This window comes from Gossypium hirsutum, chromosome D11, assembly GCF_007990345.1.
Source record: "Gossypium hirsutum isolate 1008001.06 chromosome D11, Gossypium_hirsutum_v2.1, whole genome shotgun sequence".
Lineage (NCBI taxonomy): Eukaryota > Viridiplantae > Streptophyta > Magnoliopsida > Malvales > Malvaceae > Gossypium > Gossypium hirsutum.
This window is the reverse complement of record NC_053447.1, coordinates 24,514,288-24,586,376: the sequence shown is the minus strand read 5'-3', so window position 1 is coordinate 24,586,376 and position 72,089 is coordinate 24,514,288. Positions and strand designations below refer to the sequence as shown.

The window sequence follows — 72,089 nt, the reverse complement described above, 5'->3', positions numbered from 1 at the left end:
TATTATTCTTTTACTTCTGCGAAAGAAACAAGATTTGTGAACTCGGTCAAAATCTGTGAGGATTCAACATTTTATTCAATACAAATCAAGCTTCTTCTAAAATTTATTTTCTTGAATTATTATTCATGTTTATGTTACATATCAAGTCTATATTGTTTATGAGATCCGTGAGGAACTAATCCACCCGTGGGGGATTAACGAGTGGAGGTATGATAAACTAATTGTTTTGTAGGGCTCTCTTAGCGAATCAACTGTTCAGGAAAGGAATAACTTAAACCTTAGGCTTGACAACCCTATGAAGTCATCAAGGTAGGAATTAACCCAAAATTGGTATGGCCTATCCATGAACACCTTAACCCCGAATTGGTCTGGACTGTGAGGTTGAGAGGTAAGTAATTCTTGCTGACTCATTATTCTAGTGGAAGATCGTAAGATCCTGCTAGGGTATCGACTAGTTGATTGAACAAGAAAACTCAAAGTGACAGTTGGTTATGATTACTGAAGCGATCTTATCACCCATGCTCAGATTTGACAAATTTTGCTATTTGATTTCTTGTTATTTGCTTATTTATTTTATTATTATTAAAAATCCTAAAAAACTCTCTTTATATTTCATCATAATATAATTCATCTAAAGTACTAATTAGATCTAGGTGTGCTTAGGTTAGAATTAACTTAGTGTTCGCCTTCCTTGGATACAATCCTCAAAGTGCTCATCTACTTTTTTGTAACTATATTACAATCTGACCCATATACTTGCAAATACTGCCATTTTTAATATATTTTGTGGAGGATTTATACTATGGACGTTGGTACGTCTAGAGGTGGTCACTAGGTGCATTTCTCAAGATATTTATTAAAGTGTTCATGCTTAACTTATGGCCTGTACTATCTTTATTCCATAATTAGAATGCTTGCATGTTAACTTGTTATCCCTATATTCTAAAAATTTCCTAGCAAGCTAATTATTGCTTTTTTTTATTGGCCACCTAAGCAAAGGCTTTTATCTATGTGTCTTTCTGTTATTACCTCTTTATGTTTTACATCAAACCACCTAAAGATACTTGAGGGTGTATTTATTATATTAACCATTCCTTTACAATGATGTGGCTCAATTTTTGGCAATATTGGCCTACAAAAGCTTAAACAACACAGAATTGTTGTACATAAAACTATTTTTGGCAATATTGGCCTACAAAAGCTTAAACAACACAGAGTTGTTGTACATAAAACTACCCTTCCATTGAGCTTGCATAGTTCCATTTTTATCACAATTTCCCTTCATTCTCATTAATTATATGCACTGCAGTGGTGATGTTAGTGCCATTTGTTTCGAATAGTGGGACCAACTATGGTTGATGGTATTATTCTCACAATTGTGATTATGATGGGAATGTTCTGAAGAGGTAGAACTAGATGTTTGTGAAGTTTTCTTTAGTGGAAGTGATGGGGATTTTTTAATAAATGTTTCTTGGAAACTATTGAGCTTTTCAGCCAAAAGTAAATGTTGATTGGCTTATTGACTCTTTGAATGCACGATCCATCGTGTAAGCTTTGGCATACTTCATTCAATTAGTGTACCAATGTTAGGGGGAGTTTGTAGGCTTTGACATTTCAACACATTTCTTTAAGGTGTCATATTACAATCCTTTCCCCATTCATCTTGTAGGTTTTGGCATACTTCATACAATTGACTTATTCGTGGTAAGGGGAGTTTGTTGGCTTTTACATTTCAACACTATTTTTATTGTGTCATCTTATCAGTCCTTTACCCTTCTGAAGATGTCTTCTTACCTACTTAATCTTTGTAGTGTGAGGCTCTATAACCTTCCTTTCTTTTTGTTATTGTTTTTAGTATTGTTGATTCTCGAAAAGTCAAAACCATTTAGTTAATTTTTCCCTTTATCTTTGGTATAATTTCTACCTGGGTTATTTGCCTAATAAATAAGTGAAGGTGTCCTTACTAGATAGTCATTTTGATGACATCTTTTAAGTAAAGGCAATACTTTATCTCATGGCCAACTTTTCTCTAGGGTTGGAATCTCCCCGAGACTGTTTTTTTTTTAAGTTTGACCACATAAGAGCTAGAAGAGGCCTCGAGATTTTGAAATATGCCATATCACTCAAAATTTGTATAGGCAAGGTATATTAACAAAACTTAGCATAAATGGCTCTCTCTCTCTCTCTTGTTCTCTCTCTCTTACATTTTGCCTTAGGGTTGACATTGTCGGGGGGTTCATTTCTCCTTTTAGGAGAGTTTGATGACATTATAAACTATTCAAGTTGATGATTTCTCCATGAACGAATGTGGCCCTTTCTTTCGAGCTCCTACTTATGTTATAGTAGCATTATCCAATTGTTGAAAGTGAGTCATTCTGCGTCTGTATTCCTCATGATTAGGATAAGTCTACTCACATGGTGTTAGATTTAAAGGAGCTCACTTTGAGCCTGAAGTTCCTAATATTGTAGGGTAGGAAGGTTTTCCTATGGTTGTCTCCAACTAACAGCTAGAGCTTGGGTATATTTTTGCATATGGCATTAGTACATGGGGTAAGGGATGAACATATAACATGTATGGATGTGGTTGGCATAGTAACCTTGACTTAGGGACGCATAAGCATGGTAATGTTGTTGAGGATTTTTTGGCTTTCTTAACTTAGAGGATGAAGACATTGGTTGGGTAGAGACATGGTTTTTTTTTAGTTTGTTCTCACAAATTGTACCAATTAGTGATACAAGTTTGGGGGTTGGTGGTTATAGGCGGTTCAAACTGTGGTGAAGGTGCTAGGAGCTAAAAAGGAAAGCTCTTTAGTGAGAATGGGTGATTGGACCCTTTGGGAGTTTAATGATCCTTTCATAAATGATGGACAATAGAGACAATGATCGATGAGAACTAGTAACTAGTACTACTATTTTATAGGCTAGTTCGTGGGGTTGTAGGCTCCTATGGTGTGATTGAACAAAAGAAGTCATGCAATGACGGGTGGTAGGAGTTACGATGTTTGGGTCATAACGAACGTGATGAAAGAGGTCTCTAATACATCTTGAATAGGTATGATTGGTTCTTTAGGTGGGCGAACCTTTGCACTGATAAGCTTAGGCGAACTCCATAAATGATTCAAAACTAAGTATTGGTATAATATAAAAGAAAATGTGGTCACAAAGGCATAGAAATAATTTCAATGGCACCACGCATGGCTTTCATTTGATGATAACCAAACAGCATAGCTTTGATCTAAATCCAATCATTTGAAACAAAGTTAAACAAATTCCACTAAAAATGATATACACACAAAATAGTAGGTTTAAAAGAATAAAATTTTCCAAATATTAAATTATTGGTTACTTAGATTTAATTCAATTTAGGTTATGTTTGAAATATTATATTTTTAGGTTTGAAATAATTGGCTAGAATTTTGTGTTAGTATTTTAAGTTTTAATGTTTAAATCTTAGTGTTAATATCTTCTTGTAATTTCTTTTTACCAAAAATGAAATTTTAACTCAAATTACTATTTAATTAATAAAATAATTTAAATTTAAATACAAAAATTAATGTAATAGCTTGAGACCACCAACACCAAGCTTTGTTTACCAGACAAAAAGGCTACGTAATAATTAACCATGAGTCATGAGGTAGCCATGAATATGCTAGAAATGTGAACACTGGCTCACGTGCTTCTGCTACCCACCACCATGCTCATCATCTAATCTTTCTCAATGCCTTGGGAATGTCCATCTCAAAAGCTGTTATTTTTTTAAAGTTTAAAATATTACTTCATGTACTGTTAGATTAGTACTTTTTCATTTTTGCATATTTTATGCGAGGTTTTAGCACTTCCTCTGGAATTATTTCGCTTTCTTTTAAAATTTTATAATTTAAAGATGCTATATGTGATGAATTCACCAAGTTAATCACCTTTGATAAAGGATGGGGAACCTACCCCGCATACCACATCATCATCATGTTTACACTACTATCTTTTATTAATATTTGTGAAACCTCAATCATATATAAATGCATATGCAAATAGCTCACTATCACTCAATTATCCATTCTTCTCTCCAAGACACATGTCCAAGATACTCATATTTATTTCTATAAATTATAAACTCTTTTCTATAAGATAGACATTACATTATACTTTTTTATCCGACTTAAAATCTCATTTCATCATTGTATTATTTTGTTTCTTTATATTTTAAAAAAATAAATTAAAATTTTATTATTGTAAGGGTTAAAGTGCGATTCGACTGTTATTAGCTTACAATTTTATAAATTTTATAATATCAAAAATGATGTATTCCCATTTTAGGGGGCTCTAGCCCCTATTAACCCCCTTCCCTAACATTGTTTTCTACTCCAAGACATCACTTTTATTCTCACACTTTGTTAAATCTGAATTTTTTTATAGTTAATTCTCCATGTCTTGACTTGTATGGAGTAGTAATTAAAGTTTTTGTCAAACACTGTTTCGACATGAATTCAAATAGTGTGACCCTTATTTCTCACTCCTAATATTGTATGAAAAAAAAAGCTCTTTGTGCCTAGGAATGAATCCATAATTTTTTGGGAAATTGAAATTGAATAATAATTTTTTAAGAGGTCAAAATACAATTTATCATTTATTAATTTCTGATTTCATCATTTTCGAAAAGGCTAAACAAAATTTCTTTTATTTTTGAAAAGACCAAAATACAATTTTAATATATTAACTTAAATTTTCATTATTTATATAAATTACATTATTTTCATTTTTAGGTCCCAAGCCCTTTTCCTCTCTTTAAAATCGCCCCTGTTCGTGCCAACCATCTCCAACATCTATCACCTATATTTTTCAAAAAGCTAACTAAATAATGAGTAGAGGATAACAATAATTATTTAATCATTATTTATTTCCAATAGGAGAAAAAATTTAATTTGTCATTAACTACTTAATAAATATTACCTAAATCATGGTTAATTTTTAATGTAATAATAACATCATTAACATAATCTCGTATACAGCCTTTCTAATTTGGTGTTGCAAATGTCGATTTCTCTCTGTGAAAATGTTGATCCTGGAAATTCCATTGTGGAGAAGTTGATTCCTAATAAGGTTAGGTTCAGAGACAAGGAGGAAGAGACGAGTAATGACATGATGATCGAGCTGCCCTCAGATCAACCTACTTCTTGGAGAGACATGCTTGTCAGCCACTTTTCAAAAGGTGGCTTCAATGGCTTGGAAGAAAAGGAAGCTATTGATATTTTGGAAGAGGGCATTCAAAGGACTGTTGTGAATGGCGTGCCTTTTATTACTTTTTTGGATAGGATTCATCAAATCCCCATCCAGGGTATGGATAATACTGTGATCTTAAAACTTCTAGGTCGTAATATTAGTTTTTCGATTTTACAAAACAAAATTTACAGCATGTGGAGACCCTCAACCCCTATTCACGTGATGGATATTGAAAATGGCTATTTCCTAGTCAAATTTCAAAACAAGCTGGATTGTAAAAAGGCTCTCTTTGAAGGACTGTGGACTATATTTGGCCAATATTTGACTATTCAACCTTGGACGATGACATTTGGATCAAATTCCCTACCTTACCTAGTTACTTATACAACCATAAAATCATTACAGAAATTGGAGAATATGAACACTGATAGTAGGACGAGGAGACGGTTTGCTAGAATGACGGTTTATGTCAATTTGGAAATGCCATTGGTGTCCCAAATCTTGATCACTGGTCGACCACAAAAGGTGGAATACGAATCTTTTTCTACTATTTACTTTCACTGTGGAAGGTATGGCCATGTGGAAAAAAACATTTCCAACTTTAGAATTCCTGACTCTACGGTTAAGGTGAACATTGACTCGTTTGTGACAGCACCGGAGAATAAAAAATTGAACATTTAAGGATTAGAGAAGAAGGACGAGAACTACGAACCGTGGATGATCGTAGAAAAGAAATCAAGGCGTAAATTTAGGGACAACCTGCAGAAATTATCCAGAAATCAAGAGAGGGAAAATAAAGGTTCTCGATTCAATGGCCTCAATAATAGGGATTTAAAAAAAATTCATGACAGAGATATGGCTAATTTTTAGAGTTCTATAGGGAAAGGTATTTTAAATAAAGATCAGCACAGAAAAGATTTGGGTATCCAGAATAATGGCCAGCCAGAATTAAATAGGAAAAATAATAAAGTAAATTTAAGGAAGTGGGCTCTAAATTTGTTCTAGGCCTGGTTATCAAAAGGAATACTGGACCGCAAATGGGTTCCAACTTGATTCATAATAGTGCTAATGAGATTGTACAAATTACAGATGAACTTACCACTGGATTGGGCCTAGGGGATTCTTCGCCTAAATAGGCCTGGGATTTGATGGACCAAGATGTCTAGGAATGAGAGAAACAGTAGGCCTCTATTGCTCCTGGTAGCTGTAGTAGATCCCTAGTGGTGGAAGCAGTACCAAATGATGTCATCGATGGGGAGATCCTGCATGTTGAAGGGAAGTCTTCAGTGCACCGTTCAACCTCGACTTAAAAGGGATCTGATAGAAGAGAAGTGGTGGTGGGCGTAGGTAGCCTCAACTCCGGCAAGCATTTGGTAGTGGTTTTTATTGAAAGCAGAGATGCTTTATCCACAAACAGTTCTTTGGTTTTGGTGGGGCTCTCCGGGACGAGCAAGGGGAATAAATTTAAAGGCAGAATTAGTAAGCAGAATAAAATCCTTCATGGCAACAATGTGCGATTCAAAAATGCTGGCTCCCAACGTGTTTCGCTAAAGAAATCCATGGAACAATTAGCAGAGAGAATTTCGGCTATCTCTAAGGATAATTTCGATTCTGGAAATTCTACCAGAGATGATGAGCAGAATGAGAGGTTTAATCCCCTGGGCAGTGAGGCTGTTGCGTTTTGTATGTTTTGTTCCTTTTGAATTTTATTTGTTTGGGTTTTGTTATATTTTATTTTTTAATTGTCTTTTAATTTTTTATGGAACCAAATCTAAAAATTTTCTCATGGAACTATCAAGGTTGTGCTAGCAGGAATTTTATTCGAGCTTTTCAGGAATATAATGTGGAACATAAACTAGATATTTTTTGCTTGGTTGAATCGAGAGTAAGCGATAAAAAAACTAATTTTATTATTGAGCAACTGGGTTTTAATTCCTCTCATCGGGTAGAAGTTGTTGGATTTTCAGGTGGCATCTGGGTGGGATGGAAGGATTCTGTTCAAATTCAAATCATTAGTATTCATCCTCAATTTATTTTTCTTCAAGTTGATAATTTAATCTCTAATAAGTTTTTTCTTATCTCTTTGTCTATGGCAGCCCTGATAGGCTGAAACGAAAGTTTCTTTAGGAAGGGTTAAAAATTGTCTCCCCAACTTAGTCTATTCTTTGGCTAATTATGGGAGACTTCAATGCCATTTTATCTTCTATAAATAAGAGAAGTCCCTTTACCTTTAGGTAAACATTGTGAATTATTTGGTAATTTCATTGATTCTTGTGCTTTGCAGGATTTAGGGTATATTGGACCTTTTTACATTTGGCAATGAGGTGGTACTTTTGTAAGATTAGATCGGGCTCTAGCAAATGATGAATGGATGCCAACGTTCTCGCAGTGCTTAGTTCAATATCTCACTCGTATTAAGTTTGATCATCGGCCTCTCTTACCTTCTACTAAACTGGACATTGCATATCTAAAGGACGACCTTTTAGATTTTTAGCAAGATGGACGCAACACAATACTTTTTCCACTTTTGTAAAAGAAAAGTGGAATTTTTTAGGTAATATGGTCGATTCCTTAAATAATTTTACTTTTTCTGTTAAAATCTAGAACAGGAATGTGTATGGATTTCAAGGTGCACGCAAGTGACATCTTATGCGATCACTTAATAATATTCAAAAGGCCTTTGATCATTTCCTCTCTAGTCAGTTAACTTAGAAAGAATTGAAAGTTCGGGATGAGTTGGAAAATATTCTTGACCATGAGGACTTACTATGGAGACAAAACGCTCGTTGTGACTGGCTTCATTTGGGTGATAGAAACGCAGAATTTTACCATAGTCGTACGATCAATAGAAGGAAATTCAATCGTATTACTACCTTACGTATCGATGATGGGGAATGGTGTTCTGTTCAAGATATCTTGCAGACTAAGGTGATGGAATTCTTTAAAAGGCTTTATGGTGAGACACCCCTTACCTTAAGAAGCATTCCTAGTTTTGGTTTTCCTAGACTTACTTCTTCGGAGGTTTCTTTTTTAGAAGCTGATATTACTAATGAGGAAATCAAAAGGGCGTTATTTGACATGACGCCTCTGAAAGCGCCTGGTAGTGATGGATATCATGCTCTTTTCTTCCAAAGTTAGTGGGTCAAAGATATCTTTTCTGGAAGACCAATCGAACAGGAGCTGAATAACACGGTGATTGTTTTAATTCCCAAAAAAGAGAGTCTCAAAGATTTCGGTCTATTTCGTCCCATTAGCTTATGCTCTGTGCTTTATAAGTTGGTTATGAAAGTGATTGCAAAACGGTTTAAGGTGATTTTTCCTAAACTGATTTCTCAAGAACAAGCTCGTTTCAAAACTGGCCGGAACATATCTGATAACATTATTCTTGCCCAAGAAGTCATCCATTCTATGCGGTGCAAGCGGAAAGGGAAAAACTGGATGGCCGTTAATTCGGACTTGGAGAAAGCTTACGACAGAGTTAGTTGGGAGTTTATTTCTACCTCTTTTATGCAGATCCTTTAGAATGGCGTGCCTACTCGAAAGTTTAAAGCGGTTAGAAAAATCTGTCAAGGATGTCCTCTATTGCCTTATCTTTTTGTTCTCTGCATGGAATGGTTGGGGCATATTATTCAAACTGAAATGGATATCGGTAATTGGGAACCTATTCGGTTATCTCGTAATAACCCTACAGTCTCACATTTGTTTTTTGCCGATGACTTGGTGATCTTTTGCAAAGCACATCTGAATCAAGCACGGTTGTTAGAGTTCATCCTTAATCAATTTTGTGAGACTTCAGGACACAAAATCAGTGTTAGAAATAGTAATATCTTCTTTTCCAAGGTTACTACAGGTGATGTTCGCAATTAAATTACTCAAATGTTTGGATTTTAGGAAGTTCAGAATATTAGCAAGTATTTAGGTGTTCCTTTTCTTCACGAGAGGGTTACCAAAAATACGTTAAGTTTTGTTGTTGCTAAGGTAAGGTGGAAACTACAGAGTTGGGATGCATGGAAGTTATCTATGGTAGAGAGAATCACCTTGGCGCAATGAATACTCTTCTCCATTCCAAATTATTTTATGCAGTATCTGATGATTTCGAGAGGTGTGTGTTTAGATATTGAGAAATTGGTCAGACAATTTATTTGGGGTCGCACAGATGGTCATCCTAAAATGTCTTTAGTAGGGTGGGACTCTATTTGTCAACCACGGGCTCGGGGGGCCTTGGTTTTATACATTTGGATGATCAAAATAAGTCATTTCTTATGAAGATTGGCTTTATCCTTGTTTCTAATAGTGATGCACTTTGGGTTTGTGTCCTTCGCTCTAAGTATAGTTGGAAAGAACAGCTTCCGAACTCTATTAGCAGGAATCAATGCTCCCATTTATGGAGATCTCTTTCTAATTTATGACTGTTATTCTGTGAGAATTTAATTTGGTCTCTTGGCAATGGCTCTACGATCGGTTGTTGGAAAGACCCTTGGATTTCAGGTATGGGTTTTTTAATCTCTAAAATTCCATCTTTTACTAACCTTGATTTGGACTGTCATGTTAAAGAGTTTGTCAAATCAGATTGGAGCTGAAATTTGGATCTACTTAATGTATGGTTACCTGAAGATGTGATTTGTAGGATTATTAGTATTCTTCCCCCACATTCAGACTCTGGATCAGATAGGGTGATTTAGGCTCGGTCAACTTAGTGCTTATTGAGCTTTAAAATAGACTACTTGAAATTCTCAAGACGAGCACTAGAAGTCTATTTGAAAATATCCGAGACAACAGAGAGTTAGAGTCTTTCTTTGGTTGGCTTTTCAGCAAAGACTCCTTACTAATTCAGAACGTGTAAGAAGGGGAATTGGACATAGTAATTCGTACACATTGTGTAGGCATGCGGTTGAAGATTTGGCACATGTTCTCCGAGATTGCCCTTTTGCAAAGGATGTGTGGACGCTTGTACTTCCAGAACAACTTGAACAAAGGCTCTTTTCTACCTCTTTTTCAAATTGGCTTTCACTTAACCTTTGTTCTCATGAAAGATTGCAAGGTAGTAGGCTCTCTTGGCTATGTTTATTTGGATTAATTGCTTAGCACATCTGGAAGAATAAAATTTTTTTTATCTTTTAGAATACTTCCTGGACAGCAACTGATGTGGTTAAGACCTCTAGTTGCTGGGCTCAACAATTCGAATTATGCATTGGAAGTGGTAAAAGAAATAATCCCAGTTCGAATTCTGCGAATATCTCGGATGATACTTGGGTTTTTTTATCCACGGATGGAGCTGTGGCCAAAGGTTCTGGATATGTTGCTACAGGAGGTGTGGCTAGGGACCATGATGGAAATTGGAGAGTGGGATTCACTCGTTTCTTAGGAGTTTGTTCTCCGTTTGAGGCTAAAGTCTGGGGTATCCTTGATGGAATTCTTATTTTCCTAAATAAGGGATACAAGCGAGTCATTATCTTGACTGATAATCTTGAAGTCATCCAAATCTTGTCTTACTTTGAATTGAAAGATTCTGGGATTACTGTACTCAGAAGGACTCAGTGCATCATGAGGGCGGAAGGGATGTGGAACATTAAACATATTCCAAGAAATCGAAATTTGGTGGCAGATCGTCTTGCTAAACTTAGTCTGAATTGGAAATCAAGCTTACAAGTTTTTAATGAGGCTCCTAAGGAAATAATAGATTTGTTATAGGAAGATAAAGACAATAGTTGTCTTTATGTAGTTGATTTTAATCATTTTCTTTTTCAAAAAAAAAACATAATCTTGTATCTATAAATTTTAGAAAAAAAATATAATATTTGGTAAGAATACTCAAAATAACCAAAATAAGGAAGAAAAAGGAAAGAAAAGGCAATTAGAAGTGAGAATATTAAAATCAAATTATCTAAACACAAAATTGAAAATTCTTTTTTTAATAGAAAAATTCAAGCTTAATTTAATTATTATTTCACGCAATCATTTTTTTTAAATTTATGAATTTTAGCATTTATTATATCCTCTAATTACTTTATTTTATAAACAATTCCGGAAACAAACGTTGAGTAATAAATATAGGAAAATGATTGAAATTTGAGGCATTGATTAAAATTAAAAAGAAATTGAAGGCCGCGCGAGGGGTTTGGTTCATCATTAATTAGCACGTTGGGTTGCTTATTTAAAAAGCCAAATTAAATTGATTTACTTTAATTTCAGAATTATTATTAGTACTTTTTTTTGTAAATACAACATTGCATAAAGTTATTACCAAACCACACGTGCCACTCTGCTACTTGCGCTGCTTTTTACTCAAATTCTCATTTATTAATATCAATGTATTATTTTTTACGAAACAAAACAAGGTTCCCTAATAAGAGAATAAAAATATACCCAAGTTCCAAATTTGGTTGAGTCGCTTTACACTCAATTTAATCTCATTTAAAAAGTTAAAAGCTCGAATTTGAGAAAATTTAAGTGCAAAATTACTTCAACCAAAAAAAGTTTTAAAAAATGAAATTTATAACTAGACAACATTCTTAAAATAAAATTACATTGTAATTATTTAATTTTTATAACCATATTAATAAATTATCATGAATAAAAAATATTAATCTTTATGTTAAATTATCAAATAAAATGAATTTGAAAAACTTTAAGTAGGAGTATACTTTTTTAACACCATCATTATAAACATATAACAAATATAGCGATTAAAATTTTTAAAATGGTATTAAATATTTAATAATATAATACTTTAATTTATATCATATAATTATATAATAAGTATTACATGCAAGGATATCTAAATGTAGATCCAAAGGGTAGGAAAAAGCTTGACACTTTAATTGAAGTATAAAAATTGGGTTAAATTAGTAAAATATGTTGAAAATAAAAGTTAATTAGTTAAATAGGTCATTTTTTTAGAGAGTGTGTGAAAGCGCGTCAAAGAATTTTTAGGGTTTTCTAAGGTTTGTTTTTAGGTTTAGGTTTAGGTTTAGGGTTTTTTTTAGTTATTTTAGGGTTTTTTATTTTTAAGGATTTGAGAGCGACATTATGAAAGTTTATAGGTAGATTTGAGGGTCAGGGATGCGATAACGTGTCTCAGAACACACATATTTCATATGTCATGTCTGGATGAGACCATTACCTTAGAAACTCATCCTATAGAGGTCCTAGTTAACGGTCGTTATGCGGTCATGGGTTGGAGTATAACTGGGAGCTAGTTGACGGTCGTTATGTAGTCACGAATTCAAGATTTTTTGATACCTGGAGACGATGCCTTATATATACCATACATAATATTGAGGCTATAATCATAGAAAAAAACGAAGGGGCTTTCAGGTGTAATCAACGTAATTTTTTTCTCCATTTCAAGGCAGCCGATATCTTTAACATTTCATTCTTCTCTAAAGGTTGACACCGAGATGGATGCAAGAGGACTCTTAGGTGGAGAGTGGATGTTTTGGTTGAGTAGAGGTCAAACTCGAGTCGGCGTGGCAACAGTTGTAGTTATTAATGAGTTGTTAATAACAACAACCATTATCGCCCCAAAAGGAGCATCACTTTTACTCCACCGTCACAGTCTCTGGCAGCCTGAGAGTCCTCTTGCATCCATGATAATGGCGACCTTCAAATAAGAAGGAAGGTTAAAGATACTGGTTGCGTAAAATTCAAGAAAAAATTATGCAGATTATAGCGGGAAACCCCTCAGTTTTTCCCTATGATTATGTCCTCAAACTTATGTATGGTATTTCTTTGAGTATCCAAAAAGTTTGAGCTCATGACCACATAACGGCTATCAGTTGGCCCCCCAATTATACTCCAATCTATGACCATATAACGGTCATCGATGATGACCTCTACGTAGACTTCGACTCATAACCGTATAAAGCACTGTCACCAAAGAACCTGACTTCAGAAGGATGGGTTTATAAGGTAATGGTCCTATTCCAATACGACAAATGAAATGTGTGTGTCTTAGAGTGATATCACATCATTGATTACTTAAGAATACCTTAAATAAAAATAAATATTTTCGACAAAAAAATTAAACACTAAAACGGGAAGAAAACTAAGAGAGAGAAATTTTGTAAAGCGGAGAGATGATGGAGTAAGGAAGGAGAGCCCCCATTTTATAGGCACAAGAGAGAGGTAAGATTGAAAGGAAAAAACAATGTGTGCTTGAAAACACATCTCAGAAGAGACATTTTCATCGAATAAAAGCTTCAGAGGTGCTTGAAAACTTACCCAAGATTCTCGGGCACAGGTTATCTTGGTAGGCTTTAACAAATGGTAGACATAAAGCACGTCCAGCTGAGCGAGCTTTCCTGCTGACATGTCACAAAATCCCATTCAGAGAAATTCAAGGCCAAACGCGTAATGCACAATGACAGGTGCCAATGGAAAATCATGGCATCTTTCCGAAAGAAAACGGGCTTATGGATAACAAAGAATTATACCGGTCCACATACTTGTGTTGCAATAGGTGCGCCATGGGATCACCAGACATTTCTATGTCACTGACAATGGTCTTCGTATTTACTAATAATGTAACTTTGATTCCTTTTCTTGCAGGTGTTAGTCAAGGTCATTTGAAGCTAGACTCCGACATGATAGTTGCCATAATTTTACTTATGGTGAAAGTGAGCCATAGGATTCCCGTACTGGTGTTGATTACTAATATTTGTAGTCAGTATGATTACACGCCATCGCAATACAAGGCATGGGTCGCAAAATAAAAGGTTATGGAGAAGTTACATCACGGATAGGACATGTCATATAATGATTTGTAGCAATGGTGTCAAGTACTGGATCAATACGTACCAGGTTTCATAATTGATCTAGAAACATAGTTAGCATACTTTCGCGATCGTTTGGTCCTTGGGAAAAGAGTTTTCCATCGATTCTTTTAGACCTTCGACTAATGGATAGAAGCTTTTCGATACTGCAAGCCATTGGTACAATTTGATGGCACATAGCTGTGCGAGAGGTATGAGCATCGATTGTTGATGGTTGTTGCCCAGGATGGTAATTGAAAGACTCTACCGACAGCGTTTGCAATAACGTCAAAGAGAAGTAACAGATGATTGAGATTTCTTCCTTAGTTGATTGTGTCGTCAAGTTGTCCTACAAATTGACATATGCGTTATCTTCGATAGGGGACCCATAATCTTGGCCGCAATTGAATGACATGGTAGCCTTTGGAATCGCACACACCATGGGTACTGTTTAAAACATGCCGACTCTAACTACCACACAAAATATGGTTTGGATAGCCAGCGAGATCAAGTCATTGACATGGGTATGAAGTTTTCACTGTTTTCACAATCATGTTATACCATATTTCATTCATTGTTTGCATTTATGGGTATAATTTTTTTCTATAGGATACGAGCTCGTCCAAAATGTTTGATAACTTACGCACCATCAACTGCCACAGTGACGTACCTCGCTACCATACCCTTCAACCAGTGGACACAATTGTGTGATAGGGGTTTACAATATAGGTAAATGACAACGAACCTAGCGGAATGCATTAATTCCATATTGAAGGAGACATGTCATTTGTTGATAACTTCTATTGTGAAAGAAACATATTTTCTCTTGGTAGCCTTATTTCTAAAGCGGGTGAAGATATATACTAGACAGATAGTGGGCGATCACGTTTGGTGCGAAGATGTCATCAAAGAAATTCAATGAAATGCAGAGAGAGCAAACACTATGTATATAGGGTGTCACTTACGTCCAAACCTATCATTTCGAATCATGGAGTATGGTAAACCTGACCAAGATATTGTCAGGGTAGCATATTGTGTTTCCCTAACACGAGGGACCTGCAATTGTGGAAAATTCCAGGCATTTTGATTCCTGTGCGCACATGCAACACAAATATAGTACACACTATATATTAACAATGTGTATAGACTGGAATGCATGTACAATGTACGAAAATATGAATTCCCATCGATTTCAGATGATAATATGTGGCCGTCAGTGTCGAGTGTCCCGTTCGAGTTGGTATCGAATATTCAGTTATGTCGCCTCCAAAAGGTTGTCCAAATTCTACTTAAATACGCAACAATATGGATGTTTGGGAGAGGACCAATCAACAGAGCTTATGCAATTATTGTAAGAACCTAGGGAATACGAAGGCAACATGTCCACTATTGAGGGATGCATTAAAGACAACACCTCGTTAACCTATTTTTTTCATTTTTTTAACACAAATTTATTCATTTTTATTGTACACAAATTTATTCTCCATACTTTTTTGTGCAAAATCTGTTCATTCTTTTGTATACCTTAGAGATTGTTTGGTCACATTACATGTTTTACTTTGAATTTTTCATAAAATTTAAGTGATAGATAATTTTTACCCACTCACTATTTTGTTTACCATAGTGAAATAACAAATAAGAATAAACCAGGTATAATAATTTACCTATAAATATTTATAAAATTATCATTAAATGTTTGATATCAAACATTATGGATGGAAATTTTTGGTACAATATAGATTAGAATTTAACAAAGTTAATTATGAGTTGCAACACAAGCATAAAAAATAACCATATTTTATTGATATAAATTATATTTACATTACAAAAGTAAAGAAAAAAAACCATAATCGGCATCGTCGGGGTGAACATGTGCCACAAAATGGTGACCAACAGTTACGGGTAGGATTTCTTCATACAATTAGGGTGTTAGATCCTCTTTTTCATCGTCTTCATCTTTACGTTGACCCCCATCTTCATCTTCATCTCCTTCTTCCATGGTTGAGTACAATGTTATCCTAGTCTCTCATTGTGTCTCTTCCATTCTACGATAAGTTGGTTACGAACATTAATAAAATAATGATGCAAGGGGTGTTTGCAACACTATCAGCGAATAACTGTATGATGCCGCATAACCCGGTTGTGCATAATATTTGAGAATCATTGTTGTCGGTGAATATGTCGGCATTGGTGTTGAAATTTGTGTTGGTATCGATGTCTTCATTGGGTTATAATATGCTGTGGATAGAGGTCCCACGAGATACACGCCTGCAGGAAGTATAGATGCAAGATGCTGCAGTAGTGCTTGTGTAAAATACATGGGGTTAGTGAAAGGAACAAGAACATATAGAACGAACTGACCAAGATGTGGTGGAGACATCAGTGCCCCTTATTGGGTTGGAGCCGATGACGAACCCGTCGTGCCACTTTCTGCGAACCTACAATTCAGGGGTGATTGACTCGGTCTCTTCGAACGAATTTGTTTACTCCTTGTCTCCACCGACAGTAAATATGGCTTGTCGGTGAGTTTAAACCATGACATGTACTCTGTAGAGGTTGTTATCTTCGATACAAAAAAAGGTTCACGCATGGGTATGAAATCATTCATATGATCCCAAATGTCAACATATTTCTTATGGAATTCCCACCAATTCCCATCGATTTTCCCTCACAAATCAAGCTTGTGTAGTGCTTCGATGTTTTACGGTGCCAGCGGAATATTTTGCCTCCACCCGAACTGTTGTATCACTTGATTGGATTTGTGCATCTCCATCATCGTGTAAACTACCAATGGCACCTTCACGTCACACATACTCTGAATGGAAAAGAAATCGGGTGGGACGCATTCTACATTTTTCAAATTGACGTATGACATCTATTCAAACTGTAGTGCACAATCATAAATTTTGTTATCTACAAAATATTAAATTCGAAATCATTGCGTAATTATTAAATGTTTGCAAAATTCAATAACTAACCTCAACTTTTGAACGTTGATCTAACAACAGCTGCATATCTTCGAGTTGCTCTGGTAGTTCTACATAACTTGCCCATGGTTCCACCTACTCAAACAATATGTTAATTCAAACATATAATAAATAAACAACATTTACTATGGCAACTATATTATTAACAAATGAATTTTACCTTGTCACCACTGAGAATGTATAAGGGTCATCCACTCGAGGACGTAAAAATGGTATCTGCCACCACATTAATGACTACAACAGAAGTAAGAAACCGCAAATTGACATCTTATCTGGTTCCGTCACCCGACACAACTTCTTGTATAACACCGCCAACACGGCTGATCCCTAACTCAGTTGACCACATTCTTTGAAGTTGACCGGATGTAGTAACCACCTTATGTGTACCAAATTTTGATATTTATCAGGCATTAGAATTCCCCCGATTAACCTCAAGATGAATGCTCGGGTGTATTGTTCTTTTTAGATGTCAGTCACATTTGTACGAATGTCTTTGAAATTATCCTTCAACCATTTCATCTTTATCCGACCACCTTGAAACTTGTTCGGCACCTTCCCTAAAGATTCCTCACAAAGGTCTTCCTTATCAGGAACGACCACTACCTTCGTAACGGTTAGCCCATTCACCGGTAAACCGAGTTATAAAGTTATGCCCTTAAGTGCAATTGTACACTCATCGCATGTAAGAAGAAATGTATATCTCGGGTCTCCATCTTTATAGCCTTCGAGCATACGAGACGCATGTAAGAATCTCGCATCTTGCAAATGACCACGAATTTCACTAGGTGCACTCTTGGATAAATTGTGTGTGAATCCCTCTAGAACTCGATTATCCGTCTATTTATATCAATAAAATAATTTAAAAAATTAAATTTAACTTAATTAAAATTAATGAGAATAAAAAAAATTCCTTACTATCACCAGTGGCGCGACGAAATTGTGTTTGCCGTCGAAATGAATAAGAAAACTTGTCATTTGTGAAAATTTAATCAAAATGAATAATTAACAAAATAATAAAGTAAAATTAGAATATTTTTATACAAGATTATTGGAAAATTTGGAACTAATCTTGAGGGGATAACGAGAATTGAGAGTTGGATTTGAGTGAAAAGAATGGAAAATGACCTGAGTATTTATAAGAGAAAAAATTATCGTTAGGCTGGGGATAATTTTACCATTGGCATGTTTTGAAATTTTACCGTTGGAGAAATGACTATCTCTTTAAAAATTTTTGGAATATTTAGCTAATTTAGCCCAAAAACTGCATGGTATCTCTTTTAAAATTAATAATTCAATTTAAATTTGTTTACAAAAAATTTAATTTTAGCTTAAATTGTGATTATCTAGTAAGGGGGTTTAATTACTATAATTTTTTCTAATATTCATATTCTATATATATATTTGGTTTTTTATACCAATATTATAAAATAAAAAAATTAAATTTAGAAATGGTACGTATTCCCAATTATAAACAAAAATAAGTCGTTTGTAGAGTGGAGGGTGGTGCGTAGGAAGCACCATCCTATTTTTTTCCTTGGAAAAATGATTTTATGTAAAAAAATTAATATTTTAATGGGTCACGCCATTATGATTGGCGGCACCCAATTAAAAGGGTTGGTATAAATCCGAAATAAAATACGGGTATGGTGCCACATAGGTAGGTGGCACCAATCATGCCTCCTTAACAGACGACATTGGTGAACCCTACTTGAAAGGCGGCACCGTGAGTAGATTTGGGGGGCCTTATAACCATGGTCCCCCTTGTAGAGAAGAAGAGAAGTGGTAAAAAAAAGAAAGAAAAAAGAAAGCAATAGAGAAGAAGAGAAGGAGAAGAAAGAAAGAAAGGGGAAGATAAATTGTTTGTTTTTTTAAAGAGGCAGCATAAAGTATGTTTTTTTTTAATAGAAGGGATTAGGAATTTTATAAATTATTTTGTTAGTATTTTGTTTAGTTTGTTTATTGTGATTTGTTATGAATGTAATTTTTATGTTGTTTTTAATTTAATTTAAAGTTATTTTGTTAGTAACTACTATAAATTAAATGTTAGTTAGTGATGAAACTAGAGGAAAATAAATAAATACTGAAATTCAAAAAAAAATTATTTTCTGTCATAGATATTGGAAGAAATGATAATAAATCTGATATTGCCTGATGAAATAACAACTTCAACACAATAGGAGAAAGTTGATAGGATGATGAGAGAAGTGCAAGATTTACAGTAAATTTTTTATTAAAGTAATTTTTTTGTTGTTCGAAATAGTATTGAGAATTTTTATTTCTTTTTTAACAGATTTAGTATTGAAGATGGATAATCAGTTTTTCGTATGTGTTTATTTCGATAGAATAATTTTGACAACAACAGTTAGATGTATATTTGAATCTCACCAACAAATAGCAATGAGATTTCATAGAAATGTCTCGTTTGATGATATAAAGAAAATGATTATTGCAAAAATTGTTAGATGTTGTGAGAGAAGGATTTCAAAACTTTTCTACAAGTTTTCAGTTTCGACAGATCCTATCAAATTCACCAAGATGGAACTTGTAGACGATGATGAGGATGAGGCAATGGTCGCTCTTTATTGTGGGAATCGAAGTGACCAAAATGCACCAATTCAATTATTTGTTGAGTTAGCCAATGGGCAGCCAATTGAAAATCTCACTCCATTAGATGAAGAACATAGAGCTCAAGAGCCGTGTATGGTGGTTTCGATGTGGTTGGTAATGATGGATAAGATAGTAGTGATCCTTCTGATCACGAGGTCGATAGTGATAGTGATCCCAATGTGGACGAGGTCCTGGATAATATTGACGACGAAGGCGTGAATGCCTATGAAAATGTTAACATGTCTTCGATTGGGAACTAGATTGAATGTATTGTGATACACGATGCGACACATGCAGTTGTAGATTCTGGAGTATCTTGATATACTATCTGCTCATCGACTGACTGTAGATTCCGATCTTGAATGTGTTAGGAAGAGTGCGTATTTTCCATTAAGCGGTATAACATGAATGTGTTAGTGGACTAAAAAGTTACCGTGTCTAAACCGACATTATACATTGGGGAATGTTGGAGGTCGACGGAGGATTGCAATTGGTGGTATGAGCCATATTTATCCAGAAGTCGCAAATGTAAGAGATACAAAAATTTGTTAGGCCTCACATATGCACTTCAACACATATGACAGAAGATCACCAGAAACATGATTCTAAAATTATCTGTACATGCATCATACCATTGATGAAAGACATGCCGACCATTAAAGTTTCAGTACTGATTGTCAAAATGCAAGCAAAATTTCAGTATCGAGTATCATACCAGAAAGTATTGATAGCTAAGCAGATGACAATTGAGCAATTGTACGGAGATTTCGATGCGTCATACAATAAGCTACAAGGGTGGATAGTGGCTATGCGAGAGTACGTATCGGGAACTGTCATTGAGTTGAAAACACGACCTTATTATGACTCGGATGACCAACTACAATAAAAAAAAGAATTTTCCAACTGATATTCTAGATGTTTGATCCATGTGTGCGCACATTTCCCCACTACAAGTCATTTGTGCAGGTAGATGGGACCTAGCTATACAAAAAATATAAGTAGATCTTGTTTATTACGGTTGCTCAAGACGGAAACAAGAATATGCTCCCGATAGTGTTTGCCATTGTGGATAAAGAAAACATGGAATCATGAGAATTCTTCCTCACAAACTTGTGGAGGTATGTTGTTAGTGACGATAATATCTGCATCATCTCTAATAGAGGGAAAGGAATAATTGCTACCATTAAGTGTTCCGATGGACCATGGAGATCTATTTTTTACATTCGACACATCGCGACAAAGATCTACCGAGAGTATAAGAATACAGACTGGCGGAAACAAGTTGTGAAAATGGGTAAAGGATGACCATATCTTTTCAATATATGTTTTAATATTTTAATTTAAGGCTGTAACTTATCTTTTCTTAATACATCTATAGCATAAAAGCTAGAGCCATACCTTTTTCGACAAATGATGACTCGACTTGAAAGTGACATAGAAGGTGAAACAAACACACATTTCCGATAGTGGTTGGGTACTATGGAGCCATGGTAATGGGTTCAAAGTTTCAACAAGGGGTTTTGCTATGGTCATATGACCACCAACTTGGTAGAGGCGGTTAACTCCGTGTTGAGGAAAACACGACATCTTCTGATTTCATTTGTGTTCTCGACTACGTTTTACAGGCTGGCTACCTCGATGCTAAGAATAGGGCAGCATCAAGTTAACTAGATGGAGGCAGGACATATATTTGTCGAAGATGTTAGGGATGCAATGGTTGTAAACTATCGGAGAGCGAGGTTGATGAATATAGAAATATATTCACGACATCTTGAAATTTTTCGAGTTACGGAGACTATCAGTCGTTGACCCGATATACCACTTAGGTCCTACGAAGTTGATCTCTGAAACAGACGGTGCGATTGCAGAAGGTTCCAAACACTTCATTATCCCTGTGCGCATGTCGTGGTAGCCTGTGCGCGCGTGTCGTTCAATATTGAACAATTGATCGATGAGGTGTACACTCTCGAGAACATGTTGCGTGTCTAGGAGAACGAGTTCCTCATCCTACCTGACATGTTTACATGAGAGGTGTCTCCAACTACTTTTGAGTTTATCTTAGACAAAAGGTTATGTAGGAATCTGAAAGGTCATCCGCAATCAATTAGAATCCATAGTAAAATGGACATTAGGGAGAAAACCGATAGGAAGATTTGTGGTGTATGCAGATTAGCTGGGCATAATTAGAGCAAATGCCCGCAGCGAACCTACCATATTGGATAATCGTTGCGATCGGGTAGAAATTGAGCTAATGTGCTCTAATGTATCTAATTTATAACCAAGTTTGTTGCAATGAATCTAATTCTTTGTTCCAGTGAATCTCAATTAAATAAATACATAGTTTGTTTCAAGTTTGTTCCAACACATGTCATTTAAAATTACAAAGTTTGTATTTTTGCATTTATATTTTACTACAATTAAATAAATACAACACTTGACTATTTAAATTGCAGAAACCCCTAAACTTGATGGTTTGATGGTGTGGTCCTAGGGGCATATTTTTGTGGTGGTCGGCGTTCACGTTGCAGGTGATCACGACTATCAACATTCTCTTCACTCGAACTTTGGGGTGTACTAAACATAGAAGAAAAATCATATGCCCCAAAAGTCATCGATGAACTTGGGCCAGGAGGAGTGGAGTATTGTGGTGGTAATGGGCTAGGCGTGGAGTACTATTGTGGTAATGGGCTGAAGATATCAAACTCTGAATGAAATTCATGTACTGACAAGCTCAGGAAATAGTGATCGACCCCCAAGTCTGAATGATAAGAACTATCCCCAAAATATGGCTCAGGCTCAGGCTTGGGCAATGGCTCTGGCTCGGGTGTAGGAGACAGATGTGGAAGGTGATGGGACGGTTGCCCAAGTCGTCTCATGTACGGGGGGACTATCATTGATTGCCCACCAAATAAATACAGTTTCCCTATCTTAGAGTACCACTGTATGTTCTCTAACGAGGACTACAGATCGAAACAACGATCCATCTGAGATATCCGCCCCATCTTGTTGTTCCACACTGCAATATATTGTTGATGTACTATCGCCCAATTATTTCCATGTTTACCCCTTTTGTTAATCCTATGGATGTCCCTCAACTGTACTAGCGAGGTTGAGATATACTGTATGCAACCGAACTGCTAGAGTACTCAATCCCCGTGATACCACTCCACTGTCTGGAATTTATAATGGGTACGTTAATACACCATAGGTTTGAGTGGATATGGGCGGACGAGGGAATAACAACCACAATTTTCGGGAGAGAATAGGGCATTCAGATGAACTATACAATTAATAACATGGTTATATTAACGTGGGTTGAGTAAGATAAAGTAATAAAATATCACGAATATTGAAATAACTTACCCCTTCTCCGGTATGATTCTCAATCATCAGACGACATATTGGAATCGTGTATGACCTCTTGATATCTGGATTAGTACTCATCTACAAAAAAAAAACTTGTTAGAATAATATCATTATGCAAAAATGTCAAATAATTGCTATAATGAGTAAAATTTTATCACCTATAATGTGTGGGTCTCCGGGCGCCATCGCTCGACCAAAGCAGATATTAAGTCGTACCGCAAATTAAACGCTTGAATTAATGTCGCCGATTCGAATCCGACTAACTCCAAGTATGGCATGAGACGTTCATCCGACAGATAGCTTAAACTATTCACACGACCCCTCAATGCGCGGTTCGGACCCTGACACTATTAAATTACTGAAATAGTTAATATAACCTAATTTAATTTCGTAAATTACATGAGTAACAAATAACAAATTTATTACCATCTCATTAACAATTTTTTATATGTGATCATTATTAATCAAAAAACACATTTAGTAATCTGCAATTTTAGAAAAAAATGAATTCAATTAGTTTGTTGCAAAAAACACAGTACGATAGGTAAATAATTTGGATTTGAGCCTTTTTATCTCAATAATAGGAGAATAACAAATTTCGATAATTAATTTCTAAAGGGTCCATTTTCAATAATTATCAAAACACATTAATATTATACAGTAAATAATAAGATAAATATAGTACAATAATAATATAATTATAATCAAAAAATCTCATAAATTTACATTTTTTACATACATAAAAAAATTTATGTTAGTTTACAGTATTAATATAATTAAAATAAACCGAAATTATCTAAACAAATAAAACATACGAATCCAAAAAGAAAACAGAAACATACCTGTTTAGTTTCTTTCAAACAACCTATAAAATATATAAAAACAAAATTAATCAACATCTCAATAAATCAAAAAAAATTGTCGAATAAATCAAAAACAAAAAAAATAATTACATTCATAACAAATAACAATAAACATTAAACTAAACAAATACTTAACCTAATCATAAATTACTAACAAAATAACTTTAAAATAAATTTAAAAAAACATAAAAATTTCCATTCATAACCTAACAAATCACAATAAACATTAAATTAAACAAACAATTTATAATAGTTACTAACAAAATAATTTTAAAATAAATTAAAAACGACATAAAAATTACAATAAAAAACTAAACAATGCTAAAAAAATAATTTATAATAATTCATCATCATAATCCCTTATATATATATATATAAAATACCTTATCATTTTCTCCACCGTTGCTGTTTTCTTTTCTTTTTTTTTTTTACCGTTTCTCTTCTTCTCTACAAGCAGAGGCGAATCTAGAGGGGGGCTGGCAGGGATCCTGACTAGGGGTGTGCATTAGTCGGTTAAAACCGAATTTTTTCGGTTAACCGACCGAGTTCGGTTAATCGGTCGGTTAACCGAAAAAATTTGGTCGGGGGTCGGTTAAGGTTTTTTTGTTTGTTCGGTTAACGGTTAAATCGGTTCGACACGGGTCGGTTAACCGAAAAAATTCGGGTAAACCGAATTTACACCCTAGGCCTACTCCCTCCCAATTTAAAACCCAGCCTAATTTAAATCCAGCCCAATTTTCTCTTAGGCTTACCAAATAGGTCCATTACCATTTGGTCCATTTCTCATCTCAACAGGCAGCAGCAAACAACACCCCTCTTCTCCCTAATTTCACAATTTTCATTTTTCACTTTCACTTTCAGTCACTCTCACTCTCACTCTCACGACTCACACACACAATCCGTCAGTCCCAACACTCGTAGGCCATAGCCGGTAGCCTTGAATCTCAGCCTCAGTCTTAACACCCAACACCCGACATTCTCAAGCTCAGTCAACACTCGATAGAAGAATCGGGAGTCGCCGGAGTCACTGAGTACCAGGTTTGCTTTCTTCTAACTTCATATTAACCAATGATATCCATGATTGCTGTCTTCTTTTGTACATATGAACACTTAAGGTATATATATTATGTAATTAATCATTTACAAGCAGCTATGTAAAAAAAACCCTAAACAGTAAAAATGGTAAACATACATGAAAAATTTTAAACATCCAGTGCACAAATCATCTTGCAAATACAAGTATACAACGAAAAATTTAGAAACCTTACCTAAAATTTGTCTTTCTCCATTTTGTCTCCCTGCGCTTTTGAAATAACCAAATGTTGGTTGCTTTCCATTAAACCTCCAGGCTCCACGAATTGAATAAATAAATTTTCAGTTTATCTTTTTTGTCTCTTTGTGGGTATATCTTTTTTGGTTTTAAATTTTTCGGTGAATTGAATTAAATTCCTTCAGCATTTTTTTTTCTAACCCAATAAATATAGTTAATTGTTTTAATTACTTAGCTTAGAAAGCCCTTCCTTTTTAAGGACATTGAGAAAGCCACTAAATATAATTTTCTGTGATCATTAATGAGTTAATTTTTTTAATAGTCATGATCCTAAAATAAATAAATATTAAAATTTAAATTATTGAATATATTGTAATTAATGTATATTATAATTAATGTAAGAAAAAAATGATCAGTTGGCTGTAATTAATGTAAGAATCGATTTCATTTTTTAATTAATTTGCAACTTATTTCATTTTCAACATAATTTTACAACAGAATCGATTTGACCAGGTAACTTTTGTTGAAAATTGAGACATTCTACTTCACTCTTTCTAAAAATTCAACTATACAATAATTAATGTACTAGCACGATACTAGGACAACAAGTCTGAAACGATTTTAAGAAAACTAACTTAGCAGTACAATAATTAATGTACTGCATGATACTAATACAGCAATTCTGAAGTGACAGACCACAACATACTGATTACATTAATCTCAGAACATTGCAATGAAAAACAACATGGATCTTGGTTAAATTGCAATTTCTGTTCACTCAATAATTCCTTTTGCAGCTCTGCTGAACAAGTTGTAAACCTGCTTTGATGAAAGACCAATCTTTTCCAAGTCACTTAGCTGCAAAAAACAGACACCTTACCTACCTTCACTCATAATTCAAAAAACTTGTTTAAATTAGCATAGAAAAGCTTTTCTTACCGATTTTAAAGGGCTTGTTTCTCTAACTTGGTAGATGCGAACAACATATATCTAGAAACCATAACATAAATTTAATAATTTTAGTGTTTGATATCTTAACTAAACTTGTATATGTTTGATACTTTAATTATTCATCTAAACCTTAATTTTGTAATGGGTTAAACTAAACTTGTATATGCTGCTCTTGATCTTGCAGAATGTCAACCAAACCAACATCTATTGAGGGTAGTGTTACACCTCCTACTTCGATAGATTCTGAAAATTCGGGAGTTGGAGCTTCAATCCAAACAAAGGGGACTACTGGGAAAAGAAAAGCCCCTCCTCAAAGGTCAGAAGTTTGGTCTCACTTCACTAAGTTTATTAATAGTGAGGGTGCAAGTAAGGCTAAATGTAATTATTGTGAAAAGGAATTTTGTTGTGATATGAAAAAAATGGTACGGGGTCATTGAAATATCATATTGGTTCATGTAAGAAAAATCCTAGTAATGTTGTTGACACTAGTCAAGGACAACTAGTTTTACCTAGAAAGGGAGTTGAAGGGGGGGGAAGGGAATATTTCAACTTGGAGATTTGATCAAGAAGCATGTAGGAAAGGATTAGCACAAATGATTTTGATTGATGAATTACCTTTCAAGTTTGTTGAAAGTGAAGGTTTTAAGAAATTTATGTTTGTGGCATGTCCTAGGTTTCATATTCCTTCACGAACTACTATGACTAGGGATGTTTATCAATTGTATCTAGATGAAAGGGTCAAGATAAAACAACTTCTGAGAAGTTCTTGTTCTAGAGTTTGCTTAACTACTGATACATGGACATCTTTGCAAAGAGTTAATTATTTGTGTCTCACTGCTCACTTTATTGATAACGATTGGAAATTGAATAAAAAGATTTTAAACTTTTGTCCAATTTCTAGTCATAAGGGTGAGTCCATTGGGATGGTGATTGAGAAATGCTTGTTGAATTGGGGGATTGATAAGTTGTTTACTGTTACTGTTGATAATGCAAGTTCAAATGATGTTGCTATTGGTTATTTGAGAAAGAAATTTAACCCTCGAGGGGGTTTAGTTCAAAATGGTAAATATCTTCATATGAGATGCATGGCACACATTGTGAATTTGATTGTTGTTGAAGGCTTAAAGGAAATGAATAAATCTGTTGAACGTGTTAGGGGGGCTGTTAGATATGTGAGACAATCTCCAGCTAGATTACAAAAGTTTAAGGAGTGTGTTGTGGTGGAAAAGATAGAGTGCAAGAAGATGTTGTGTCTTGATGTTTGTACTAGGTGGAACTCGACCTACTTAATGTTAGACACTGCTCAGAACTTTGAGAGAGCTTTTGAGAGATTTGAGGAGCAAGATACAAATTTTAGGGCTGAACTTGAAAGGGGAGAGGGTTGGCCTAGTGTGGATGATTGGGATAATGTTAGAAACTTGAGGGATTTCTTGGAACACTTTTATGAAGTCACTTTGCGTATATCTGGCACTTCATATGTCACGTCCAATAATTTTTTTGATGAGCTTTCCGAAATTGATATTCTTTTACGTGATGCTCAGTTAAATAGTAATATTGATTTCAATGTTATGGCCATCAAGATGAAAGAGAAGTATGATAAGTATTGGGGTGATATTGATAAGATGAATTTGCTTATGTTTGTTGCTTGTGTTTTAGATCCTAGACAAAAACTAAAGTATCTTGAATTTGCACTTAGTGAAATGTCTAGTTCTGAAAAAGCTTGTGAAATGATGCAAAAGTTGAAGGAATCTTTGTATGAATTGTTTGATGAGTATAAGCCTCCACTCCATAGTACTTGTAGCCAATCGAGTGTGTCAACACATGTTTCTATTGGTGAACCACAACAAAAAATGAAAAGGCGAATGCAAGCTTCGTATAAAAAGCATGAGTTGGAAATTTGTGGTGAGGATAAAACATCTGAGTTGGATAAGTATCTAGCTGAGACTAATGAAGAATTTGTTGAAGATTTTGATATTTTATTGTGGTGGAAAGTGAACAGCCCTAGATTTCCCACTCTTTCAAAAATTGCCAGAGATGTGTTAGCTATACCGGTTTCTACGGTTGCTTCAGAGTCTGCATTTAGCACCGGAGGACGTGTGCTTGATCAATATAGGAGTTCTTTAACTCCTAAAATTGTACAAGCTCTTGTGTGTACTCAAGATTGGATTCGAAGATCATCATCACAAGAAGACATAAAAAAGATTGAAGAACAAATCCAAGAGCTTGACAAGATTGAAAATGGTATGTTTATTGTTTATTTTAATAGTTTCAATTTTTTTACCATATCACTCTTACTTATTTAATTGATTCAATGTTTAGACATTTCTTGGAATGCATTAAAGCCTACCCTAGATTCATGAGCTTTCGTGAGTTGAAGGGTATGCTTACTACTATCTTATTCTTGTTGATTTATAATCTATTCGTTTGTTTATATTATTTGAGTTTTTTTAAATGCGTATATTTCTATTATATGCTAAATTTTTGCTCATGGTTTTTTTTAGGTTTAATGCAAATGGAGATATTTTGGAGAGATGAAATGAATATATTTTGGAAAGATGAAATGGATATAAATGGAGAATGTTAAAAACATACATTTCAATTATGTTTTAATTCAAGACTTGTGTAATATTTTTAATTATGTAGTGATTCAAAGACTTATGTAATATTTTTAATTATGTAGTGATTAAAAGATTTATGTAATGTTTTTAATTATGTAGTGATTTAATTCGGGTAATTCGGGTAATTTTCGGGTAATTCGGGTAATTTGGGTAATTTTCGGGTAATTCGGGTAATTCGGGTAAGTCGGGTAAGTCGGGTAATTCGGGTAATTCGGGTAATTCGGGTAATTTTTAACCAAAAATGAATAACACATATTTTTCGGTTAATTCGGTTAACCGACCTTATTAACTGAAAAAAATTTCGGTTCGGTTAATTATTTTTAAAAAAATTCGGTTCGGTTAACGGTTAAAAAATTTGAGAGGTCGGTTAATTCGGTTACAAGAATTTCGGGTCGGTTAACCGGTCGGTTAACCGACTGAACACCCCTAATCCTGACCCTCCTAAAATAGGAAATTGTTATTTAGTCATTTTAGAAATTTTTAAAATTTTAATTTAGTAAAGTTAAAATTGCACTTTGGCCCCTTAAAATTATAAAAATTTGATTTAATCCTTTAAAATTAAAAAGATTTAGACTATTAAAAATTAAAATTTCATTTTGGCCCCCTTAAAAAAAATTTCTAGCTTCACCCCTATCTACAAGGTCCCACTCTTCTTCTCTTTCTTTTGCCGAGTCCCATCATTATATCTAAAAAACATATAAAAGGTAATATATATAAGGTCCCCCAAACCCATCTCCCTCTTTCTTCTCTTTCTTCTCGTGGCCTGAGGATGAGACTAGACAACGCTGACGGACGGGACTGAAGCCTGGCACCAGTGTCGCCTGTCAGGGAGGTGTGACTGGTGCCGCCTACTTGCATGGCACCACCCTTGCTGACCTATACTTGTATTTTATAACCGAGTTTAATATAAACCTGTATATTTTGGGTGCCGCCAATCATAATGGCGTGACCTATTAAAATATTATTATTTTTACATAAAACCATTTTGTGCTGGAAAAAAATAGGGTGGTGTCGCCTATGCACCACCCTCCACCCCTCAAACGTCCTATTTTTATATATAATTGGGAATACATACCATTTTCGAATTTAATTTTTATTTTATAATATTGGTGTAAAAAATCCTATAATTTAAACCTTAACCAAAACTTATATATTTAAACATACATATTGAATCCAAGAACAAGACTATAAAAGGAAAAAAAAACTATTACTTTGAGGGGAAAAAAGGAAAGAAAATTCAAGTGAGGGTGAAGGACTGAAGCAGGTGAAGAAGCAGTGGGACAAGTGGAGTATAAGTGCAGTAAGCCAGAGAATTGCGCTTGTCTTGTTTAGTAGTAACATGTTGTTTTTTTTTTATTAATTGAAAAATACACATTTTATTAAAATATATTAGCATTAAGAAAACCTTAATACATCGACACAGGTATCGTATTACAGTTTTTGTTTTTGGATTGTCCATCTGTTACGCTATTCTTGGATGCCGCTTCTAAGCTCCAATCCTCGTCCTTTTCTTCTTTCTTCAATGTTTGCTTTTGTTTTCATCCATAAATATTAATATTTTTTTTAAAAAAAATAAACACTTTGATGTAATTGAAAATCATATACATGCAGGCATTTTTCTGCTATTTTCTAGTCGCTTTACTTTCAAGTTTCCCGCTCTGTAACTTAGAATAAACAAAGGGTATTCAAAGAAATATCCTACCTTTTTTTTTTCTCTCTCTCTCTCTCATTTCCTTTTTTTTTGAACTTTCAGAGTTTCAATGGTTACCTTCTTTTCTTTTTCATTACCTTTTTTTCCTCAGGTCATGAAAATATTAGTAACAGTAAGAGTGTAGAGATTGTTGCATTGTTTGATTGTTTTTTTTTTGGATTTTGAATTCTTTTAATCCAAAGAAAGAAAAATGAATACAAGATTTCGTACAGCTCTTCACTCCATGAAAGCTTCTCCAAATCATGAGAAAAATAAAGTAACTTCACTCTTTTTTCCTTTATATATATTACCCTTTATCTGTTTTCTTTTTCAAGATTTGAAGATTGGGTTTTTGTTATTTGGTAATTTGAGTGACCAAAGATTGGTTCTTTTATGCTTAAAAGTTGGAAACTTTGAACAAAAAAAATTGGATTTTATCCCGTTGAAAAATTTGCAATAGTTTTCATTTCAAACTATTTTTGTGGATAAAATTATAAGGCAGAACTTTTTGATCCAAAATCTTAAGTGGGCACTTACACTTATCTCAAGAAAGGAATAGTGTCTTCTTTAAGTTTCTTTGGTTCAGTTATTTCATTGAATTTTATCATTTTTCCTTTTAAAAATCATTTTTGTCTATCTGATTATACAAAGGAGAAGAAGATGGAGAAGAGTAAGGATAGCAGAGCACTTGGAACCACCAAAGCTGTGACCAATAGGAGAAGATCATACAGGGAAAGGAAAATGGCCTTATTACAAGATGTACCCACAATTTTTTACCTTTTCTTTTCTTTTTCTATTTTTTTGCAAAATTTTTTATTGTTGTGGTGTTGGTAAATTGAAGGTTGATAAGCTAAAAAGGAAGCTTAGACATGAAGAGAACGTTCATAAAGCTTTGGAGAGAGCTTTTACTAGACCTTTAGGAGCTCTTCCTCGCCTTCCTCCTTACTTACCTCCATATGTATGTCTTCTTACTTCATTGCCTCATCTCATTCTTTTCCCTTTTTTCAATATGGAACTGCTTGATTCTTTAATGGATTGTTTGAGGAAGAAACATGTTAAACTTTGTAAAAAAAAATCATGATTTGTGTAAAATTTGGATTTGCAGACACTGGAGCTAGTTGCTGAAGTAGCTGTTTTGGAAGAGGAAGTTGTTAGGCTTGAAGAGCAAGTAGTGAATTTTAGGCAAGGCCTTTATCAAGAAGCTGTCTATGCATCTTCCAAGAGGAATGTGGAGAATTTGAATGAATCCATCCAGCAATCTCCGGTCAGAAGTTCTAAACACCAGCGATCGAGGTCTTTTTCTGTAAACGAGACGAGTTCAGTAACGATCATTGCCAGGCTTCAACAGTCTCTTTCTAGAGGTGTTTCAAGCAGAAAGCTATTGCCTCCTGATACCATTTACGATGGATCTGGGAAGTCCGTTAGCAGGCCAACGAATGAGAGACAAGCTTCGACAAAACCAAATTCTGCTTCCGGAGATGTAAGAGGAAAAGAGAATCAATCATTTGGCAATGCTGTGAAGGATAAACAATCTTCTGAAAAGGCAATTTCCAAGGTTGTGACACCGGTAAAGAGACTTCCAACTCCGCATAAATCGGCAGACAAATGTTTGGATCCTTTGAAGTTACAGGTATGTATTGATCATTTATGGTTAAAAGAAGAGATTTTATCCATATAATGTATAAATTGTGGGTTTTTCTTTGACTGTCCAGCTAGATAGTAGATTAATAGATCAGGAAAGAGCACAAGAAAGCCCTTCTGGTTCTTCAGAGGATAAAGTATCAGAAGCTGATAATACACCAAACCAAATATCTGAAGATATTGTAAGGTGCTTGTCTAGCATTTTCACGAGGTTGAGCACCTCGAAAGGCAAAACTGTGGAATCCGGGACTTTACCTTCTCGACCATTTGTCAATTCTCATGAAAGGAACAGAGAGAGTGAATGTCAAGACCCTTATGAAATCTGTTCAGATTTGAAAAGTAGAGACATTGGCCCTTATAAGTATCTTTGTGCAATTGAAGCTAATACAATTGATCTGAACCGAAAAACGAACGTTTTGTTCCTGATCCATAGATTGAAGTAAGTTCTTTTGGTTGGTTGGTCTTTGCTTATGCTAGCATTTATATTCAGCTCTATGTCTATGACACTATTGTTTCAGGTTTCTACTAGGGAAGCTAGCCTCTGTTGATTTAGAGGGTCTTAGCCATCAGCAGAAACTTGCATTCTGGATAAACACTTATAATTCCTGTATGATGAATGTAAGACTGTATATCTTGATGTTAATACATTTGATTTTTTTAATATATTCCAAAAGCTAGAGCATAACACTTATGCAATCAATCTGTTAGGCGATTTTGGAGCACGGGACTCCTGAGTCTCCTGAAACAGTGGTAGCACTAATGCAAAAGGTTTGATTCATCATCTTTCTTGTTATTGTTTCTATTTAAAGATTTTCCAAGGATGCTATTATTGGTGTCATTTTATTCATGCTCATCACAAATTTCTGAAATTATTGTAGCTGATAATTAACTGTTATCGCCTGTTGAAACAATACCCCTCACTGTATCGGACAGTGGTCGCTGTGCTTGAATTGTTGTTGACATAAACTTTTGGACCATTTGACTGAAATTTGTGTATGTTTATGGCTGCCTCAGGCTACAATAGTTGTGGGAGGATACTTGCTAAAGGCAATAACGATTGAGCATTTCATATTAAGGCTGCCTTTCCATTTGAAATTTGTAAGTAAAATTGTTCATCTTTTTCAGGGGAGAGACTGAATAGTGAATACACCCATAAATTTTTCAATCTTGTTCAAGCAAATTTGATATTGCTAATCAACCCTTTTCTTCTTCTTGTTAAAGACCTGTCATGAAGCAGCCAAAAATGATGAGATGAAAGCACGCAATAAATTCGGACTGGAGTGGTCCGAACCCTTGATCACATTTGCTCTTGCATGTGGAAGCTGGTCATCTCCTGCTGTAAGTTCACTTCCGATCATCAACTTCATTATGAAAATGCCGGAAAAAAAAGACAATTAGGAAATGACCAGAACTCGCCACCACCATCTCTTATATTGAGGTTCAAAACTTGGTGATGGTTAAAAAGGCAGCTTTGTATGTAAATGAATATTGTTTCATGTATTGCTTTGAAAGTGCTGAAATGGTAGTTTTGTGAAATGAAGGTGAGAGTATACACAGCATCTGAGGTTGAAGATGAGCTGGAAACAGCAAAGAGAGAGTATCTACAGGCAGCCATTGGCATTTCAAGAACAAACAAGTTAATAATCCCAAAGCTGTTGGATTGGTATCTACTTGACTTTGCTAAGGATTTGGAATCATTTCTGGATTGGGTTTGTCTGCAACTACCGAATGAAGTGAGGAATGAAGCAGTCAAATGTCTAGAAAGAAAGGGGAAAGAGCCTCTTTCCAAACTAGTTCAAGTAATGCCATATGATTTCAGTTTCAGATTGCTTTTACACCATTGAGGATTATATTTCTTACAAATTCATCTTTCCATCAACAAAGGTCCATGGACTTGGGATGGGTAGGGCCAATTTATTTAATATATTAGACACAGTGAAAGCACCTATGTAATCTTAGCACCTGTAAAAATAAAAAAAGGGGTTGGAGGTGAATAACTGGGTTTACTGTGGATTCTGGGGTTGGCCAATGACCATTGGTTTATTGAATTGATATTTCATTCATTCTTTTTCCCTTTTAATGTAACTTTCGAGGACTTGAGTTGTCAGTGAAGATAAACCAGAAAGTGAGTCTTGCTAGGAGTTATTCTTTGGGGATTATATGAGTTTACATTTGAAATTTTGAACTTTTTAAGTGAATTAATAATTTACTATTTGTCAGTTGGTAAAGGCAGACAACATGCATCTTGAGTATTCAAATGGGAGACGAATTATGTGCAATTATATGTGAAGGTTTTTAAGTTTTTATTATGTATATGAGTTTTAATTCAGTTAGTCTCAGTTTGTTAGTTTTAGTTTACTCTATAATAATTTACTTCTACTTGGCGTTGGTGGTTTCTTCTATTTGTATTTGTAATTGTTACATTTTAAAAAAAATATTATATACAAAAGCTTTAGTCTAATGTGAAATTTGATACATGAATTTTAATTTGGTGCAATTATACATACGTGTGAAACAAGAATTATGGTTTTATATATATATGAAATGAATACATACATTTTTTTTTCATATTAGATTAATATAAATGTAATATATCAATATAAAATGATTCCAATTCAATAATATTAGTGATTTGTAAAAATTGAATCAAATCAAAATTCTATTATAAAATTACACAAAGTTAAAGTTCATGAATGATATTAAAAAAACTTAATTAATTAATTTAAAAAACTTACTAAAAATGAATAAAACAATACATGTAGTAACTACGTAACTTTCTTAATTAATGAATGAAGACTTTACCATGGAAGGGTCTATTAACAACGAAGTCTTTCTGTCAACATGAGTTGTTGAGTATTTATTAACACCGTAAGTAAATTCATTTGGTTTATAAGAAAAAACAACGAAATCTTGTTTTCCATTTTTTAAAAAAAATTATTCTCTAAGGTGATTTCTAAAGGGATGAAGCAAGAAAGTGATAAATAAATCAATAAAAATAGTTATTTTTTTTGATAATTGGGAAAGAAAAATGATATTATTTGAAATTGAAACCAAATTTTTATGTCTATAACATTGCCATTAGATCAAGAAATTATTGCCATCAATAAAAGTAACTATTATTTAGTGCATTAAGCTGGAACTTTTTATTTCCATTAGATTGAAATTTTATCATGTTTTATTTATTTATTTTTAAAATATAATTTTTAAACATATGATATTCTCAATCTCGTACATATCAAAATTTTCAACACCAATGCACCAATAGATATTATCAGGATAGGCATCTGGAAAGGGACAAATCCTTTTTACCTGCTCATCAACAACAGGTTGGAAGAGCCCTGCTTTGTTTTGTTGACAACTCGACAATAGCAGCAGCAGCAGGTTATGTGAACTTGAGCCCACCACTGCACCAATTTTTATATCCTTACGAAAACAATCATTCTTGGATGTTCTTTTTATCGTACTTCAAGCCTAGTCTCGTTGAATAAATAAATTAATAAAATTAAATTTTAAAAAAGAAGATCAAAGATTCTCACGCGTATGAGATGAGATGATGGGCTATTTTCTGTACTTTTGCAATGGTATACACATGAGAATGAACCAGAGAGTAATAAAAGTATAAGTGAGCATATCTGCATGGTCTTTAGAAACCAGGGAATTGTTATGGTGTTAGCAACAATGAAAACCTGACAAGTACTAAAACAGAGGAGGTCCTAAGTCAAGAGCAGATCAATGGAGCAGAAGGGGGTGAGAAAAAGGTGAAAACAAAAGGGAGAGGGCGAGTAAGAAAAAGAATCAGATACAAACCTTGTAGGCGCCGTTAGATTGTCGATGATAAACGAACTGAACATTGGAAGGAGTCAAAACAAAGGGAAGGCGGGGTCCTATGACATTAAGGACGGTCTTCCGGGAGAGTGTTATAGATTATGGAAATGACAGATACGAAGTCAGCCAAATGGTGAAGGTACGGGGCCTGCCCCTCCTAGCGCATCTGATCTTTTAATGCTTCCCATACCACAGATAATGCATCCGGGAGTTGAGAGAGCTGAAAATTTGGCGCCACAAAGATCGCAAACATCATATCCGATAGTAGACAGACGGCTGAGTGTGGCGCCACAGAATTGAGAGGGATCTTCCAGGGGATCAATTGACTTGTTGGTTAAACCCCTCTGAACACAAATATCAATAAGGCTCCTCAATTCCTCTTGCTTACCCGGAGGTGCCTTAGACAGGAGAAGTTCAAGCATCTGCTTCGCATAACCATAGTTCTGAACATCCATATTTCGTTTTATGGCAGTGCGGATACAATTTATTCGGTGCTTTGCCTGAAGTGGCAAAGAACCCAGATGTCTTGATAATCTAGCCATCTCATCTTTTGCGCTTAGCGCTCTTGGGCCTTGGACTTTCTGCAACCTTGAAATTTCCTGGAGTAGAACCAGCGCAATATCCAGTCATGACAGATAATTTTATGGTTGAAAGCTAGAGAAAAATGGTTGAAAGTTCGGTTTCTTAATGGGCACAAAGTAAGCAGAATGCTATTGCTAAGCTTAGTGAAAACTTGAATTTTTGAATTGTCACGCATCATCAATTAGCATAAACTTATCCACCTTGTTTTTTACAATGGCAATAGATTTAACTAAACATGTTGCATAATGGTCCATGTACCCAGAATAGGCGCATCATCGTCCCATATAGATCATAGATCAGAAATTTTAATTTTATGATCTTTAGTAATGTCAGTGTGCAATACAAAGACTTTGGAGTTACACCTGTTTATAATGCAACTGTCCTCAAGAGATCATGAAAAAAAAAATAGAAACAACTAGCAACAAAAGAGCCTAAACAAGATCCTCGTCATGCTATGTGAATGAGAAATGCAAAAGGAAGGACAGAACCATAATAGATCACAGAAGAGAGAGAGAACCTATATTAATGTATTCAAAACCCAAGTGAACTTAAAACTCTACGCTCCTAAAATAATGGCTTACCCATTGAATATTTGGCCGATATAAAATATCATCAATCCATTCTATGTTTTAGTCTGTAGTACAACTAAAAAACATGCTGATATTCTTGGATGTTTGACTCAAGTTCTAAACCATTTGGTGCCTTGAAAGAAAAAAGGACCTACCTGAAGAAGGGTTACTGCTATCTTGTACTGAGCACAAATGGTAGCTTGTGCTTTAATATCAGCTCCACGAGAGTTATCTTTAGCTAATGCCAGAAAAGCTTCATTAAAACAGGATAATGAATCTGGAAGTTGATTCAGCTCAAGGTGGGCAAGTCCAGTCTTAAAACATATGGAAGCTGGAGCCCCACGTGGAACCTATCAGAAGAGAAAATATGGTAAACCGAAGAATAAAGGAAGCTACAAAATAAACACATTTCCAGAGAATGAAAGACGTAGAGAGCTCCCAAGAGACAAGGATAGATTATAGCTACAAAGCCAAATATGCCAAAAGAACCTTTATTCCAAATACTGTTAGAAATAATTTAGTATTTTCCAAGGCAATAAGTTAAGAGACTTGAAGTTATTGTTTAAAAGGTGGCAACGACAGCAGCAAAGTTTAAGAATCCATGCAAAACCTACGTTGCATGCATGAAACCAGAAACTCGGCTGAAGCATGTTAAAATCCATTGTGCAATTCGACAAGCCTTGTTTGTTTAGTTGACTTTTGTTAGTCTATGGTGTAATCATTATTTGCTTTGATCAGCTAAGGTTAAAATGCGTGCTTAGCTGATTTAGTAGTCAAATTAGGTTTTCATTTTGTTGATGTAAACCTTTAGTTACTTGCACAAGCAAGCTTTGTTTTCTTTCTATGTAGTTTTTGTTCTATTATGTATGTAACCATGCACTTATTCGGGTAATGAGAAAAACACTTTGCTCATTCAACTTTTTGCTTGTTCTTGCTCCTGTTTTAATCTTTCAAACATCTAAAACATTCATCTAAGTTGTTTTTAAACTTTGTTTGCTAAGTTAGAAACCAACAAATGGTATCGAGAGCCTGTTGTCTTTGAGGGCCTCTTGTTGTGTGCTGTGTGTTTGAAAGAAAAGAAGCAGGAACTATCTTTGTTGCTCAGAGTTTTGAAAGCTGCGTGAAGATGAGCTTCTCACCACCACCTCCACCCATGTTTGCTGGTGAAAGCTACAATATATGGGCTGTCAAAATGAAAACATATCTACAGGCACATGACCTGTGGAATGTTGTCCAAAATGACACAGAACCACCACCCTTAAGAGCTAATCCCACGATAGCTCAGATAAGGCAGTATAATGAAGACTGTGCAAAGAAGTACAAGGCCATGTCATGCCTTCAAAGTGGAGTTTCAGATGCTATCTTCACAAGGATAATGGCCTGCGACACACCAAAGGAGGCCTGGGACAAACTCAAGGAAGGGTTTCAAGGCTCAGACAAAACCAGGCAGCAATAACTCATCAACTTGAGAAGGGACTTTGAGAATCTGAGAATGAAAGACTCAGAAACCATCAAGCAGTATGCTGACAGAATTATGTCTACTGTCAACAACATAAGACTGCTTGGAGATGACTTTAGTGATCAGAGGGTAGTGGAGAAAGTCATAACAACCTTGCCAGAGAAGTATGAATCCAAGATTTCTGCCCTGGAGGATTCGAGGGACTTATCTGCCATTCCCTTGACAGAACTGATAAATGCTCTCTATACTCAAGAGCAAAGAAGAGCAAACAGAATGGAGGAGTATTCTGAGGGAGCTTTTCAAGCTAGGAGTAGAGAGAGCTCAAGCTTCAGCTCGAATCACAAAGGCAAGAAGCCTTGGTCAGAAAAGAAAGAAAGAGGAAAGAAGGAAGCTGCCAAGAAGAAGTTTCCACCCTGTGTTCATTGCAAAAGAACAACTCACCTTGAGAAATATTGCTGGTACAGGCCTGACATTCAGTGTAGAGGCTGCAAACAGCTTTGTCACATTGAGAAAGTGTGTAAGAACAAACCAAAAGCTCAGTCACAGAATCATAATCAGGCTCAAGTAGCTGAAGACATCGAGGCACAGGAAGAACATGTCTTCACAGCCTCCTGCTTTGCAAGCTCGAGCAAAGTCAGCAAAATTTGGCTGATCGATAGTGGATGCACTCATCATATGGCCTCAGAGGAAAGCATGTTCAAGGAGCTTGACACCTCATTTGAGTCCAATGTCAGAATTGGAAATGGTGAGCTTCTCAAGGCTAAAGGCAAAGGCAAAGCAGTGATTTGCACCAAGTCAGGTATTAAAACCATTTCAGAAGTTTTTTATGTACCTGACATTGACCAAAATTTGTTAAGTGTTGGTCAGCTAATGGAGAAAGGGTACTCTCTCCTGTTTAAAGGCAAAATATGCACAATCAAAGATGCTACTGACCAGGTGTTGGCAAAAGTAGCTATGCAAGATAGAACCTTCAATGTGGATGTAAATCAGTTGCAAGCAAGAGCATATGCAGCTCAGACTGATGAGGCAAGTTTGTGGCACAAAAGAATGGGGCATGTGAACTACAACTCACTCGGGCAAATGCAAAAACTGAATTTGGTTGAAGATATGGCTAAGTTCGAGCCAAACAAAGAGGTGTGTGAAGTCTGTCAGCTTGGCAAGCAAACCAGATTGCCCTTTCCAGTCAACAAGGCATGGAGAGCCCAAGAGAAACTTCAGTTGGTTCACACTAACATCTGTGGACCTATGAAGACCAGCTCACTAAATGGCTGCAAGTATTTTGCCTTGTTCATTGATGACTGCACCAGGTTTTGTTGGGTAACCTTCTTGAAACAAAAGTCAGATGTCACTGACTTCTTTTGCATGTTCAAGGCTTTGGCTGAAAACCAAGCCAACAGCAAACTCAAGAGCCTAAGGTCAGACAATGGAGCCGAGTATGTGTCTCAGAGGTTCCAGAAGATTTGTGATGATGCTGGCATCCTACACCAACTGACCACTGTCTACACACCACAGCAAAATGGTGTTTGTGAGAGGAGAAACAGGACTGTTCTTGATATGGCCAGATGCCTACTGTTTGAGGCCAAAATGCCAAACAACTTCTGGGCTGAGGCAGTAAACACATCTGTCTACTTACTAAATAGACTACCAACTAAAGCAGTCAAAGGTAAAACACCCTTTGAGGTCTGGTTCGGGCAGAAACCAATCGTGTCACACTTGAAAGTGTTTGGATGCTTATGCTATGCACTTGTGCCAGCAGAGAAGAGAACCAAGCTGGAAAGAAAGTCTGTGCCAGGGGTATTTGTAGGCTACAGTAGTGTGAAGAAGGGTTATAGGATCTTTGATCCATCAACAAAAAAGGTTATTGTAAGCAGAGATGTCAAGTTCAATGAAGGAAGCTGTTGGAAGTGGAATGGGACAGATGCAAGCTTAGCTGAAGAAGACTTGCAGGACCTTGATCACCAACATGCTGAAGTTGAAAATGAAGCTATGGATGATTTTGATGATATGCCTGTTAGGGGCACCAGAACATTGGCAGACATCTATGAAAGATGTGCTGTGACCATGTTGAGCCATCCTGCTATGCTGAAGCCTCGAAAGAGAAATGCTGGCAAGAGGCTATGGAAGCTGAACTAAGGATGATCCAAAAGAATGAAACCTGTGAGCTGGTTGATAGACCAGAAGGTAGGAAGATCATTGGAGTTAAATGGGTGTTCAGGATCAAAAATAATGCAGATGGATCACTGAACAGACACAAAGCTAGATTAGTTGTGAAAGGGTATAGCCAACAGCAGGGAGTTGATTTCTTTGAAACCTTTGCTCCTGTTGCAAGGCTGGACACTATAAGAATGTTGTTTGCCTTAGCAGCCCAAAAACAGTGGCAATCAGCCTTTTTAAATGGATTTCTCATGGAGGAAATCTTCATAGATCAACCTGAAGGCTTTGAAGTTCAAGGAGAAGAAGAGAAGGTCTACAAGCTCAAAAAGGCCCTGTATGGTCTCAAGCAAGCTCCAAGGGCCTAGTACGATCGAATGGATACCTACCTGACAAGGCTCGGGTTCATAAAGAGCACCAGTGAGCCTACTCTCTATGTTAAGAAGGAAGGTAATGAAACTTTGCTAATTGTTTCATTGTATGTTGATGATTTACTGGTCACTGGCTGCAAAAGGGAGGAAATTGAAACCTTTAAGAAGCAAATGCAAACTGTGTTTGAGATGACTGACCTTGGATTAATGACATACTTCCTTGGCATGGAAGTGAAACAAAATGAACAAGGTATTTTCATAGGCCAGAAGGCATTCGCATCGAAGGTTTTGAGCAGGTTTTGCATGACAAACTGCAAGCCTGCTAGCACTCCTGTGGCTTTAGGAGAAAAACTCACCAGCCTAGGAGATGAAGATCGAGTGGATGAAAAGAATTACAGAAGCTTGGTTGGCTGCCTGCTCTATTTGACTGCAACTAGACCAGACATCATGCATGCTGTTGGTCTTCTATCGAGATTCATGCATTGCTGCACAGTTGCACATTTTAAAGCAGCAAAAAGGGTCCTAAGGTATGTCAAAGGGACTCTGAGTTGTGGAGTGAAGTTTGAAAGGGCTGAGGAGCTGAGACTAGTGGGATATTCAGACAGTGATTGGGTTGGTTCTGCTGATGACATGAAGAGCACATCAGGCTACTTCTTCACCCTTGGCTCAAGTGTCTTCTGCTGGAGCTCGAAGAAGCAACAGACAGTGGCTCAATCCATTGCTGAGGCAGAATACATCGCAGCTGCTTCTGCTGTAAATCAAGCCATTTGGCTTAGGAAAATATTGTGTGATCTGAATGCTGATCCAAGGAGGCCACTGTGATTAAGGTTGACAACCAATCGGCTGTAGCCATTGCCAAAAATCCGATTTTTCATGGTAAGACCAAGCATTTTAAAATTAGATATAATTTTGTGAGAGAAGCTGAAATGTCCAAAGAGATAAGCTTAGTTCACTGCTGCTCAAGAGATCAACTTGCTGATCTATTAACCAAACCATTGGCTGCTTCAAGGTTTGAATATTTGAAGAAGAAAATCAGAGTTTGCTGCTTTATAGCCAAGGAGGAGTGTTTAAAAGGTGGCAACGACAGCAGCAAAGTTTAAGAATCCATGCAAAACCTACGTTGCATGCATGAAACCAGAAACTCGGCTAAAGCATGTTAAAATCCATTGTGCAATTCGACAAGCCTTGTTTGTTTAGTTGACTTTTGTTAGTCTATGGTGTAATCATTATTTGCTTTGATCAGCTAAGGTTAAAATGTGTGCTTAGCTGATTTAGTAGTCAAATTAGGTTGTCATTTTGTTGATGTAAACCTTTAGTTACTTGCACAAGCAAGCTTTGTTTTCTTTCTATGTAGTTTTTGTTCTATTTATGTATGTAACCATGCACTTATTCGGGTAATGAGAAAAACACTTTGCTCATTCAACTTTTTGCTTGTTCTTGCTCCTGTTTTAATCTTTCAAACATCTAAAACATTCATCTAAGTTGTTTTTAAACTTTGTTTGCTAAGTTAGAAACCAACAGTTATTAGACGGCTATGTTAATTAAGTAGAAAATGCAAGGGCCTCTTAAAATCAGGAACGAAAGTGAGAAAAGATAACATAATGTGCGTATTCACCTGTCCAGGGCGCACAGATGCTGGAGGAGTAGGTTTTCCTGACTCAGTGGTGACTGGAACTCCAAGAGCACTAAGATCAAGAGGCTGCGTGGATAGCTGTGTTTGAGCAGGCTGAACTTGAGGTCGTGGCATACCAGCAGCCGGAGCTGAGTATTGTGGAGGAACGCCGCCGTCAGGAAGTGCAAAAGACTCAGGAGGAATAGATTGTTCAGTGGCTTGAGGTGGAACCCCACCATCAGGGAGACCAGCACTAGCTACAGGTGCATTTACCTGATCAGGTGGCACTTTTCTGCCAACTTCAGCCGGTTGAGAAATATGATCCAACTTTGAAATTAAAGTTCCAGGAGGAGGCAAAGCAGCTGCAACCTGGAGGGATGGTATTGTGTTTTGGAAAAAGTCCTCCGGTATAGGTCCAGCTGCAATTCCAACACCTTTGGTGGGCGCAGGAGTTGGTTTTGATAAAAATGTAGGTTGTGCCCATGGCTCAGTGCCAAAGAGATCTCCAGGGGCAGAAATTGTGGGATTAGTCACAGCCCCACAGGTAGCAGGATAAGGTTGCTGTTGACTCTGACCAAGATCCTGAAAAATTCCACTCAATGATTTTGCTCTAGTTTTAGGTAGACCCAAGCCATCACCAAGTCGCTTTGTTGCTTCTTTAATCTTATTGACATCCACTGTGCCTGATGTCGGCTTGTCTCGTATTCTGATCTGTAACTTCTTAGTTTTTGATACTCCTTCCTCATCGCTGCTGCTACCATTATTAGCTGTGCCATACATTGTTTTCTTAAATTCTTCTGCAGCTTTAGCTTGTTCATCAGAGGTAGTGGAACTGTCATGTGGTTTGATTAAAGTTTCCAGACCCATAAAAGAATCAGCCTTGGTTCCACCACCTGCAACTCCCAAAGATTTATCTATAGATTTAGCCATAGATGTATGGACTCCATTTGGCTTACTGTCAGTAGCTCTAGGTATGACCAGGCTACCTTCCCTTACTTCGATAACGTTACCTCTTCCTTTTATTACACCAAGGTAAACACCAATATGATCTGAGATAATTGATGGAATGGCACCATTATCAGTCTTCATGTATGGCATAACTTCTGCAGCAAGCTCCCATTGGGGTATACTCTTCAAGGTCATAGGGGTCTTGATTTCCCAGTTTCCACCACCCCATTCAGGGCCTTTAGGAACCATACTTTCTGCAGCAAAGTTGGCAAAAATGCCTTGTGTCCAACCGCTTGAGCGGATTCTTAAAATCCTTTCACAATATCGCCTCAATTCTGAATCAGCACCTTCTTCTTCTAGCCTCTGAGCAAGACGCCGCATTGCACTGGGGTTGAGGTGGCATATAAACAGGTCTAGCATGCTTTCGTAGTCTGCTATGACTTCAAAAGTTTCCTTTGCACTGTCAAACTGACCATACCTGCAATTTAAGCTGAAGTCTCATTAAAGAAAAAATAGGACCATAAAATGGCAATTCAAACAGTTAGGAAGGCTCAACAATCTTAATGGATAGAAGAGCAGAAGATGCCTATAATGCTCTTAATAAAGATTATATGAAATCATGACAATAATTCTAAAGAAAGATGCTTAACTAAGGGAGAAGACAACATTTTATATGTTTTGGACTTTGACAATTCGAACAGACATGAAGGATCAACAATGTTAATGGATAGAAGATCAGAATATGCCTATAATGCTATATCATGACAATTAATTCCGAAGATAGATGCATCATCTAAGACGCAAAACAACATTTTATACGTTTTGAACTTTGATAAGGATCTAATGGAATAGATAACTCTTAAGATAAAGATTCAATCTGCATTAGGTATGTAACGACAACAAAAATATGAAATCTATCCCAAACTATACATATGGAAGATTGGTATGAATATCAATTCAAATTTTCAGTAGCAGTGCTAATAACTAGAATATTCTAATCTAAACTCTGAATCAGGAGCCAGTACGCATATATCTAGCATGGTATATTACATGTTCAGTCTTCTGAAAAATAATCAACAAATTGACTTTTTTCATAAAAAAGTTAGTATCTTCTCAACCTTCTAAAAAATAAGATTATTGACGAAAAGTTCATTAAACATGTTTGTAAAACCCAGAACCCCAGCAGTGAGAGAGATAGAAGTCAACAACCGTGATTGCTTACTTGATACAGGCATATCCCAATTGGCGGAATCGGTGGAACAAATGAGAGGTTGGTGGACATTTTGGATAATCTCTAGAACGCACAAATTCATCCTTCAAAACAGATAAAGCAGTAGAGAAACGAAGTGCCCTGATTGCATAGACTCCCCGCAGAACCTGAGTTTGTTTATTGCAAATTCAGAACAAAAAACAGAAGGGAACTGAAATGTAAACATAGCACATAACCATTCATCTACCTGAGTGAACTGTGGACCTGCTTGGGATAATGACACTGCAAGATCTCCGCAAACAGGAGGACCTCTAGCTAAAATATCAAGAGATCGAGGAGTGATACGTAGGCTGTCAAACCTTAATAAGGTAAAACAGTAAAAGTCAGATACACGTTTAATGCACCAATCGATTTTGATATAGTTAATGCAAAGATAGTAACTGACAAGATGCTAAATTTTTACGCATCAAAGGACTTACAATCAAATAAGTAACATTGGCAGAAAACATTAAAATACACACACAAACAAAAGGGAGAATAAAACCTTGATGTTATTTGGTACAATATTTCAGAAAGGTCAAGCTTCTGCTCAAAATTTTGTTGCATGGTAGCAAAACCAATAAGAAGAGGTTCGAGAAGCCCAACAAGACAACTCTTAATCTCAACCCCCCTCTTTTGTCTGGGATTTATATCTGTAGGGTTAGCGAGCAACAACCGGTCATTTAGAGCCCCAACTAGAGCTGCAGAGTAGAAGATCATCTCAGTAACTCCACAAGACATTGATGCATCAGAGAGTTGTATTTGATACAACAAAATGGAGTAAAAGGCAATTGAGAACGAGAATAAAAACCTGCATTTGGCATGCTAACGGAAAGTATAGTCCTCACTTTCCCATCCCATCCTAAAATACAAACTGCAGTTGCAGTAGAAAAGAGAAGTGCAGGTCCAACCCACAAAAGGGATCTAAAGTGCGTACGAGTTAAGAAGTCAAACAAATTTATTAATCTTGGGTATATATATTTCATACGTCTACTACTACAAGCATGCATGCAAACATATACAAGTGTAACCTCATATTTGTTGATTAAAGAAAGTCGCTACCCTTGACAGACAAATGAAGGCTGAATTTACGTTGGTCAAGTTCTAACATACTTTTATATCTCAGAAAAAATTGGTGCGTCATTCCATGGAGAAGTGGTAGGAAGAAGCAAAACAGTAAAAAACAAAACAAAATGAAAAAAATGCTAAGGTTATATTCTTCTCAACAACCACAGCTGGTGGGCACATCTTTTTTTAAACAAGTCATAGAATCAGGATATTGATTCAAGAAATAGACTCAGGTACTACAAGATAAAAGAGATATCTCCTGTTTCTCCCTGTTGATACACCAACCTCAGAGTAAAAAATTGTATAAATTTACAAGCTAGACCCATTCAAGGACAAGATGATATGCCAAGCATTCAATATTAAGAAGATTTGGATAAAAGTATTAAGCCTAAAAATTGAATTTAGGAAAAAAATTAAGTCCGTTTTGAATATAAATCGAGCTTAAGTTTCTATATGTAAGGCCTAATATTTATTTTTATATTTGTATAATTTATGTATCTTCTGAAATTAAATATAATACTATAATGTAAATATTAAAATATATTAAGTGTTTATGTTTAAAATTTAATAATATATATATTTACTAAATATTAATAATTTTTTAAAATAAGAATCGGGTACGCCTAAATAAGATTGGGATAGCTATTTATAAATATGGACGAGTTTAAACAAAATTTGATTCTCATTATTTAGACTTGGATTGAGCTTAGATAATTATATATGATATCGATGCTATATATAGGCCTGACCCAAACCTAGTCCATGTACACCTCAAATCTATAGACAGTTATTTTGTATAAATGTATAAGTAGTCATGTATTTTGTGCTAAGAAGCTTCGTTATATATTCAGGATATTGGAGGATTTCCTTTGTCAAATTTAGAGGAACTGCTTGCAAGTACATCAAGATCTGCTGAAACTATAAGCACTCTTTGAGTGGTTAATACTCCAGCAACATAGCCTCTCAGAGTTTGTTGCCAATGTACCTGCGGATATTGAAACAACATGGTTAAAAATCATATCTTGTAGCATATTATTTTTAAATGTGTTGTCAAAGTAGATAGATAGATATATAATCTTATGCATAATAGGTATGTATGAGTTTGTATACATGTATGTATACACTATTTAGTTCCAAGAAACTAATGAATTTTCTTTTGCCACAAAAATGCATGTGTTTTATATAGACAGTTGAATGGACACTAGAAGAGATCTCAATCCTCAATGCTGTTGCATTTCCTTAACATGCTTTAGGTAAATATAACTGTGCTGGGATCTTAAACAAGAAAGAAGAAAGTCAGTTTCTCTAAGAAACTCCTGGTATATTTATGATAAGTAGCTATCGAGAATCTAACATGATACGCATTATAAGCTAGATTGAGGCCTCATTGAAATTAAATGCAGAATTAAAAAGAATGTAAAAGCACTGTCCTTTGCAAGTCAAAGTTAACTAGAGGAACCATACAAAGCAGGCGCATAACAATAAACTAAACCTAACTTGTAAGTGTTATGATCCTGGTAAAATTAGAGATGAATATTCTAACATATTGAGGAAAAAATCATTCAAAACTATGTATTTCTTAGAAATATGTAAAGATATATATACATGAAGCATTGAATCATGTAAGGAAAGAATATCTCTAATTAGAATATCTATAAATTAGCTATAATCCTTAAAGATTAGCTATTCAATACTGTCAAATAAATCAAAGATTCTCAACACTCCTCTTCAATGTGCTTGGTCCTATTGTGTTGCACTAGATTTTGAGCTATGTTGATGGTGGCTTTGTTTTCACAAACAAGGTTGATCCATTTTCGTTCAACAACTTTAGCTCTTCCAATACCTTTTGCAGCCATAAAAGTACACAAACACCTAGAGCCATGGCCCTATATTCAGCCTTTGCACATGATCGAACCATAACACTTTGTTTCTTACCTCTCCAAGTGACTAAGTTTCCTCCCCCAAGAGTACAATAACCCGTTGTAAACTTTCTGTAATCAAGAAAGCCAACCTAATCTGCATTTGTAAATACTTCTATCTTGAGATGACTATTTTTGGAGAAGAGGATACCTTTGTCTGGTGCAGACTTCAAATAGCACAAAATTCGCAATACTACTTGCATATGGGCTTTGTGAGGATCATGCATAAGCTGGCTTACTAAACTAACTATATAAGCTATATCAGGTCGAGTATGAGCGAAATAAATCAATCGTCTGACGAGTCTTTAATATCTCCGTTTATCCATTATTTCACCAATCCCTGCTTGTAACATGTGATTACTCTCAATAGGTGATTTTGCTGGTTTGCAACTCAACATGCGGGTCTCTATAAGAAGATCTAAGACATACTTTCTTTGGGAAATAAAGATTTTCTCTTTCGATCTGACCACTTCTATTATGAGGAAATATTGTAACTTTCTCAAGTCTTTGATTTCGAATTCCTAAGCCAATTTTTCTTAAGCCGTGTCATTTCTTCCCTGTCATCTCTTGTCATAATTATGTCATCAACATAAATTATAAGGAGAGTAATCTTATTCTTGTGATGTGTTATAAAGAAGGTATGTCAACATTACTTTGTCGATAGCCAAACAACACCATGACCTTACTAAATCTGTCAAACTAGACTTTGGGAAATTGTTTTAGTTCATATAGAGCCTTTTTTAGTCTACACACCTTCCCTTGAGTATCTTTATCCTTAAATCCTAGAGGAACTATCATATGCACTTTTTTTTCCAAGTCTCCATGTAAGAAGGCATTCTTTACATCAAACTGTTGTAAGTCCCAATCGAGATTTGTTGCACATGACTAAACGATCCTAATTGTGTTTAATTTAGCAACTGGAGCAAATGTTTCTTGATAATCCACTCCATATGTCTGAGTGAATCCTTACGATACTAATCTGGCTTTGAGTCTTTTAATTGAACCATCATCCTTGTACTTGATAGTAAACACGCATTTACAACCAACCTTTTTTCCCCTTAGGTGGATTAATCAGTTTCCACGTCTCATTTTTTGTTAAAGCCCGCATTTATTAAATTATAACCTTCTTTCATCTTGGATCAGTGATAACTTCTCTTCAATCCTGTGGAACAGACATAGAGCATAAGGACAAAGCAAAAACTCTATAGAATGGGGATAAGGAATCATAAGAGACAAAGTCAGAGATAAGATGTAAAGTGCAAGTTCTAACACCTTTTCGTTGGGTTATTGATAATTCTAAATCAGTAGCAAATTCAAGTAAAGAAAACTCACCTGACAGTGAAGAGTTAGGGCACATAATAGATTGTATGATGGCATATTGTTTCTTGCTTTTTCTAGTGTCCTTAAATCAAGCCTATCCAACAACTGTCCACTAGTCTTTTCTTGAACTGAAGTATCTGTTGAAATTAAATTCTCCCTCGGAAGAGTAACAGAGCAATGTGTCATCTCTTAATTTTCAATAACCTTCCCCTGATGAGATGGTTGTGATGAAGAAAAGTAGGGTTCATCCTCACGAAATGTTACATCCATACTTACATAATACTTTCTAGATGACGAATGATGACATTTGTAACCTTTTTGTGTAGGAGAGTATCCAATAAAAACACATTTGATTGTTCGAGGATCCAGTTTGCTCGTGTCGAAGATGGACAAAGCAAACACAACCAAAGACCTTCGGTGAAATTAGGTTATCTGTTTTACCCTGTAAGATTTCTATGCGACTTTTAAAATCAAGGACTTGAAGAAGCATCTAATTAATGAGATAAGCAAAAACCAAAATCGCATCCCCCTAGTAAGTCTTTGGGAGATTCATAGTGAACATAAGTGATCTAGCAACCTCCAAAAGATGTTGATTTTTCCTTTCGACAATACCATTCTGAACACTTGTACCGAGACAATTGATCTAATGCAGAATTTCATATGATTTTAAATAATCATTAAAGTCCATTATTAATTTGCAAAATCTTAACTTTAGCATCAAATTGAGTAGTAACTAATTTATTAAAAAAATGAAAACACGAGAAAACATCACTTTTGGACTTCAATAAAAAACCCATGTCATTTAAATGCAACAGTCAATAAATATAACAAACCAACAATTATCAGATAAAAAAGTAAGGTGAGTATGGCCCCAAACATCAGAATAAACAATTTTAAAAGGAACAATACTTCTGTTATTACGTAAAGGATAGCTATTTCTTATATGCTTAGTAAACTCACATACATCACAAACTAAAGAATCCAACTAAGTTCTTGAAAACAAAGTAGAAAACATGTTGGCAAGAACAATAAATGATAGATGTCCTAACCGCTTATGCCACTGAATTGTCTCTCGGTTGACATATTTGTTCTCTCCAAATAAGGCTTGAGACATACTGGACGATCGATCCAGAAGATATAAGTCATCATACAATCTACCACTGCCAATCATTTTTCCTGTCTGGAGGTCTTAAAAGACATAATGATCGGGAAAGAATTCAAGTTCATAATTTAAGACTTTAGCGGTAATACTAACAGATAAAAGGTTAATCGAGAATTTAGGGACATGGATGACAGAGGATAAAATGATATTAAGAGTATAAAAAACATAATTTGTTCTTGATACGGAGGTAAGGGAGCCATCGACTATTCGCACACTATTTTTAGATGAACAAGTAATATGGTTAAATAAGCTTTTGTTTAACCCTGTCATATGTATATTAGCACCGGAATCAATAACCAAGATTTAGACGTAGATGGAGCATTTAGACGTAGATTTGTCCTCTGTTGTCACAGAGTCTGACAAATTTGCCTGAGCACGACCTCGAGTGAGCGACCATGTAACTTCTAGTGTCACGGGCCGCAGCTTAAAGTCCGTAAGCATCGCACCAAATGCATCTAATGGAGGTCTATTGCTCAGATGGGGATCATTTGGCCTACGAGAACTGGCTCGATTCAAAGAGTTATTGGAGAAGCCTGGTTGGCCCGATAAGGAAGATAAGGAAGAAATGACAAATTAGGCTAATATGGTAACTAATCTTAGAAGATAGAGGGAATCATATCTTGTAAAGATTAGATTAGATTTGATATGGCATATCTTGTAAATCCCTAGAATAAAGGGATATGGTTAATCTCGTCCGTCGATGTAAATGTATCTTAACCGTTGATTTTGGGGGAGCTCAACTATAAATAGAGAGCCTCCCCTCATTTGTACTCCATTCCATTGTATTCTGAATTCTTAAGAGTAATAGAATTCTGAGAGCATTTACTCAAACACCTTGTGTGCATTCTTTTCTGTGGCTTTCTGTTATTCTTTGTTTTAGCTTCTTTTGGCATAAATCACTTCCGCTCTTCAATTGGTGCCTTGGAGGAATTCTTAAAGAATCCTCACTTGAGTTAAGACTGGCTTAGGCAAGTTTGGACGAACGAATTGTCTAAGGCCGCACGGTTCGAGAGACGAAAACTCTATCCCCGTGACACTAGCATGAATCTTTAGTGTGCCGAGGCTTACCACAATAGTCACACGTCAAGTGATCTTTGTTAGACTTAGCATCCAATGGATTATCTTGGTTAGCAATGAGACCAACTTTCTCAATAGGTGGATTATATAAGCATAACAAGACTCTCTTCTTGTTGTACATAAGAGTAATCCTTATAGAGAGAAGGAAGCAAAGTTTTGCCAAGAACTTGAACTTGAATCTAATCATACTCAGTATTCAACCTAGCCAAGAAACAAAAAATGCGTTCCTTCTCCACCATCTTTTGAAATTTTTCGACATTATTGGTACAGGTCACCTAAAAATCTTGATAATAATCAAGTTCCTGCCACAAGCCATTTAATTCAGCAAAATATTGAGAAATTGTTAGCTCCTTCTATTTTGTACCGTGGACCTTATTACGAATCTAAAAAATTTACGCATCATTCCTAACACAAGAGTAGGTCAGATTATCAGCATTCTAAATCTTTTCTGCAATATCAAGCAGCAAATAAGTTTTGGAAATATGGAGCTGCATAGAGTTGATAAGCCATGCTCGCTGAATTCCACTGACTAAAAGTTGAATCAATGAGTTTAGGTTTCGACGTGGTACCGGTGATGTATCCCTACAAGCCACAAGCCTTGATAAACACCAAGCAGGACCTTGACCAAGCAAGACAATTATGTCCATCAAGCTTCACAAGAGTAATTTGCAACGAGGGATTATTGGTTGGAATCATGAGCTTCTCGTCCATTGACATAATGCTGAAAAAAATAACTAGTACCCAAAAAAAAGTCTGCTTGAAAAATTATAACAAAAAACACCAAATAGAAAATAGATCCCACACAAAAAACTTATCCAAAATACACCAACAATTAGAGGAGAATGACTGGAAGGGAGTAGAGAGCACTGTGACGGCATCAGAAAAAAATACGGTGGCACGTGAAACAAAGATGCAATAGCTTGTGACGACGCGTGTGGCCTACGCATAGGTCTTCTGGTCACTGAATTTTGGGGTTTCGTCGACTAGAAGATGCCGACTCCAATGGTAGGGGTGGTGAGAGAAAAAAATTAAGGCTAGGGTGGAAAGAACCAATTTAGTGTTTCTAGGGTTTTTGAAACAAACTTTGAAAGTCAAGAAAAAAATTTATTCTAAAAAATCAGATAAAAAATCAGATACCATGATGAAATTAGATATGAATACTCTAATGTATCGAGGAAAAACTCACTCAAAACTATGTATTTCTTAGAAATATGTACATATATATACATGAAGCATTGAATTATATAAGGAAAGAACATCTCTAATTAAAATCTCTAAAAATCAGTTATAATCCTTAAAGATTAGCGCTGTGAAATAAATCAAAGATTTTCAACAAATCCTTATCATGTAGAGGGACAATAATTGAACAAATGTTCAATCAAACCAAAAGAATATCAATAGATTCATTATACTGAACCTTTGTTTTAAAAACTTACATTTAATTTGCTAACCTGATTAAATTTATCATAAAACACATAAATTTAATATAGTATAGATATATAAATACAACACACGTTATTACGAATTTTATTGCAATATTTAAATAGCTATCATGAAATAAAAAATATCAAGAAAAGTTGAATTACTCACCTGAAGCACAATCTCATTTGCTTTTAACCTTGCATACTTTTTCCCTTCTGTTTTCGTCGATATATAGTGACCATCAGAATTTGGAAGCCAGGACCCTTGAATCAACTTTGCCAAGCCAATCTGCTTCCCATTACAAGCAAATATCAAAGTGGACTCTGTAGTAGGAAGATATTGATCAGTATCATGTGTCACAAATGGTGATTCCGATATGAAGAAACAGATGTGACCAATCACCTATAGGAGTGGAAAATATATGATCGACTTCAGTGTCAAACATAAATGGAATAGGACCCTGAACAGAATTCAATTTTGCATCCACAGGTTCATCAGATAAAAGATTTGGTTCAACTGCACCCTTTTTTCCGTTAGCTTCTTGTAAAACTGCGCCTGGAAGGATATACAGAGCCAAGCTAGACTTATCTTCATCAAGAATAGCAAAGTGATTTTCATTGGGACCAATAAATGCTGCATCGAAACCTACAAATTCGACAGGATAATATCATATATAACTAATCTGGTTGATATGATGAGAAAATAGCAAGTAAAACAGGCGAACAAACATACCTTTGATTGTGCTTCCTTTGCTATTAGACAACTTTAGATCAGTATTTTCCCAATAAAGGACCACTTCATTTGTAGTGCCACTAAACTCATAAACAACGAGAAATAGATGCCGCTTCTTACTATAAACCATATGCTTAGGATAATATTCCACATTTCCAGGGATCTGAAAGAAAAATCTATTTCAAGATCACAGCCTCATTATAACATTATAGATACATCCTTTTAAGCATTTACCGATGTGAAAAGTTTCTTGTAAATACTCTCTGCTCCAGAACAAAGATTGTAAGCCATAAGATTCATGCCCTCTACAGAAAAAGCCCTGATAGGATAATGAAGTACTCGATTCTCCTTGTTGAAAAAGTTGAGCTCCAAATGAAAGGGCTGCCAATAAAGTCAGTCATGTCAGACAAAAGTTAAAAGGGGACATAGATATTGATGCATAGCCAAGTCACCTGGCAAACAGGAATGTCCTTCAGTTGATTTTTGGAATCCATAATAGTGATGAGAGGTAGCCTAGATATGGGGACAGTTTTAGCATGACCTTCCATGAAATGCTGCAATAATCAATAGTTAAAAGTAAAGGAATCCGTTAAGAGCTCTTGAAAATGCATTTAACATATATTTTAGAATTTAATATGTCAAATAAATAACTCCATTTGAAATAAATAAAGTTGGACGAAGAAGCAGCATACACTGTAGAGGAATGCCTTCCGTGCAATGTCTGAAATAGTAAGATGACTTTGGCTGCCATGAAATATATAAATGGTCAAAATGATGCATGATTAAATAAATATCCTAAGATTGTATCATAAAATGGAATCATACCAAGGTAGGAATTTATCCACATTCCACAATACTATGGAATACATCTATTTGTGTGATCATTAATCCGAAATTAAACATTTCAACCTCCAATCTGAAAATGTTTATCTGCATCCAGATTTAAGTTCGAAACTCCAAATGTGCTTACCAAAACTTGTGTATTTGCTTGAAAACAAACTTAACTCACCCCTTATTGTGTTGTTCTTGCAGTTGCGCTTGAAGATGATGATCAGCCAAAATTCCCGAGGAACCCATGGATGAGAGCTTCTCCTTTAAGAAAGATGCTACACATGTATAAACTTTCAGTAGATATAGTCAAAGAATTAAGTAGGCTATCACCAAAAGGAATAATCATTGTGATATTCAGAAAAATAAGACATAGGGTAAAGAGAAAAATAAATAAATAAAAGCATAAACAACTTTCCTTAGTTTCTAATTAGAAAGTTATGAAATGTATACAACATTATCAACATAAGAACTGAGCAACTTCTCAAGAAACATGAATATACATTCTTTAAAAACAGTGCCCAAGAAAAATAAATTCAATTCTACTTCGATCACATTAATGAAGAATAACTTTGCCTAACCTTTGCCAATAAGAAATCAAATGTCATCCTATATCGGAACCATTTTATAACATACTATAAGACTTCAAACTTGACATCTAGGTATATTAAGAAATATAAAGCCAGAATAAATTACTTTAAAACAAAGTATTTTCTTCATATGCAACACTGCGAGTGTAGGTAGATTAAATAAATATCCACCTGAAGATCCCCTGGCACTTTGCAGAACTGCAAAGAGTTGTTTCCTTCCTTCCCTAGTGTAAGCAGCTCTGTTCTTCATGTCAGCACTGGTCATATTCTGTCTTAGAAAATGTATGTTATTCATCATAAATTAACAAACAGTTTTAAGGAAATAATATAGATAAGTTCCCTTAACTGCAAAAAGCAGAGCTGCTAAGTTCAATTTTGGGTGAACTTCCAAAGCTTTGATTCTTGGTAGGGGATAAACTGCTTCCCCACCCTGCTGAGAAAGAAGACGTGGAATGTCCAATGATTCAATTGCTACAAAGAAAACGTCAAAGGATTTGAGAATGTGTTTTTCAATTAAGATAAATATATAACATATATGTATCTTCTTCTCCTACTACCTACCAAGAAAGTTTGTATGTACTTACAAGCAGGCTCAAAAAAATTTACTTGCGTTGGAGGTTTATTTGGATTAACTTCTAGTCGTGTTTTCCAAACATGTAGAGTTCCATCATTGGAGAGAATGATAAGTAAACGCAACATTGAGAGCCAAGCAACTGATGCAATAGGTTGAGAACCCACCTGAGTACTGCATGGCAAAAACAAAATATCTCAGCAGAAAAGTGCCTAGAATATCTACTTCTACTCCTTTCAACTCACAAAACACACAGGCTTGAAAACAAAGAATAGGTGACGAAAAGCATATTACATAAAAGGACAATTTTTAAAAAAAAAGGAAATGCTTACATTCCAATCATAATAGGTCTTTCTGTTGATACATCCCATGCAAGAAGCGTGCCACGTCTATCACCAACAAAAATCCATTCTAGCATTGGGTGAAAAGCAAATGCACCAGCACCAAGGAGCTTAATGGTATAATCAACTGAAGAAAGCAAGACAGGAAAAACAATATGACATTGAGCAGGACTAATATAATAAATCTTTTTTTTTTCTTCTAAAAGAGGAGTTCATTTTTTCCTCAACTTACGTTGTAGTGTATAAAGAACCGCATATGTATGAATGTTGTATGCCCGAATCAAACCTTCTGCATATGCTACATACTATTTTTTCAGAAAGGAAGAGACACGAACCAGAAAACAAACAGCTGCTCAGTATATTCTAAATCATAAGAATGAAAAAGATAATTTATCAGTAATATAATGACCGATAAGACAGGTAAATAGATCAACCATTGGAATAACAACTATATTAGCTGGATGTATCACAACAGAAGATGGTGGGTAGTTATTCTCATGAATTACTGTTTGCAACCAGCCAAATAGAAAAGAAAAACCATTTTAATAATTATTTTCATCAGAATTAAATGTAATAAACATTTCACATCCACCCCTTAATACTGTTGCGAGATGGCCACCCATGCAACATTTGCACATTTGGTGGACAACATTGGTGCGAGTTATCTGGCGAACAAGCTATTTGGCGGACTGTCAGTAGGCGAACTATTTGGTGGACTGTCCAAATGTGAATTAGATTCACGAATCCATAAGGCGAAAACTATTTTGCGGATTGGGATGCGAGGTTTAATGCTGCGGACTATCATGAAACTTTTGATACAAGCTAACAAGTTGTCTAACTTGTTTAGAAAAATTGTTAGATTATTTTATTTATCTTTATTTTGATAAGATAGTTTGAGCAGTGCTGATTTGACAGAAATTAGCCAATGAGTAAATCTCATGTACCTAAACTTGTCAACTTGTAGTTGGTAAAATTTTACTATTTAAGGTCATGCTCGGTATGTAAATATTTTATTGGAATTGAAAATATAGCAAGTCATATTTGATTGCTAAAACTTGATTTGTCTTTCTTTTCTTTCATAGCTTAAAAAATCAAAAATTGGTATCTAGAGCCAGTAATCTTTGAAGGCTATTTTTTTTTCTTTGTTAGTGCAAAAATGTCATCAGCAAGTTTTTCACCTCCTCCACCACCTGTGTTCAATGGTGAAAACTACCATATTTGGGTAGTAAAGATGACTTGTGGGAGGTAGTGAGTGTCGATATTGAGCCACCACCGTTGTGGGCCAATCCAACAATAGCACAGATCAAGTAGCATAGTGATGATCATGCTAAGAAGTTTAAAGCGATGTTGTGTCTTCATAATGGTGTTTTTGATGTAATTTTCACTAGGATCATGACTTGCGAGACTTCAAAGTAAGCTTGGGATAAGTTGAAAGAAGAGTTTCAAGGTACATAGAAGATAATGCAACAACAGATTATCCACTTGAGAAGGGATTTTGAGAATATGAAGATGAAAGAGTCTGAGACTGTCAAGCAGTATTTTGATAGAATCATGGTTGTTGTAAATGACAATAGATTGCTTGGGGATCAGTTTGCTAATAGTAGGATAGTTGAGAAAGTCATCAGAACACTTCCAAAGAGGTATGAGTAAAAGATATCCTTTTGAAGACTCGAGAGACCTGTCTACGATCTCTCTATCAGAGCTGATAAATGCCTCGTATGCTCAAAAATAGAGGAGAGACAAGAGAAGTATGCTGAGGGAGCCTTTCAAGCTCGAAACAGAGAATAGTCGATCTCCTCGAATTGCAAAGAAAAAAAAGACTAGACATACAAGAATGAAAAGCTAAGGAGAGATAGAGGAAAAAAGAAGAAGCCTCCATGCTCTTACTACAAGAAAACCACTCATTTGGAAAAATATTGCTGGTTCAGACCAGATATACAGTGCAGAGCTTGCAAGCAACTTGACCACATAGAGAAGGTACGCAAGACCAAAATGCAGACACAATAGCAAGGGTCGCAGCAGTATAATTCTCAGGTTCAGGCTATTGATGGGAACTACGCTCAAGAGGAGCAATTGTCTGCAACTTCATGTTTTGCATTAAGAAGTAGAGTCACCAAGGGTTAGTTGATTGATAGTAGATGTACCAACCATATGACCTCAGAAGAAAGCATCTTCAGAAAGATTGAAAGAAGTTTCATTTCGAAAGTGAAGATTGGAAATGATGAACTTATTCAAGCTAAAGGCAAAGGTGATGTGTTGATCAATACACCATCAAGAACAAAAGTACTTTAAGATGTTCTTTTAATGTCTGAAATAAATCATAATCTCCTTAGCAACGGTCAACTACTTGAGAAAAATTATAGTGTAGTTTTTAAAGCCAGTAGCTGCACTATATTAGACTTGTTGGGACATGAAGTTATTATAGCCTTAATGAAAAACAGAAGCTTTCAGTAGATGAAACAAATCTTTGGCACAAAATATAGGGACATGTGAACTATAAGTCCCTTAATCAAATGTGCGAGACAAATTTAATTGAGAATATGACCAAAATTGAAGAGCAGGATGGTGTCTGCGAAGCCTGTCAACTTAGGAAGCATGCGAGGCTTCTATTTCCAGCAATAAAGCCGGATGTGCCAATGAAAAACTGCATTCGGTCTACTTTGATGTATGTGGACCCATAAAGACACATTTTTGAACGACAATAGATTCTCCATTCTGTTTATTGATGATTGCACGAGGTATTACTTGGTTTATTTTTTGAAACAAAAAATTGGCATAGCTAAAGTTTTCTGAAAGTTTAAAGTACAGGTTGAAAATCAGATTGGCAACAAATTGAAGATTATCATGTTTGATAATAGAACCAAGTACACTTTAGACAAGTTCAAAAGCTATTGTGAAGAAGCTGGGATTCATCACCAACTTACCAATATTTACATTCCGCAACAAAATGGAGTGTATAAAAAGAAAAAAAAAGATTGTAATGGACATGGTGAGGTGTTTGTTGCTTGAAACCAAGCTGCCAAATGAATTCTGGACTGGGGCAGTTAAGATTGCAGTCTATCTGTTAAACAGATTGCAAACCAAGGCTGTGAAGGAGAACACTCCATTAAAGCTTGGTTCGGGAACAAACCTTCAATTTCTCACTTAAAAAGTATTTGATTGTATCTGTTTTGTTCATGTTCCACTGGTAAAAAGAAGAAAACTCGAGAGGAGATTACAGTCTGGGATATTCTTTAGATACAATAGCAATAAAATTGGGTACATGATCTATGACCCTTTCCCCAAGAAAATTGTAGTGAGCAAAGATGTTGTGTTTGATGAAGAGAAAACATGGAAATGGGATGCTCCTGAAGCTTAGATGCTCAAGAAAGGAGAGCTTGAATAGGTATTGCAGTCTACTGATGATCAAACTAAAGAAGAAGACTTTGATGACATACCAGTTAGGGGCACACATCCAATTGCTGAAATCTATCAAAGGGCTAATGTTGCAGTTCTTGAACCTGCGAGCTTCAAAGAGGTTGAACCAATAAAAGGCTAGATGGATGCAATGAGAGTTGAGCTAAACATGATTTGAAAAAACCAAACATGAGAGCTTGTTGATAGGTCATTATATAAAAAAGTTATTAGTGTTAAATGAGTGTTCAGAACCAAGCTCAATGCTGATGGTTCACTTAACAGGTTAAAGGCAAGGCTGGTTGTGAAGGGTTTCAATTAGCCTGGTATGCAAGAATTGATAATTACTTGCAAAATTTAGGATTTGAGAAAAACCTTAGTGAGCCAACTCTTTATATGAAGGTTGAAAATGTCACAACATTAATAGTATCTTTGTAAGTTGATGACTTGCTTGTAATTAGGAGCTGTGATGATTTGGTGAAGGAACTCAAGTTGCATATGGAGAAAATGTTTGAGATGTTAGATCTTGGCAAAATGAGATATTTTCTTGGCATAAAAGTACAAGAATTTGGGGAATTGATATTTATCAGTCAGTAAAGTTTTGCCTTGAAGATATTGGAAATGTTTTGCATGAAAAGATGCAAATCAGCAAGCATGCTTATAGCACTTGGAGAAAAGCTTAGTAGAAATGGAGATATTGAGAAGGTTGATTAGAAGAGTTACAAATGTATCATTAGTTGCTTCTTGTATTTAACAACAACACGACCAGATATTATGTACACAGTAGGTCTATTATCAAGGTTCATGCACTGCTGCAATATATCACATTTTAAGGCTACTAAGAGGATGCTGAGATATATCAAGGGGATTGTCAACTGACGTGTGGTTCATGAAGACAGATATATTGAAGCTTGTTGGCTACATGATTTGCCACAAATTAATGTGACAAATTAGACTTTCCTAGTATACTTTAAGAGCTTATTCTCAAGCAAATAGTGTCTTTTACATAATTTTTCGTAATTTTTAGATTTTAAGTTAATAAGTGAAAATGTCTTATTTTTGTTCATTTTGTAACTCAATTTGGCCAATAGTTTCATTGTGGGCCTAACGTCAAATTAAATGGTGTAAGGACGTGTTGGAGGTGGAAGAAGAGTGAGAATGACACCAAAGGAAAAGGTATCGCGATATCCACACCTTAAAATCACGATACCTCCAATAGTATGGAAGATTGGAGACACCCTTCAGTGGTATTGCGATATCCACCATTTTAAGAAGACCCTAGTGTCATGGGTTGCGCATGGGAGCCCACAACCATGACACATTCGTGTGATCCATCAAGTGGGAAGGAGGTCATTTGGCCCGATCGGACTGACCCATTGCTTGAAGAGATTGAAGGCCCATCTACAAGCTCGTCACATATGGAAACATAATCTTCGAAGATATACAATCGTAGATTTGATATGTAATCTTAGGAGATATGATTTTGTAAATCTTAGAGATTTGATTTGTAGATACCATTCGATCTTAGCCATTCATGTACTTGATCTGTACTGTTGGATTTGGGGAGGCTCTACTATAAATAGAGGCCTCTCCCCTCAATGTAAATCACTTGAGTTTTGAGGAATAATAAGAGTTCTTGAGAGTATTCATTCAAACATTATTCTCTCTTGTGTTCTTGATATTTCGTGGCTTGTTCTTATTTCGTTCTTCGTTCGTCTTTGTTTGATCTTTGAGTTGCTTTCGTTTGTGTTGGTTTTCAAAGGGGAATTCTATTGAATCCTCAAATCGTGGGAGTTAGGCTGACTTAGGCGTTTTTAAAGCAAGAAACTGCCTAAGGCCGCACGGATTGTGAGGCAAAAATCCTAAGTCCGTGATAGTTGGTATCAGAGCCAGTCTTTCGAAAGCACTATTGAAGGATGTCGAGAGAAGTTGGTGAGAATGAGCCAATGGAGACCCGTGGGAGGGCCAAGAAGGCTAGTCGATCGAGGGACATGTTGTCGAGCTTGGAAAATTGAGTGGTCAATCTCGAGGAGTCTGTTGGTGACATGAGGGAGACACTCGAAGTGGTCCTAACCCGTATGGAGGAACTGAGGGAAGACAGCAAGGTATTCGTGCTGGACACTCTTAGATCCACTTCGGACAAGCTGACGGTAAGGGACGAAGCTCTTGAGGCCCTGGTAACTGCCATGAAAGAGGAGATTGCTGAGCTTAAGGGGGAGCTCACAATTTGTAAGGTCACTCTGGGAAATGGGATGTTGACTTCAGGACCGAAGCAACGTCATGTAGATGTTCCAAAACCTGAGGAGTTCAAGGGGGCTAGGTCTGCGAGAGAAGTGGACAACTTCTTGTGGGAATTGGAGCAATATTTTCGAGCAATGGGCATTGAGGATGATGCCACTAAGGTAAACACTGCTTCGATTTACTTTACTGATGTTGCTCTCTTATGGTGGCGACGTAGGTCCACGGATGAGAGACGTGGAGGAACGACCATTGGGACTTGGGAGGAGTTCCAAGGAGAGTTAAAGAAGCAGTTTTATCCGCAGCATGTTGAAAAGGAGGCTCGTGCTAAGTTGCGTCGGCTTACGCAACAAGGCACTGTTCGAGATTATGTGCGGGAGTTTAGTGAGCTGATGCTTCAGATCTCAGACTTGAATGAGAAGGAAGCATTTTATATGTTTGAGGATGGGCTAAGAATGTGGGCTAAGCAAGAGTTGCGCCGCCTAGGTATCACCGATTTGACCGTAGCTATGGCTGAGGCAGAGGACTTCTACGAAGCTGGTGGGAGAAAGTTTGACAATAATGATGCTTCCAAACCCAAGCCAAGACCCAAAGGCAATGGTGGGGGAGACAAAGAGAAAACAGAAAGGAGTGGCGAAGCCCCAAGGACTTATAATGGTAGACCAAGGGATAAGAAAGAGCCAATGAGATTCTTTCTTTGCCAAGGTCCACATAGGTTGAGTGTTTGTCCAAAGAGGGCCGCTTTCAATGCTATGGAAGCACGCGAAGAGGCCAATCCTGACACCAAAAGTCTTGGTACGATATTGGGCGGCGTTGAAGACAAGACGAGTAATGGGCTGATGTTTGTAGACATCATCGTGGCAGACTGAAAATTGAATGCCCTTGTTGATACTGGTGCATCTGATTTGTTCATGTCTAAAGAGATGGCGAAGGAACTCGGTCTCAAAGTGGAGGAAGATTCGGGTCGAATAAAAACGGTGAACTCAGAAAGTATTCCCATAACGGGTGTGGCTAAAGGGGTGGAACTCAAACTTGGCGAGTGGACAGGCAAGACAACCATTAAGGTAATCCCACTTGATGATTATGATTTTGTGGTAGGATTGAGTTTGTTTGACTGACTTAATGCGTATATTCATCCTTCCGAGAACTACATGATGATCTCTGATTCGAACCATCGTTATATGGTGCGAATGAAAAGAAAGGGAAACATGGAAGGCAAAACATTGTCGGCAATCCAATTTGCCAAAGGAGTACGTAGAAACGAAATCTCCTATTTAGCCACCTTAAGGAACAATGTGGAGGAGAAATTCGAGGGGGAAATCCCAAAGGAAGTGAAGCAGCTGTTGCAGTCTTTTCAAGATGTAATGCCCACAGAGTTGCCCAAGACATTGCCACCAAAGAGGGAGGTGGATCACAAGATTGAGTTGTTGCCTAATATTGAGCCACCAGCAAGGATACCATATCGAATGTCTCCGCCTGAGTTGGAGGAATTGAGGAAGCAGTTAAGGGAACTTCTAGATGCCGGGTTCATTAAACCTTCTAAAGCACCATTTGGAGCGCCGATGTTATTCCAAAGGAAGCATGATGGGTCGTTAAGATTGTGCATTGACTATAGGGCCTTAAACAAGATCACTGTGAAGAACAGGTATCCCATTCCTCTCATTGCAGATTTGTTCGATCAACTTGGTAGCGCGAGATGGTTTACTAAGTTGGATTTGCGATCGGGGTACTACCAAGTGAGAGTAGCCGAAGGGGATGAGCCCAAAACAGCCTGTGTGACTCGGTATGGGTCTTTTGAATTCTTGGTGATGCCGTTCGGGTTGACAAATGCTCCGGCAATATTTTGCACCCTAATGAATAAGGTATTACAACCTTTCTTAGATCGTTTTGTGGTTGTTTATCTTGACGACATTGTGGTGTATAGTAAGACGCTTGAGGAGCACGTTGGACATCTGAGGGAGGTGTTCCAAGTCCTACGGGAAAATGAGCTGTATGTCAAAGAGGAAAAATGCTCATTTTCCCAACGAGAGGTGCCTTTTCTTGGCCATATTGTAGGAGGTGGCATGATCCGAATGGATGCAAGCAAAGTCCGAGCAATTTTCGATTGGGAGCCACCAACCAAGGTAACGGAATTGCGGTCCTTTCTTGGTTTAGCAAACTACTATCGACGTTTCATTGAAGGCTATTCCAAGATCACTACACCCTTGACGGACTTGTTGAAAAAGGACAAAGTATGGGACTGGGACTCTCGGTGTGAGAAAGCTTTTGACCAAGTAAAGCAAGCAATGGTGAGTGAACCTGTACTTACTTTACCAGATTTTACAAAGGCGTATGAGGTACGCACGGATGCTTCAGACTATGCAATTGGGGGAGTATTGATGCAAGAAGGGCATCCAATTGCTTTCGAGAGTCGAAAGCTGAATGAGACAGAACGGAGATACACGGTCCAAGAAAAAGAGATGACTGCTGTGGTGCGTTGTTTGCGCACATGGAGGCACTATTTGCTGGGTTCCAGGTTCGTGGTATTCACTGATAATGTTGCAAATAGTTATTTCCTAACCCAGAAAAAGTTGTCCCCCAAACAGGCTCGTTGGCAGGTTTTCCTAGCAGAGTTTGATTTTAGCATGGAGTACAAGCCGGGGAGTGCCAACATTGTAGCTGATGCTCTTAGCCGAAAGATGGAATTTGCAACGATAAGCCAACCCAATAGTCCCTTATTGGAGCGCATTCAAGAAGGGTTGTCCCACGATTCCACGGCCAAAAATTTGATTGAGCTTGCTAAAGAGGGAAAAACGAGGCGATTTTGGCTCGAGGGAGAATTACTATACACTCAAGGACAACGTTTATATGTGCCCCAACATGGGAACTTACGAAAGGAAGTCATGAAGGAATGTCATGATTCAAGATGGGCTGGACATCCAGGCATGCACCGCACTTTGGCTCTCTTGGAGGATCGATTTTATTGGCCTCAAATGAGTGACGATGTGGAGACTTATGTGAAAACTTGTTTGGTGTGCCAACAAGATAAAATTGAGTTGAAGGCTCCTGCTGGGTTGCTACAGCCTTTACCTATTCCGGAGCGCCCATGGGAGAGTTTATCCATGGACTTTATTGTAGGTTTGCCTAAATCTGATGGATTTGCAAGCATTTTTGTTGTGGTGGACAGGTTTTCAAAGTATGCAACTTTTATCCCCACAACCAAGGAGTGTCCTGCTGAGGAGGCTGCTCGCTTGTTTCTTAGACATGTGGTGAAGTATTAGGGAGTGCCACAATCTATCATCAGCGATCGAGATGGGCGATTCACGGGACGATTTTGGACGGAGTTGTTCAAGTTAATGGGCTCGAACTTGAACTTTTCAACCAGCATGCATCCACAAATCGATGGGCAAACTGAACGAGTGAACGCGTTGTTGGAGATATATCTACGGCACTATGTGAGTGCCACACAAAGGGACTGGCCAAAGTTGCTGAATGTGGCTCAGTTTTCTTACAATTTGCAAAGAAGTGGGGCGACAAACCAGAGTCCGTTCGAGATAGTGACAGGACAACAGCCACTTACACCCAATGCTGTTGCGACTCGTTATGGGGGACCGAATCCAGCAGCCTATCGATTTGCGAGAGATTGGCAAGAGCAAAACGATTTGGCTAGAGCTTGTCTTCACAAGGCAAGTAAGCGCAATAAGAAATGGGCGGATCAGAATCGAAGGGATGTGCAATATCAGGTTGGTGACTCCGTCCTTGCTAAACTGCACCAGATTTTGCGACACAATGGGTTGCATAAAGGGCTTGTTCGACGTTATGAGGGGCCGTTCCGAGTTTTGAAGAAGGTAGGCAAGGTGGCCTACAAGCTTGAGTTGCCTGAAAAACTCAAACTCCATCCAGTGTTTCATGTGAGTATGCCTAAGCCATTCCATGAAGATGGAGAAGACCCAAACCAAAACAAGTCCAAACGAGCACCGATGGGGGCAAAAACTGCCTATGATAGAGAAGTGGAGAACATAGAGGGGGATCGTGTGATCAGAAGAAAGTACTATCGACCGCGGCATGAATACCTAGTCCGATGGAAGGGATTCCCTGATAGTGAGACAAGTTGGGAACCCGCTGAAGCCTTGTGGCAATTTCAAGACAAGATAGATCATTACCACGCGAAGGATGCAACGAGGACGTCGCTAGATTCGGTGGGGGAGAATGTCATGGGTTGCGCATGGGAGCCCGCAACCATGACACATTCGTATGATCCATCAAGTGGGAAGGAGGTCATTTGGCCCGATCAGACTAACTTATTGCTTGAAGAGATTGAAGGCCCATCTACAAGCTCGTCACATATGGAAACATAATCTTCGAAGATATACAATCGTAGATTTGATATGTAATCTTAGGAGATATGATTTTGTAAATCTTAGAGATTTGATTTGTAGATACCATTCGATCTTAGCCATTCATGTACTTGATCTGTACCGTTGGATTTGGGGAGGCTCTACTATAAATAGAGGCCTCTCCCCTCAATGTAAATCACTTGAGTTTTGAGGAATAATAATAGTTCTTGAGAGTATTCATTCAAACATTATTCTCTCTTGTGTTCTTGATATTTCGTGGCTTGTTCTTATTTCGTTCTTCGTTCGTCTTTGTTTGATCTTTGAGTTGCTTTCGTTTGTGTTGGTTTTCAAAGGGGAATTCTATTGAATCCTCAAATCGTGGGAGTTAGGCTGACTTAGGCGTTTTTGAAGCAAGAAACTGCCTAAGGCCGCACGGATTGTGAGGCAAAAATCCTAAGTCCGTGACACTAGGCTCGACATTTCCCAAGGTATCGCGATATGCTCTTTTGGGTATCGCGACATCAACATCGTCAGTGGGATAAAATTGGACAAAAAGGGTAGCCTTTATCCATTCGGTCCACCAATCACCCAAAGCCCATGTAGGGGAATTTTTGTTAACGAAAATCCATCAAAATTCAACTTAAAACAACCAAAATTAACTGAGTAGGAGGGAAACACACATTAGTTTAGTTTTAGCTTTAATTTTCTCTAGGTTCTTTCTTAGTTTTTCTGCACATTTTTTAGGGTTTTCATTTTTCTCCCCTTTTTTTTCTTAATTTTAGAGTTTATTTTCCTGCATTTACTTCTTGTTATTGTTATTCTTAATATTAGCTAAGTTAGTTATTACTGTAACTTAGGTTTATTTACACTTTCATTCATTTTACTTTTATTGTAAGATATTTTCAGCTTTAATTTAATGTATTTTAGTTTCTTCTAATTTAAATCTATTAAAATTAGTTTTTTTTATATTTATTGCTTTAGATTTCTCTGTTGAATGTTCTTAATTCTTTTAAGTTTTTTTTCTATAAAAATCTTAACTTTTATATTTTTCTTAAGTTTTCCTTTAATGACTTCTTTACTTTTCATTTTCACGTTCATTCTCTTTATGAATAGTTAAACCTAAAAGGGAGTTCGTAGATAGAATTGTGGGTAAACTGATTTTTGGATAAAATTAAATCGTAATAAATTAGACTGAATCGAATAGACTTAAAAACTTAGGAAATGACACCCCTAAGGGAATATCTAGACAAGTGAGACTGAAAGGTAATCTTGTTGCGCACCCATTCATTAGTCTCAGATTAACTGGTGAGATCGAGAGATAAATCAAAATTAATTTATCTAAGTTGGAAAAATTGAGATCGAAAGATAAAATAGAGCCACTTAATAATTTAAGCAATTTAAGTTCCTTATCTGAAAATCGATGAACCACATTGAAATCAACAAACCACCGTTAGTCATTTATTTGGTTAAATTCTTAGTTTTATACTCTTTGCAATTTAATCCCTAGATTAGCATTTTTTTTTGCAAAATTTCCTTTTTATGATTTGTCATACTTTAAAATCGTATTAGTAGTCGCTTAGACTCTATTATATATGCTATTTATCACTAGGTTTGATTCTTAAAATACTCTGGTGTTCCATTGTAATACTATAAATATTACAACTAACTTGTATACTTGCAGTAAAGTCGCGCTTATAAAATCATTTGTTTATGGCAATGTGTGAATGCGGTCACTATACTGATAGTGATTAGGCAAGACTAGTTGATGATATGCGAAGCACTTTTGGATATCTCTTCTCACTTGGTTCTAGTGTGTTCTGTTGGAGATCCAAGAAGCAATAAACTATTGCTCAATCCATAGTTGAGGCGGAGTATGTGGTAGTAGCAGCAATCAACCCAAGCAATTTGGCTGAGAAAAATTTTAAGTGACTTGAATCTTGTGTAGGATGAAGTATCGCAGATTTTGTGCTACAATCAATCCGTCGTTGCAATTGTGAAGAACCTTGTCCTTCATGGGAAGAAAAAAAACTTCAAGATCAAGTACCATTTGTGAGAGAAGTCAAATAGAGCAAGGAGGTGACTCTAGTTCATTGCAGCATAGAGAGTCAGCTGGCGGACATTCTGACCAAGGCTCTTGAAAAAGCGAGGTTTGAGAAACTGATAAATGAAATTGACGTTTGCTTCACAAAAGCCAAGGAGGAGTGTTGCGAGATGACCATTCATGCAACAACTTGCACATTTGGCTGACAACATTGGTGTAAGTTATCTGGCAAACAAGCTATTTGGCTGATTGTTAGTTGGTGAACTATCAAGTGAATTAGATTTGTGGATATGCAAGGCGTAAATTGTCTTGCAGATTGGGATGCGAGGTTTAAATGCTACGGACTATTCCAAAGCTTTTGATACAAGTTAACAAGTTGTTAACTTGTTTAGAAAATTTGTTAGATTATTTTATTTATCTTTATTTTGATAGAATAATTTGAGCGGTGCTGATTTGATAAAAATCAGTCAATGAGTAAATCACATGTGCCTAGACTTGCCAATTTGTCAAGTTGCAGTTGGTAAAATTTTGCTATTTAAGGTCATACTCTGAATGTATGTATTGTACTGGAATTGAAAATATAGCAAGTCCTATTTAATTGCTAAAACTGGGTCCGTCTTTCTTTTCTTTCTTATCTTAAAAAACCAACAAATACTACCGTACATATCTCATGAACATTGAATGATCAAAGCAAAAGAAAAGAGCAGATTCAAGATTCAAATATCATGCCTAGCCTAAGAAATCCAGCCAACTGAAACCTATAATGATTTTTAACTCTACCAGAACTAGATCTAAGAGGACCATAAGCAACTAAATACATTTACAGCCCTATCAGAAAGCAACAACAAAAAAATACTAACAATGATGACAATAAAAACCAATCCAAGGACCATGAAAATGTACCAGAACAGGTAGTCGAGGATGACAAGCAAGATTCACAATAGGTTTCTTCAAGTCTGTCTTTATTTTTGTAGGTGCTCTCCCACCTTCAATGGTCCCTACAACTTCATGCATGGGAGTCAAAACTTTAGAAAGTCTATTATAACTTCCATAATATAATAGGATGATGCAAGCACAAAATGGATTTCTAAAATTAAAAAAGGCAAGTAGCAAACCTACCCGTTACACTCATTCTCTTGTGGAAACCAAAAAATACAATTGGTTGGAGAGGTGTCAAAGCAAGATGGACATCTGCATCAGATGAAATGTGCTCCGACTTCTTTTCAGGTGAATGTAAAAGACAAGTTTGTTCAGCATCAAAGTCACAAGAACGAATTGTACAATCCTGTAACATGAAATTTTCAGGAAAGAAAAAAAATAAAGGTTATGATTAATGTAGGAGAACTTCATATAGAGAGGAACTAGACAAAAAAATAATAGTGATCCATTCACATAAAAACAGAGAGCTCATCATACTCATATTGCACTGAATAAAAATGTTAGAGAAGGATGCACTTTTTTCTTCAAAATGTAATACAATGTTCAAGTACAAATAAAAGAGAAAATTGAGTGCTGGCAGCATACTTCAGGAAAACATCAAGGAAGGCACACTAGGATCTTAGTGGTAATATCATAATAATGGAAGGAAAAAAAACACCAAATTTGCTTCTCGTGAAATAGGTGTGACATTATATACATCTGCATAGCCTGCTTGGCATTACTCTTCTCAAAAATAGGAAAAACCTAACAAAACATAAGACCCCTTGAATACCGGTATCAGAGAGATTCTAAAACTGGAAGAAAAATCGTTTAAGTCAGCGACTGATAAGATCAACACACACAGAAAGAAAACACCAAACTTTAAAATAACAAGACACTCTTGGGAAAAAGAATCAAACTATTTCCTCATTGCGGAATACTTTTTCAAGAAAAAACTTTTCAAAGGCAATGAAATCTTAAAATGAAACTGATACCAATCTCGTTTGCTCTTCCACCTACATTAACCGATGTAAAGATTGTACTAATACCAATTTTGATAAGCAGTAATTCTATTCTTAGGACAACAATAATATTTTGTTTGCCTTAATGATCTACGTTAAAAGTTCCAATTCCAGAACCAACCTCAAGAATAGCAATGACACATTGGCCACCTGCAGGACTATAAGACATTCGAACCACTGGCGAGCCAATGTCTATAGTAGATAACTTGCTTCCGGTTAAAGCATCAAATTCTGCAACCAAAAAAAAAAAAAAAAAGAAGAAAGAAAAAAGAACAGAACAGAACACACACAAGTGTTTCCTTCATTTAAAGCAGATTCAACTTCTAAATCATATAAAATTTCAAAAAAATAAAAATTGGCAAGGATTATAGTTGATATTACCGATGATATACGTGCCAATGGCGGCGGCAACTAGAGCCAGAGTGTGATGAAAAGCAGCAGCATGTGGCTGCAACGGTTGCAGAATGCCTCGAGCAACATGCTGTAGATCCAAGTGTTGCAACGTGGTCCACTCCATCGCTTCTTGTTTTCAAAATTCTCAACTTATAAACCCATAAAAAAATTTTAATGGCAAATAAAGTTAAACTATTTTAAAATGTAAGCGTATAAATAAGCAAAAAAAAAAAAAGAAGGCAAAATTCAGGATTTAGAAAAGAAAAAAGAAAAATCGGATTCTGATCTAAAGTGGAAGTTGGCAAGTAAATGGAAATTTAAGGTCAATTTGTTTGCCTTAGTTTCTAAGTGAAAAGAGAATACATCCCCAGAGAGAAATCTGGAGAAAATAATATTAGAAAGATTATAAATATTGATGAACTTGAATCGAAAAGCCTGGCAGGAAGTTAGAAATGAATTAACGGAAACAAGGGTAATATTGGAACACCATTTCGGGAGTATTTGGGCCCAATATTAGGCTAATATTTCAATTTGATTTTTCAGTATTCTTGTGTGCTGTGTCGTATGAATTGAACAAAATAAAATATTTATTTTCTAATTGAAGTAGTTATAATTTTTTTTTCATAATTATCTTTCTCCTTTAATTTACTATTTCTATCTCGTATCACTTTTAATTTATTTATTTTATTTCAAATTCATTCTAAAAAGTATTAAAATACATTTCTCATCCTTTCAATGAAGCTCCTTTTTAAAAAAGAAGAGAAAAAGAATACATTTCACGTTCCACTTGCATGCATTACAAAACGGGAGTTGAAGAATGAAGATGCAACCTAAATTGTTTGCTCACTTTTGAAATGCCTACAAAATAAACAAATTTTCTCACACCACCATCTCTTTACATTCTATGCTTTCCAGAATCACGAACTTGGAACATGAACAATAAAAAATATCATAAAAAATTAATACAATCAAGAAATCAGATTTTTATATGTACACATAATATAAAGTACAAAAAGTTAAATAATATTATTATTTTCATTCCGCTTTTAAGTTTTAATGGGTATATCTTTATTTTGGGTTTAGGTATATAAATAGGCAATACTTAATCAATTAAAAAAGTTAAAACCGAAAATCGACCAATTAAACCAAAGATTGGAATCGAAAAAAATTTAAAAAATCAAAAAATCAAATTTTTTCAGGTATTTTGGTTTGATTTGGTTCCCTTCATTTTTTTCTGTTTAATTTTTTTTGCACAACCTTAATTATATGTGCGCATTTGATTTTATATAAAAATATAAAAACACTAGAAGTTCAAGAAGAAGATTTTGAAGACTAGAAGTTCTCTCCAAAATCTTAAGAAGTCTACGAAGAATTTGAAGAACTCAAAATCCTAAAGAAACCCGCTCTTCGATCTTATTCAATTTTTTTTGAGTAATCGATCTTATTCAATTGATAGAAAGGAGGTTCACCCATTTTTTCAGGATCAATTCTAGAAGTCCCTTGAAGTAGAATCATCCTTCCATCCAAGATCAAGTCTAGACAACCCTTAGCTCAAAGCTTTCCCAATTTGGTCGCATCAATACAAAGGAGACCAAACTCATTTTCAAGATCAAGTCTCGATGACCTTTGAAGTGAAACTATCCATCCAAGATCAAGTATTGAAGACCCTTAGATTCCAAACTCTCTTCAAATTTGTTTTCAATATCTCTTGACAACCCCTGAAGTAGACATCAATCATCCAAGATTAAATCCCAACGATCCTTGAAACAACTTCCATCCTTCCAAAATTAAGTCTAGACAATCCTTGGATTGAAGCTCTATGATAGAGAAGAAACAAATGAGTTTTATTTGCAATTAAGAAATCTAGAGATTGTAACTTATTTTCAAAGTTGATAAATATAATTGATTTAAATATGTTAAAGGTCACTATTGTATTCTTTTAAAATTCAGTCTCTATATTTTAATTTTGAGACATTGAGTCCTTATACTTTTTTTTTTAATTTAAAGAT

General features: G+C 36.0%; 2 protein-coding genes across 4 annotated transcripts; one reads left to right on the top strand and one right to left on the bottom strand.

The window, feature by feature from the left end:
* Positions 1-29,988: 29,988 nt before the first annotated feature.
* Positions 29,989-34,191, top strand: LOC107913207 (uncharacterized). Its single transcript, XM_016841721.2, has 10 exons — positions 29,989-30,599; positions 30,974-31,081; positions 31,164-31,280; positions 31,428-31,952; positions 32,035-32,402; positions 32,482-32,581; positions 32,672-32,731; positions 32,978-33,061; positions 33,185-33,301; positions 33,505-34,191. The coding sequence occupies exons 1-10, from the start codon at positions 30,534-30,536 to the stop codon at positions 33,805-33,807; spliced, it is 1,848 nt and encodes a 615-aa protein (XP_016697210.1). The 5' UTR covers positions 29,989-30,533; the 3' UTR covers positions 33,808-34,191.
* A 1,003-nt stretch (positions 34,192-35,194) lies between these two features.
* LOC107913206 (uncharacterized) lies at positions 35,195-70,464 on the bottom strand. 3 transcript variants are annotated; one of them, XR_001688428.2, is made up of 25 exons: positions 70,069-70,464; positions 69,809-69,918; positions 68,867-69,032; positions 68,651-68,751; positions 55,992-56,064; positions 55,751-55,886; positions 55,432-55,592; positions 55,194-55,318; positions 55,019-55,115; positions 54,439-54,535; positions 54,122-54,173; positions 53,882-53,983; positions 53,664-53,810; positions 53,430-53,592; positions 53,100-53,342; positions 52,866-53,020; positions 46,654-46,782; positions 45,541-45,658; positions 45,235-45,430; positions 44,938-45,049; positions 44,703-44,857; positions 42,536-43,958; positions 37,095-37,289; positions 35,771-36,387; positions 35,195-35,659 (listed from the first exon to the last, which is right to left on the bottom strand). XR_001688428.2 is itself a non-coding variant. In XM_016841718.2 (24 exons), exons 1-24 carry the CDS (start codon positions 70,202-70,204, stop codon positions 35,911-35,913), a joined length of 4,869 nt encoding a protein of 1,622 aa, XP_016697207.2. In that variant the 5' UTR covers positions 70,205-70,464; the 3' UTR covers positions 35,195-35,910. The 3 variants fall into 3 exon arrangements, 2 of the variants coding, with proteins under 2 accessions (XP_016697207.2, XP_016697209.2); XM_016841718.2 differs by having other exon boundaries at positions 35,195-36,387; XM_016841720.2 differs by having other exon boundaries at positions 35,195-36,387; positions 68,651-68,745.
* Between the last annotated feature and the right edge of the window lie 1,625 nt (positions 70,465-72,089).

Excerpts from the sequence above, each read along its gene's own strand:
- LOC107913207 (XM_016841721.2), top strand. The coding sequence starts at position 30,534 with ATGAATACAAGATTTCGTACAGCTCTTCACTCCATGAAAGCTTCTCCA. Across the intron at positions 30,600-30,973 it reads CAAATCATGAGAAAAATAAA|GAGAAGAAGATGGAGAAGAG; the intron begins GTAACTTCACTC and ends GATTATACAAAG. Across the intron at positions 32,732-32,977 it reads TGGTAGCACTAATGCAAAAG|GCTACAATAGTTGTGGGAGG; the intron begins GTTTGATTCATC and ends TGGCTGCCTCAG.
- LOC107913206 (XM_016841718.2), bottom strand. The coding sequence starts at position 70,204 with ATGGAGTGGACCACGTTGCAACACTTGGATCTACAGCATGTTGCTCGA. Across the intron at positions 53,811-53,881 it reads AGGACATTCCTGTTTGCCAG|CCCTTTCATTTGGAGCTCAA; the intron begins GTGACTTGGCTA and ends CTTTATTGGCAG. Across the intron at positions 37,290-42,535 it reads CATCTGTGCGCCCTGGACAG|GTTCCACGTGGGGCTCCAGC; the intron begins GTGAATACGCAC and ends CTCTTCTGATAG.